The 72,089-nt window shown below is 52.0% G+C and overlaps 3 protein-coding genes across 8 annotated transcripts in view; 2 read left to right on the forward strand and 1 right to left on the reverse strand.

The window, feature by feature from the left end:
• Positions 1 to 5,461: 5,461 nt before the first annotated feature.
• LOC144735724 (calpain-5-like) lies at positions 5,462 to 36,747 on the forward strand. Of its 6 annotated transcripts, none has more exons than XM_078618236.1 (15): positions 5,462 to 5,775; positions 8,710 to 8,782; positions 14,111 to 14,297; positions 16,711 to 16,842; positions 16,987 to 17,195; positions 20,112 to 20,304; positions 21,057 to 21,250; positions 23,592 to 23,669; positions 25,026 to 25,076; positions 25,391 to 25,535; positions 27,205 to 27,327; positions 28,238 to 28,434; positions 32,856 to 32,965; positions 33,428 to 33,561; positions 33,926 to 36,747. In XM_078618236.1, exons 3-15 carry the CDS (start codon positions 14,136 to 14,138, stop codon positions 34,094 to 34,096), a joined length of 1,899 nt encoding a protein of 632 aa, XP_078474362.1. In that variant the 5' UTR covers positions 5,462 to 5,775; positions 8,710 to 8,782; positions 14,111 to 14,135; the 3' UTR covers positions 34,097 to 36,747. The 6 variants fall into 6 exon arrangements, with proteins under 6 accessions (XP_078474362.1, XP_078474361.1, XP_078474358.1 ...); XM_078618232.1 differs by lacking the exon at positions 5,462 to 5,775 and adding an exon at positions 13,214 to 13,434; XM_078618235.1 differs by lacking the exon at positions 8,710 to 8,782 and having other exon boundaries at positions 5,751 to 5,775.
• Positions 36,748 to 53,491: 16,744 nt separating this feature from the next.
• FIS1 (fission, mitochondrial 1) lies at positions 53,492 to 60,277 on the forward strand. Its single transcript, XM_078618143.1, has 5 exons — positions 53,492 to 53,647; positions 55,873 to 56,005; positions 56,495 to 56,571; positions 57,703 to 57,808; positions 58,007 to 60,277. The coding sequence occupies exons 1-5, from the start codon at positions 53,603 to 53,605 to the stop codon at positions 58,093 to 58,095; spliced, it is 450 nt and encodes a 149-aa protein (XP_078474269.1). The 5' UTR covers positions 53,492 to 53,602; the 3' UTR covers positions 58,096 to 60,277.
• Positions 60,278 to 63,808: 3,531 nt separating this feature from the next.
• The window catches only part of ABCC4 (ATP binding cassette subfamily C member 4 (PEL blood group)), a 90,557-nt gene continuing 82,276 nt past the window's right edge, over positions 63,809 to 72,089 (reverse strand). Inside the window, exons 30-31 of the mRNA XM_078618145.1 lie at positions 70,550 to 70,684; positions 63,809 to 70,038 (exon numbers count right to left, since the gene is read on the reverse strand). Coding sequence (XP_078474271.1) covers positions 69,973 to 70,038; positions 70,550 to 70,684 — 201 coding nt within the window. The 3' untranslated portion in view covers positions 63,809 to 69,972. The remainder of the gene's footprint in view (positions 70,039 to 70,549; positions 70,685 to 72,089) is intronic.

Here is a 72,089-nt window from a genome sequence, read left to right on the forward strand (position 1 = left end):
CCGAGTTCGATTCCCGCTCACGGCCAACACCATTGGCGATTATCTGATCCGGTACTGAGCCTCGCCGAGGTCGACTCAGCCTCAAATGGTGTAGGGTGTGTCAAACATCGCCTCGTGTGCCGTGTCGGCATTCGTCGGTGCATTCTAACAGCACTTGCCCCAACAGTCTGTTAAGGCTACACGGGGGGTCTGTGTCTTTGTCTGTGTGTGTGGTGAGGGGTGTAGCGGTTAGCGCGTTGTGCCGGCGACGATTATCTGAACCGGACCTGTGCCTACGCTAGGTCGACTCAGCCTTAAATTAGTCACCTTGTGCGGTGTGTAATCAGACATCAGCGCTGGGGAGACAAAGGCGGCCGGGCGTCGTGGTGGTGGCCACACCTTTCCGGCTTTAGTGGTTGCTACTCGCCAACAGCACTTGCCCCATCAGCCTACGAGAGGCTTCACGGGGGATCTTTATCTTTGTGGTGTGTGTGTGTGTGTGCCCAAATAAAATTCAGTCGTAATCCCTCCGTCTCTTTGGGAGTAGGGGCGGTCAGACCAGTCCGCAACCCACCGGACTGGTCTGGCCACGCCTGGCCGCCTTTGTCTTCCCGCACTCCTCCGCCCCCCTCCGCCCCAGGGCAGGTACGGTACCAGCCGTGGCCGGGTTCGTGGCGAACACACAAGTAGAGACACCCACACCATCAACAACAAGAGGGGGTGTGGCGCTTGTGCCAGGCTAGGTGCACCTCGAGGCCGCCACGCGAAGTGTCGAAGGCTCTCGCTGCTGGCAGGTCACGGGACAGACCCAGGTGCCGTGGGCTAACTGCTGTGCCAGGCTAGGTGCAGGAGGTCACGGGACAGACGCAGGTTGACTGCTGTGCCAGGCTAGGTGCAGGAGGTCACGGGACAGACGCATGTGCCACGGGTTGACCGCTGTGCCAGGCTAGGTGCAGGAGGTCACGGGACAGACGCAGGTTGACTGCTGTGCCAGGCTAGGTGCAAGAGGTCACGGGACAGACCCAGATGCCGTGGGCTAACTGCTGTGCCAGGCTAGGTGCAGGAGGTCACGGGACAGACCCAGGTGCCATGGGTTGACTGCTGTGCCAGGCTAGGTGCAAGAGGTCACGGGACAGACCCAGATGCCGTGGGTTGACTACTGTGCCAGGCTAGGTGTAGGAGGTCACGGGACAGACCCCGGTGCCGTGGGCTAACTGCTGTGCCAGGCTAGGTGCAGGAGGCCACGGGACAGACCCAGGTGCCATGGATTGACTGCTGTGCCAGGCTAGGTGCAGGAGGTCACGGGACAGACGCAGGCGCCGTGGGCTAACTGCTGTGCCAGGCTAGGTGCAGGAGGCAACGGGACAGACCCAGGTGCCATCGGTTGACTGCTGTGCCAGGCTAGGTGCAAGAGGTCACGGGACAGATCCAGGTGCCATGGGTTGACTGCTGTGCCAGGCTAGGTGCAGGAGGTCACGGGACAGACCCAGGTGCCATGGGCTGACTGCTGTGCCAGGCTAGGTGCAGGAGGTCACGGAACAGACCCAGGTGCCATGGGTTGACTGCTGTGCCAGGCTAGGTGCAGGAGGCCACAGGACAGACCCTGGTGCCGTGGGTTGACTACTGTGCCAGGCTAGGTGCAGAAGGTCACGGGACAGACCCAGGTGCCATGGGTTGACTGCTGTGCCAGGCTAGGTGCAGGAGGTCACGGGACAGACCCAGGTGCCATGGGTTGACTGCTGTGCCAGGCTAGGTGCAGAAGGTCACGGGACAGACCCAGGTGCCATGGGATGACTGCTGTGCCAGGCTAGGTGCAGGAGGTCACGGGACAGACCCAGGTGCCATGGGATGACTGCTGTGCCAGGCTAGGTGCAGGAGGTCACGGGACAGACCCAGGTGCCATGGGATGACTGCTGTGCCAGGCTAGGTGCAGGAGGTCACGAGACAGACCCTGCAGGTGCCATGGGTTGACTGTCAGATGCACCACCTGTTTCCCCACTGTGCCACACACACAGTGCGTACACACAACATGTAAATTGACACACGTGGACACACACAGGGATGTCGAGACATACGCACACAAACTTCCACGCAAATAAATTGGTATGCACGTCACTTGACACAGACACACACATAGATACATACACAAACGAAGACAAAGATCCCCCGTATAGCCTTAGGGGCCGTCCATAAATGACGTCACGCACCTAGGGGGGGGGGGGAATCAGACATTTGTGACGATGTGTGACGATGTGTGACGGGGGGGGGGGGTTGAGAAATGTGACGTCACATCAAAATGTGCAACTTTAAATAAATATAGACAACACGTTCTACTTAATTCAATAGACTTTTTACAATGCTTTGAAGCATGGAAATATGGTTGGGGGGGGGGGGCAGAGCTTTGTGACGTCATATTTGAGGGGGGGTCTGACTTTTTGTGACGCCGTGTGACGAGGGGGGGGGGTCAAAAATCGTCCAATATCGCGTGACGTCATTTATGGACGGCCCCTGAACAGACTCTTGGGCCAAGTACTGTTAGCTGTTAGCGAGTAGCACCTATGAAGGCCGGCACGGCACACGAGGGGGTGGGTAGACAGCACCACGCCCGGCCGCCTTTGTCTCCCCAGTGGCGATGTTCATAAATCGCAAACGGTACTCATTTGAGGCTGAGTCGACCTAGAGGAGGCCCAGGACCGGTTCGGATCATCGTCACCACTGTTGGCAGTGAGCGGGAATCGAACTCAGGTCGCTGCTCCCGACACACACACAGTACACACGTTACATATACACACAGTACGTATACACAAACACACACTACCCCCGTATAGCCTTAACAGACTTGTGGCAAGGTCTGTTAGCGAGCAGTACACACACTACATACACACACCATACACACATACACTACATACACACACTACACACACACACTACATACACACACCATACACACACCATACACACAGACCACATACATACACACACTACACACAGACCACATACATACACACACACTACACACATACACTACATACACACACCATACACACACCATACACACAGACCACATACATACACACACCATACACACATACACTACATACACACACTACACACACACACTACATACACACACCATACATACACCATACACACAGACCACATACATACACACACACTACACACAGACCACATACATACACACACACTACACACATACACTACATACACACACCATACACACACCATACACACAGACCACATACATACACACACCATACACACACCATACACACATACACTACATACACACACCATACACACACCATACACACAGACCACATACATACACACACCATACACACACCATACACACAGACCACATACATACACACACCATACACACACCATACACACAGACCACATACATACACACACACTACACACAGACCACATATATACACACACCATACACATACACTACATACACACACACACTACATACACACACACTACACACACTACAGACACTACATACACAATACACACACACACTACATACATACACACACTACACTACACACACTACATACACACACCATACACATACACTACATACACACACACACTACATACACACACACTACACACACTACAGACACTACATACACAATACACACACAATACACACACACACTACATACATACACACACTACACTACACACACTACACACACTACATACACACACACTACAGACACTACATACACACACTACATACACAATACACACACACACACAATACACACACTACACTACACACACTACACACACTACACACACTACAGACACTACATACACAATACACACACAATACACACACTACACTACACACACTACACACACTACACACACTACAGACACAATACACACACAATACACACACTACACTACACACACTACACACACTACACACACTACAGACACTACATACACAATACACACACAATACACACACTACACTACATACACTACACACACTACACACACTACAGACACTACATACACAATACACACACTACACTACATACACTACACACACTACACACACTACACACACTACAGACACTACATACACAATACACACACAATACACACACACACTACATACATACACACACTACACTACACACACTACACACACTACATACACACACACTACAGACACTACATACACACACTACATACACAATACACACACACACACAATACACACACTACACTACACACACTACACACACTACACACACTACAGACACTACATACACAATACACACACAATACACACACTACACTACACACACTACACACACTACAGACACAATACACACACAATACACACACTACACTACACACACTACACACACTACAGACACTACATACACAATACATACACAATACACACACACACTACATACATACACACACTACACTACACACACTACATACACACACCATACACATACACTACATACACACACACACTACATACACACACACTACACACACTACATACACTACATACACAATACACACACAATACACACACACACTACATACATACACACACTACACTACACACACTACACACACTACATACACACACACTACAGACACTACATACACACACTACATACACAATACACACACACACACAATACACACACTACACTACACACACTACACACACTACACACACTACAGACACTACATACACAATACACACACAATACACACACTACACTACACACACTACACACACTACACACACTACAGACACAATACACACACAATACACACACTACACTACACACACTACACACACTACACACACTACAGACACTACATACACAATACACACACAATACACACACTACACTACATACACTACACACACTACACACACTACAGACACTACATACACAATACACACACTACACTACATACACTACACACACTACACACACTACACACACTACAGACACTACATACACAATACACACACAATACACACACACACTACATACATACACACACTACACTACACACACTACACACACTACATACACACACACTACAGACACTACATACACACACTACATACACAATACACACACACACACACAATACACACACTACACTACACACACTACACACACTACACACACTACAGACACTACATACACAATACACACACAATACACACACTACACTACACACACTACACACACTACAGACACAATACACACACAATACACACACTACACTACACACACTACACACACTACACACACTACAGACACTACATACACAATACATACACAATACACACACACACTACATACATACACACACTACACTACACACACTACATACACACACCATACACATACACTACATACACACACACACTACATACACACACACTACACACACTACATACACAATACACACACAATACACACACTACACTACATACACTACACACACTACACACACTACACTACATACACTACACACACGCAGACACTCCCAGGGGCTGTGACATTTTCCCGAGGAGCCGAGCCGGTCCGGCGGGTCCCCGGCAGAGCCCCGCACTCGGGGGGGGGGGGCAGCGTGGAGCGGGGCGGCCACACCCGCGGACCCCGGCGTGGAGACCCAACCCCAAGCGGAGCGAGAGGCGTGGGAGCCCCGGTGGTGAGAGAGAGAGAGGAGGAGACGGAGGGCAGAGAGAGGCAGGTGAGTGAGCGAGCGAGCGAGCGCTGGCGGTGTGATGGTGATGGTGGTGATGAGGGTGGTGAGAGTGGTGATGCTTGTGCTGGTGATGGTGGTGGTGGTAATAGTGGTGATGGTGGTGAGGGTGGTGAGGGTGGTGAGGGTGGTGATGGTGGTGATGCTTGCGCTGGTGATGGTGGTGGTGAAAAGTGATGGTGATAGTGGTGATGCTTGTGCTGGTGATGATGGTGGTGGTGATAGTGGTGAGGGTGGTGGTGAATAGTGATGGTGATAGTGGTGAGGGTGGTGATAGTGGTGAGGGTGGTGATGAATAGTGATGATGATGGTGGTGGTGATGATGGTGGTGATAGCAGTGAGGGTGGTGGTGAATAGTGATGACAGTGGTGATTCATGGTGGTGATAGTGGTGGTAATAGTGGTGGTGATGATGGTGGTGATGATGGTGGTGATAGTAGTGAGGGTGGTGGTGAATAGTGATAATAGTGGTGATTCATGGTGGTGATAGTGGTGGTGATAGTGGTGGTAATAGTGGTGGTGATGATGGTGGTGATGATGGTGGTGATAGTAGTGAGGGTGGTGGTGAATAGTGATAATAGTGGTGATTCATGGTGGTGATAGTGGTGGTGATAGTGGTGGTAATAGTGGTGGTGATGATGGTGGTGATGATGGTGGTGATAGTAGTGAGGGTGGTGGTGAATAGTGATAATAGTGGTGATTCATGGTGGTGATAGTGATGATAGTGATAGTGGTGTGGATAGTGATGATAGTGGTGGTGATGATAGTGGTGGTGATGATAGTGGTGGTGATGATAGTGGTGGTGGTGGTGATGACAGTGGTGGTGATGATAGTGGTGGTGATGATAGTGGTGGTGATGATAGTGGTGGTGATGATAGTGGTGGTGATGATAGTGGTGGTGATGATAGTGGTGGTGATTGTGGTAGTCATAGTGGTGGTGATGGTGGTGATTATGATGGTGGTGGGGCGCTGTCGTGTAGCTATTATTGCGCTCCACTATGAACCTGGCGCCCAGAGTTCTATTCCAAATCACGGCCACCAACATCAGTGACGATTATCTCAACCGGTTCCTGGGCCTCCCCTAGGTCGACTTAGCCTCAGATCAGTACCTGGTGTGATATGTAAATCATCACCGCTAGGGAGACAAAGGCGGCCGGGCGTGGTGCTGGCCATCCAACCCATCGTGTGCCGTGCCGCCCTGCAATGATACTGCTACTCGCTACTCACAGCACGTGCCCCAACAGTCTGTTATGTCTCTTTGCTGCCCATTTAATCATCAAAATCAGGGCTCATTAATCTATCGATGTTTTCCGGAACGCTGCCTAGGCTAGCTTGGGGAGGGGGGGGGGTATCGATTATGACACTGGTCAACACACTTTTTCTGGCATAAGGTATTCCAACGGGTTTAAGGTCATTTTGGGGTGCTGATTCCAAATCTGGCATCAGTTTTTGTCTATCACATCATAGATATCAAATATTGCATTTTCAATAAAAACTGCAGAAGAAAAATATTAAATAAATGTGGATATCTACATAAAATGATATTATAAACACACTATCCTAAAAATACAGCACCATATTTTAACACTAAAGCAGTCACTGACTCGCAACAACTTGCAATCATAAGTGACAGAGTTAATTTCGGGTAAAATCAATGAAAATAGGGTATGCCGATAGCATAAAAATGATGTGATAGGGCAAATCTGAGATCAGATTTGGAATCAGTACCCTAAAATTAGTCTAAAACAGCTGCAAAAGTCCAGGCCAGAATTTTTGTTGTTGTTGACCAGTGTTATCGGCGTAAGGCACTAGCACTAGGATACAAACCTTCGTAAATCTTAAAGCACAAACACAACATGGAGTGAGCATTGGGGAAGAGAAGTCGTCTCCTCTGGCGGTCCATTGCCCGTGGTGGTCATTCCACATTTCTATGGCCGGGACCAATCCGCACAAGAGCCACAACACAAGCCCCATTTCTGATTTCTTGGCACAAAGTGACCAATTAGTCCCGCCTGCTTTATCGACCGTGATGATGGTGGTGGTGGCAGCAGTATGGTTGAGAGTGTAATGAATATACTGCTGCTACTGCTGGTGATGATGGTGGTTATGTTAGTGCTGATAATGATACTGTTGCTGCTGCTGATGACTTGCTGATGTTGATAATGATAAAGTTGTTGCTGATATTGACCGTTTATGCTGCTGCTGATGATGATGACACTACCGCTGTTCTATTTGCCGAGTTATGATCGCGGTTGTTTCTGCTACTGCAGCTGGCGATGGGTGCACTTGCTGGTGATGATGATGAAGGGCATGTGGATTTACCGGTTGAATACCAACGGCCTGAGAATACTTGAAGCCGTGGCTATTTTACGGAGTTCAGCCCTGGATAACTCCAGCTGAAGAATCAGGAGGGCAGTTACAGTGACTAACACAGCACCCTATAGGAGCCTTGGTCTGGCTCTGTGAGCCTTGGTGATTAACACTGAACCCTATGGGAGGGAGCCTTGGCCTGGCTCGGTGAGCCTCAGTGATTAACACTGAACCCTATGGGAGGGAGCCTTGGTCTGGCTCGGTGAGCATCGGTGATTAACACGAACCTTTTGGGAGGGAGCCTTGGGCTGGCTCTGTGAGCCTCAGTGATTAACACTGAACCCCATGGGAGGGAGCCTTCGTCTGGCTCTGTGAGCCTCAGTGATTAATACTGAACCCTATGGGAGGGAGCCTTGGTCTGGCTCTGTGAATCTCAGTGACTAGCACTGAACCCTATGGGAAAGAGCCTTGGTATGGCTCTGTGAGCCTCAGGGAGTCGTGATTTATCAATGCAGGTGTGAGTTTCAAAGTTGATGTTGCTGTACGTGTGTATTAATTTGATGGTCTCTCTCTCTCCGCGTAAATCAAATGCAACACCTGACTTGGACCACAGCATCTGTTGGAGGTCACACGAGGAATTCCGACGAGCAGCACCTGTCACAGGCGCCCAGCCACAGCAATCACAGGTGAGTGGAGAGTCTCACGGAGCCAGACTAAGACTCCTCCCTCACGTAGGGTTCGGTGTTCATCACTGAGGCTCACAGAGCCAGACCAAGGCTCTCTCCCATAGGGTTCGGTGTTAATCGCCGAGGCTCACAGAGCCAGACCAAGGCTCCCTCCCATCGGGTTCAGAGTTAATCACTGAGGCTCACAGAGCCAGACTAAGGCTCTCTCCCATAGGGTTCAGTGTTAATCACCGAGGTTCACAGAGCCAGACTAAGGCTCCCTCACGTATGGTTCAGTGTTCATCACCGAGGCTCACAGAGCCAGACTAAGGCTCTCTCCCATAGGGTTCAGTGTTAATCACCGAGGCTCACAGAGCCAGACCAAGGCTCTCTGCCATAGGGTTCATGTGTTAATCACCGAGGCTCACAGAGCCAGACCAAGGCTCTCTCCCATAGGGTTCAGTGTTAATCACCGAGGCTCACAGAGCCAGACTAAGGCTCCCTCACGTATGGTTCAGTGTTCATCACCGAGGCTCACAGAGCCAGACTAAGGCTCCCTCCGATAGGGTTCAGTGTTAATCACTGAGGCTCACAGAGCCAGGCTAAGGCTCACTCCCATAGGGTTCGGTGTTAATCACCGAGGCTCACAGAGCCAGGCTAAGGCTCCCTCCCATAGGGTTCAGTGTTCATCACTGAGGCTCACAGAGCCAGACTAAGGCTCTCTCCCATAGGGTTCAGTGTTCATCACCGAGGCTCACAGAGCCAGACCAAGGCTCTCTGCCATAGGGTTCATGTGTTAATCACCGAGGCTCACAGAGCCAGACCAAGGCTCTCTCCCATAGGGTTCAGTGTTAATCACCGAGGCTCACAGAGCCAGACTAAGGCTCCCTCACGTATGGTTCAGTGTTCATCACCGAGGCTCACAGAGCCAGGCTAAGGCTCCCTCCGATAGGGTTCAGTGTTAATCACTGAGGCTCACAGAGCCAGGCTAAGGCTCACTCCCATAGGGTTCGGTGTTAATCACCGAGGCTCACAGAGCCAGGCTAAGGCTCCCTCCCATAGGGTTCAGTGTTCATCACCGAGGCTCACAGAGCCAGACCAAGGCTCCCGTAGGGTTCAATGGCGATGCCTTCATAAAATGTAACACCAAAATCCTGTACGAGATTTGACGTATAGATTGTACACACACACACACACCCAAACATACTGTAATGTACACACACGTATTGTACACACACAAAACTTACTGTATTGTACACATACTGTCTTGTACACATGTAGTGTTTCGATTTAAAGCTTTCGTGACTGCAGGGATTCATCTTCTTGGTTCTTTCGGTAAAGTCACGAAGAAGGGAAATAATAAAATAATAAAAATAAACATAATAAACGACGTTTTGGCCACAATGCAAGCAGCCGTCCTCAGGTGAAGAACAGGTCTGTCGGAAAGACAGCGTCTGAATGAACACCACCAAGCTTGGCAGCGTATATTTAAGCTGGGTTAGAGGAGGAAGGGCGCCTTGACAAAGGAATTTGCATATCAACAGAGGAATTTAACATATTTATGGCAAATGCTGATATGGGATTAGTCACTACTTGTGGAATGCGTAAGTGTGGGGGGGTCTGAAAGTCATATTATGCCCGTGCATTATGTAGGATTAGCAGCAACAAAGGGAGGAAGTAGGGTTAGCAGTAATAAAGGGAAGGAATTTTAATAGTAAGGAGCTGCAGCAGCCAAACCACCACGTAAAAAACTAAAATATAAACTACGTCAATATCATAAATATACTCTCCAATAAGCTGAGCTACTAACAGTAAGTCATACATTACAATTCTATGTCGCAAAAAATATAATATGCCTCCAGCTAAACGTTTTCCTTACATCACACGGATCTACTCCGTACTATATACTGTGAAAATTGTATTTTATTATGTTTTATTTTTATAATTTTATTATTTCCCTTCTACGTGACTTTACCGAAAGAGCCAAGAAGACATGTAGTGTTGTAAAGGACGGACTAATAAACTTCTTTATGGCAGACACTGTTTATTGTCTTTAGTACACAGTCCCTAACACACACAAAGGGGTATACGGTCCCCTTACCCGTTACCCTGAGGAGGTACAGCCTCCGGACCTTGTACAGCTCCACACTCACGCTTAGCTCCTATTCTAAGGAGGACCTTGCTGTCTATCTAATCTCCCTGCTATCCTAGCGTCCTTCCGGCTTGGACCTAGGGGAGGCAAACGGACCCACCGCTGGCCCGGCGGGTCCCCGACCTCTGGTCGCTCAGGACTTTCGCCCTCACAAGGGCGGGAAGGCTGGGAGCCAGGGTCCTCCCTATCCAGGACCTAATCTCCCCCGAGCACTGGTTACACTGAGCCTCAGCCCTAACAAGGGCTGGAAGGCTTGGTCCAGGGTCCTAGATGTCTTCGGTCGACTTGGGTCTTCGTGTAGCAGAACTGCCCAGAGCTCTCAGTGCTCTGGCTTTTATACCGGTTCGTGGCCGGGTTGTCCAATCCCCGGCCACCTTGTGGAACCCTCCGATTGGTCCTTCCCAATCTGGCGTTTGGATCCTACCTTACCCCCTTTGACCCTGACCGTTTGATAGAGCGGGAAAACCCTGTTTACGATACGCTCTCTCACAGCTTGCGAACAGCGAGTAGTTATCACCACGACACACACATACAGTACACAAACATTGTACACTCACCCATATTTTACGGACGGAGTGACTGTATACAATTATGAGTCATCATAAAAAGTCATTGCACAAATGCAAAGATTCCCGTGTAGTTCATGTCCACTTTTGGGGCAAGTGCTGTTAGCGAGTAGCACCTATGAAGGCCGGCATGGCACACGAGGGGGTGGGTGGCCAGAACCACGCCCGGCCGCCTTTGTCTCCCCAGTGGCGATGTTTACTACACGCCACTGCACCAGGTACTCATTCAAGGCTGAGTCGACCTAGTAGTGGACCAGGACGGGTTCAGATAAATTCGTCACTGGTGTTGGCCGTGATCGGGAATCAAACTCAGGGCGCTAGGGGCCGTCCATAAATGACGTCACGCACCTAGTGGGGGGGGGGGGGGGTCAGATATTTGTGACGATGTGTGACGAGGGGGGGGGGGGTTTGAGAAATGTGACGTCACATCAAAATGCGCAACTTTAAATAAATATAGACAACACGTTCTACTTAATTAAATAAACTTTTTAATAAATGTTTTCTCCTACAACATCAGAGTGCAGCGCCACATTAAATACGCACTACAATGACAATAGTTTAAAGCAATTTGAAGCATGTTTTATATATTTTTTGGGGGGGGGGGGGGCAGAGCTTTGTGACGTCATATTTGTGGGGGGGGGGGTCTGATTTTTTGTGACGCCGTGTGATGAGGGGGGGGGGGGTCATAAATCGTCCAAAATCGCGTGATGTCATTTATGGACGGCCCCTTAGGTTTGTAGCACAGTGTGCTAAGCGCTACACCCACACACACACAGATACACATATAAAGACAAAGATCCCCCAGTTTCGCGTTCAACGGACTGTTAGGGCAAGTGCTGTCCGCGAGCACCTATTGAGGCCGCCACGGTACACACACACACATTCAGACACACATTCAGACACACAACGCAATGTCATCTACATTCTATTGGTTGCCCGCAGCTGATGGTGGAAATTCCACGTTGATATGACAGGGTAAACAAAATAATACAATTACACATTTTTATAAATGAAAATAACAAGGATTTTTTACTCATCCCATCAGCCACACAGCATTCTGGGAGTGCGTTTTTGTAGCAGCGTTGGTTCAACTCTCATTTGGAATTACACAGAAATCATCGCCCCCCTACTGGCAGACTAACGAACAGGGACAGCTTCCACGGGGGGTGCCCCTAAGCTAGACCGCACAGTTGCAATCATCGGCCCCATACTGGCAGCAGAATATTAAACAAAACAAAAAATATTTTTACCACGTAAGGCCCACTGAGCTATGTAGCTCCTCATCAGATGAAGACCTGGGCATCGTGAATGATAGCTCAACGAAGTGGCCTATCACGGGGAGATTTATAGCAGCCAAATATTCTAAATCACATGTCGATTTTAAATGTGGAGGAAAAAACAGGAGGACCCGGAGAAAAACACATGCGATCACAGGGAGAGAGAGATAGAGACGTGGACTCCAGGATCGGGATTGAATCCACGACCTCCCGCATACCAGGCGAGGTAGTTAACATTTAGCCACCGTGGCGCCCCCTTTGCAAATCAGACTCGTCCAATACCGTCAACTTGAGGCCGCCACAAAAACACTGGACGCGGTTTCGACATTCGGGGACTCGTCAGCAGTTGCTGAGGCGTGCAAGAGACGCGATTGTAACACGGCGTGCACCAGAGATCTCTCTCTCCCGCCCGAACGCTTCGCCCCGGATTAACCTCCGCTTTGTCACCCTCTTGCAGCCACGCGATTGGCTTTAATTCCCGGGCGGTGGTTGGAAAATCTCATGACCACACCGGGGGAAGGGCCGATAGGGATCACCCCCACCCACCAACCCCCATGGGTCACACAGCTGCAGCCTCTGGGTCGCCTTCAGGTTGAGTTTTGTACGACCAAAGGAGGAAACCTCACGAGACCCACGATATCGAGGCTCATTCGCACACGTGGCTGACTGACTGAGTCGGTGAGTGATTCGAGTTGCTGAATGTATGCTGAACTTCTTTCGTGCTGATCTGGAAGTTAATGGCTGAGTGGGTGAGTCATTGTGAGTCGGTGAATGACTGAGTGGCTGAATGACTGAATGTTTGGGTTAGTGACTGAGTGGTTGAATAACCGGGTGGGCGGGTGATTGAGCGAGGCAATGAGCGAATTAAAGTTTACGTAATCATTGGAAAGATGTTATTAACCATGTAAAAAAGATTTAACTACGCATATTTGTACCATCTTATTTGACAGGTACTATTCTACTTTACCGAGTGTTGACATCCCCAGCGTTTACCAGTGTTGCTTACTTCTATGCTTATTATCAGCTAACACCGGCCACAACCATGAGCCGATGTGCATCATTGTTCTCTCTTAGCCCCGCCCCCCAGGCCCATCAGGCCATCCCCTGACTACCACATTCAGATAAGCCCCTCCCCCCCTCCCCCTTAACTTGTATTGAAGAGCTTGTCTCTTGGATTTTTCCTCACTTGATACAGTAAATTCAGCTGTGACGGTCCCACCTGATGACGGAGACTTGTGTTGCCCCCGAAACGTCGTGATTTATTATTTTATTTCTATTATTTATTATAATTTTTTTACCTACGTGACTTTACCGATCTCAGAGTATTAAGTGTACGTGTCTGTGAGCCCTCTAGGACCGCCGTGGTAGCCCCCGCTGCGATGCCGGCAGCGCGACCGTACCGCGACCAGAGCTACGCGGCACTGCGCAAGGGGTGCCTTGGGCGCCGGGAGCTCTTCACGGACCCGCACTTCCCGCACGTCAACGCGTCGCTCTTCTACCAGAAGAGCCCCCCCGGGGAGATCGTGTGGAAGCGGCCCGGGGTTTGTGTACACACGGGCACGCGCACACACGAGACAAATATTGTAATAGGTTTTTACCCTTTCATCTGGTACAAAACTGACACCTTTATACAAGGGATCATGTTTGCAATAACCACAACACAAGCAGTCAAAATGCAAACAAAAATAAACAACTCTGATAATGATATGCACTGTCCTTGAAGTTGATTGGTCCACACCCGAGACAGCTTTTCTTAGAGCCTAGTCTCACATGGTGTTGGACCAGATGACGCCAAAAGGCTCCTTTTGGTGTAATCTGGTGTCATATGGTCCAACACCATGTGAGACTAGGCTCTAAGAAAAGCTGTCTCGGGTGTGGACCAATCAACTTCAAGGACAATGCATATCATTATCAGAGTTGTTTATTTTTGTTTGCATTTTGACTGCTTGTGTTGTGGTTATTGCAAACATGATCCCTTGTATAAAGGTGTCAGTTTTGTACCAGTTGAAAGGGTAAAAACCTATTACTATATTTTGCCACTGGTAAAGGAGACCTCGTAGTGAGACAAAGATTCCCCCGCAAGCCTCTCGCTTTCGTGACTGCAGGGATTCATCTTCTTGGTTCTTTCGGTTAAGTCACGTAGAAGGGAAGTAATAAAATAATAAAAATAAAACATAATAAAATAATTCTCACGACGTTTCGGCCACAACGCAAGCAGCCGTCCTCAGGACGGATGCTTGCGTTGTGGCCGAAACGTACCTTCTACGTGCCTTCTACGTGACTTTACCGAAAGAACCAAGAAGATGATATCACCATTCTTTAAGACTCCTGGGTAGGCTGGGCCATCTTCGACTTACGATATTTCCGACTTACGATGGGGTCGTCGTAACGCATCTCCGTCGTAAGTAGAGGACTACCACTCAGTTGAAGCTGAGTGGAGCTAGGGGAGGCCCATGACTGGCTCATACAATCGTCCACTGGTGTTGGCTGCGAGCGGGAATCGAACCCGGGTCGCCGGGTTGGTAGCGCAGCGCTCTGCTGCACTACTGCTCTGCAGCACTACCGCTCATCTCAGTGACACACACGCACACTACGAGACACACACGCTACTAAACACACATGCACTAATAGACGCACATGCACTACTAGACACTTATTCCCGTTCATTAATATGACATAAAAGCTTTTACTGTTCAATTGATCTGCACGCTCACGTCTGCCCGCAGTAGCTTCCACGCGCACTCAGCGATTGACGCGAGAGGCGCCATTGCCTTGCGGGAAAAGCTTTTAGAGTCCACACTTGTAGAGTTGGCGGTGGTGGTGGTGGTGGTGACGGTGTTTGGGAGCGGTGGCGCAGCGGTTAGCGCTGTACTGCAATACGAACCTGGCCACCCGAATTTGATTCCTACTCACGGCCACCACCAACACCAGTGACGATTACCTGAACGGGTTCTGGGCCTCCTCTAGGTCTACTCAGCTTCAAATCAGTACCCGGTGTGGTGTAAATATCGCCACTGGGGAGACAAAGGCGGTCGGGCGTGGTGCTGCCAATCCACTCCCTCGTGTGCCGTGCCAGCCCTCATAGGTACTACTCGTTAACGGCACTTGCCCCAACAGTCTGTTTCATTCTATATTGGGACTCTTTGGTTGGTGGTGGTGATGGTACAGATCGCGATAATTGTGGTGTTAGTTGTGGTGGTGCTGACATTGATGCTGATAATGCTGATGATGGGACTTTTATTTTTTACGATCTGGACAAAGTCCCTTTGGTGAGCTCCTCCAGCAGGCAAGGCTGCTTTGGCTGGGTTATGTAGTCGCATGCCCAGCCACCGCTTGCCTAAACAGCTTTTGTTCGGCCGGATAGAGGGGGCTAAACGGGCGTGGCACGGGCTTGAGAAGAGATGGAGTGATGTGGAGCTGAGTGGACTTGCCGATGACTGGTACCAGCGGTGTCAAGATCAGCCTCTGTGGAGGAGGCTCGTGAAGGACGCTACTGGGCAGTTGGAGGCAGTCGCCCTCCAACAACAACGGAGGGCGGAGGAGCGATGCTCACAACAACGAGCGGAGCGCTGGGTGGCTAAAGCACAGCAAGTTGGCACAGTAGGGGGCACAGGTGGTGCATCAGCCAGTCATCTCAGTCAGTCGACCCGTGGCACCTGGGTCTGCCCAGTGACCTCCTGCCAGCGGGCGTGTTCGACACTTGACACGGGTTCAACGTGCACATGGCCTGGCACAAGCGTCGTGGTGACCACACCGCCACTTAGTGGCGAATAGCCATTGTTGTTGTTGTAGATGTGCACAGCAGCTGCGTTAGGGCCCATGTCTGTCATAATAATGGTAGCATTGTTGCTGGTAATGCTGATGATGATACTGCTGATGATCCTCCTGCTGATGTTGATGCTGCTGCCGATGATGATGCTGATGTTGATGATGCTGACGACGATGTGCACTCAGGAGCTGTGCAATGACCCGCATCTCTTCGTCGATGGCATCAGCGCCCACGACCTACAGCAGGGCTCCCTGGGGAACTGCTGGTTCGTGGCGGCCTCCTCCTGCCTCACCCTGCACCAGGAGCTCTGGACCAAGGTGAGCAGCAGCAGCAGCTGCAGCATAAGTTGCAACTCCCCTCACCCCACAGAACCCTACCCCTAACCCATGACTGATAACCCTAACCCTAACAGATCCCCTAACTGCGCCCCCCCCTCTCCCGTGCCCCCCCCCCCCTCCCAGGTGATCCCCGACCACAAGGACCAGGAGTGGGACCCGGCGCACCCCGAGAAGTACGCGGGGATCTTCCACTTCCGCTTCTGGCGGTTTGGCGAGTGGGTGGACGTGGTGGTGGACGACTCGCTGCCCACGCACCGCGGCCGGCTGCTCTTCTGCCACTCGAACACCAGCAACGAGTTCTGGTCGGCGCTCCTGGAGAAGGCCTACGCCAAGTGAGTGGGAGGGGGGGGGGGGGTTGGGGGGTGGGTGGCCCAGGAGGGCTCGGGGGGGGGGTCTTCTCGTGCTGATGCCACCACAACTGAAAGTGTTTTATCCACTGTCGTGCTCATGGTGATGCAGTGGATAGACCATGGCTCATGGTGATGATGATAGGGCCAGCAGTGAATAGACCATGGCTGATAGTGATGATACGGCTAGCAGTGGATAGACCATAGCTCATGGTGATATGGCCAGCAGTGAATATACCATGGCTCGTGGTGATGTGGCCCAGTCTGTAGTACTGGTGAGGTCCCCCAAGGTGCCCAACTTGCCCTGTATGTTGACCTATGAGCTTCCCGCTCACAGTGTGAGTGAGTGGGTGGGTCGGTCAGTGGGTGGGTCGGTCAGTGGGTGGGTGAATACATAAGTGGGTGAGTGAGTACATGAATGGGTGGGTGGGCGAGTTGCTAGACACGAGTGTTTGCGTGTCCGGTGCGAGAGAGATCTAATCCCCATGATAGAAACTACGATGTGGGACGAGGAGTGGGGGGGAGGGGCGGCGGGGGGGGAAGATGGTAGTATGGAGATGGAGAAGCGATTGATGAGTTGATGGGGCGGGGGTGGTGACGGGTGATAGTTGGAGCGATGATACGAACTTAGAGATGATCGTTATTGACTACGTAATAACCCGATCGCCCATTGCGCGATCGCCATCTCGGGGATGATGCCAATTGGTCAGGCGGAGCAGCCGTTGACGATCCATCGACCATTGGTCCATTCAAACCAGCGAGCATCGGATTGGCTGGGGAGGGGGGACCGAGATAGGATGTAAGCAGGAGTTTCAAGTTTTAAGGAGGATATCGATCGTGAGAGGCCAGAGTGTGGGGGTCCATTGGAGATCTCCCTGCAGGATAGACTGCTGATGTGATGGCATGCGGACACAGCAAAGGGTCAGCGACCCGACTCTGCGTGTGCTGGGCTCTCTGTCTGCCACACATGGCGTCCATGCGTGTCTATGCCTCGGCTATTTCCGTGCCCCCCCCCCCCCCCATTGTATGTATGCTTGCGTGTTGAACTTCTTTCGCACCGTACGTAGTCAACCGTGATAATCGGAGGTGCGGGAAGAGTGGATGTAGGGGTGGTCGTCTGGTGGTATAGTGCTGGTGATGGTGGTAGTCGTGGATGTAGTGATGGTGGTGTGCTGTTGGTGGTATAGGGGTGTATGTATGTTGAACTTCTTTTGCACCGTACCTAGCCAATCATGCTTATCATAGGTGCGGGGGGAAGGACAACAAACTAGATACAAAATGCAGTTCTAAAGAAGTAAGTTTTCAATCTTGATTATTTAAAAGGGCACAGCTCCTAGTGGTTTCCTAATGTCAGAAGGAAGAGCATTCCAGACGGCCGCAGAAGCGTATATGAAAGCGCGTGATGCAGCAACCGTCTTTATTCGATGGCTAGCCAAAAGCCGCTGCGAGGATGGCCGAAGTTTGTGTAATGATATGTACTCCTTGATGAGATCAGCAAGGTATTGTGGTTAATTTATGGCAAGCACTTTTTTATAATGAGTGCGACCTTATAAGGTATTCGTTTGGCAACCGATAGCCAATGCAGCTCGGCAAGTACTGGACGGACACGGTCGGATCTTGCAGCACCCCGTCACGACACACGCCAGAGAATTGTGTACACACCGCAGCTTGGTAATGTTTTTGCCAGACATCCCGTAGAGTAGTGATTTGCAACAATCGTGCCTTGTAGACACCACGCTACACGCCTACGTGTTGGCTGTCACGACTCAGTCGTGGTTTGAATGTGCCGTGGATCCCTCTTGTTGCAGTCCCCATATCTGTAACCTTGAGCAACTCCGTCTCGCTCTTCTTCGTGCCTATATACCCTAGTGCTCGCGTCTTTGTCCGTGTACCCACCACCATATCCCTGTTCCTTTGTCCCCATGTCTCTGCATCCCGTGTTTTCATATCTCCACGTTATTTTGTCCTTGGTTCCCCATGTCTTCATATCTCCGTGTCCCTGTGTGGCCTTGTCTTCATGTCCCCCGTGTCTTCATATCTCTATGTCCCCTTGTCTCCATGTCCCTCCTGTGTCACGGTGGCGAGATGTCAACTCCTTCGCCTGGTATGCAGAAGGTCGTGGATTCAATCACAATCCTGAAGTCCGCATCTTTCTCTGTCTCCCTGTGATCGCGTGTGTTTTTCTCCGGGTCCTCCGGTTTTTCCCTCCACATTTAGAATCAACATGTGGTTTAGAGTATTGGCTGCGATAAATTTCCACATGACGATGAGCCACTTCGTTGGGCTATCATTTGTGAGAGCCAGCTTGCTTCTGAAAAAAAAGCTATATAGCTGGGAGGGCTTTACCTGCAAAATAAAATAGTTCAGTTTTAGTTTAGTCTATGGGTCTCTGTATCTCTATGGGTCTCCATGTTTCTCTCTGCGTCTTTATGCATCTCTATGGGTCTCTATGTATCTCTACGGGTCTCTGTATCTGTATGGATCTCTCTGCATCTCTATGTATTAGAGTATTTGGCCGCTGCTATCATTGGGCTATCATTTATGATGGTCAGGTCGTTTATGAAGAAGAGCTACGGAGCTCAGGGTGCCGCGATGGCGAGATGTTAACTACCTCGCCTGGTGTACAGGAGGTTGTGGGTTTGCTCCTGGATTTGTGTGTTGTCCCTGTGGTCACGTGGATTTCTCTCCAGGTCCTCCAATTTGTTCCCCCACACTTAAAACCAACATGATGTGTTTATATTATTTTGCTATAAATTTCCACACAGCCTATCATTTTTGATGGCCAGGTCGCTTCTGAAAAATAACTACACAGCTCAGTGGGCCTTACCTGGTAAAATACAAATTCTTTATATTTCATTAGTTTTATCGTCCATCATCCCACCGCGTGTGCCACGCCCCCAGGCTGTGCGGCTGCTACGAGGCGCTGGATGGCGGCAACACGAGCGACGCCCTCGTGGACTTCACGGGCGGCGTCTCCGAGTCCATCGACCTGGCCGAGGAGAAGTTCTCTGAGAAGGACGCGGAGAGAGCTGCGCTCTTCAGCAGCATGCTCAAGGCCTACGGGCGCGGCGGGCTGCTCAGCTGTTCCATACGCGTGAGCGCCAAGCCCCACCGCCGCCACCGCAACCACCATAACCACCACAACCACAGCGGCCGTGATCGTGACAACGGCAATCGTAACAACGGCGGTCGTAACAGCGGCGGTCGTAACGGCGATCGTAATAATCGCAATTGTAACAACGATGGTCGTAATGGCGGTCGTCACAACGGCGGTCGTCACACAGGCGGTCGCAACAACCGCGGTCGTAACAACGGAAATCGTAACTGCGGAAATCGTAACAACCGCGATCTTAACAACGCTGATCGTAATAACCACAATCTTAACAACCGCGATCATAACCTCAACCACAGTCATAACCATACCCACAATCTCAACGATAGCCACTGTCATAATGAAAACCGCAATCATTACCGCAATCATAACCTAATCCTAATTGCAACCGAAATCATAACCACAATCATAACCAACGTCTCTGTGTATGGTATGTTCCTGTGTTAACAGTACTGTATTAATGTTAATCATGTTTTGGTGTTACCGTGGTAACAATGGTGTTACCGTAGGATCTGGCCTCCACAGAGATGGAGGTGTGCCTGGGCTGTGGCCTAGTTCTGGGCTAGGCTAACAGTGTTACCGTGGTGTTACCGTGGTAACTGCAGTGTTACCATAGGCTCTGGCCTCGACGGAGATGGAGGCACGCCTGGACTGCGGCCTAGTGAAGGGCCAGGCTCACAATGTCACTGTGGTGTTACTGTGGTGTTACCATGGTAACCGTGGTATTACCATAGGCTCTGGCCTCGACGGAGATGGAGGCGCGCCTGGACTGCGGCCTGGTGAAGGGTCACGCGTACTCGGTGACCGCCGTGCGCCGCGTGCGGCTAGGCGAGGGCCTAGTCGCGTTCTTCCGCGCGGAGCGCCTCAACATGATCCGCATGCGCAACCCCTGGGGCGAGAAGGAGTGGAACGGGGCCTGGAGTGATGGGTGAGCATGCGCCTCACCAACACTCACCTGACCAGACACTCGCCCCTCCAGACGCCCACCTGTAGAGACACTCACCTGTCCAGACACCTATATAGACACCTGTACACACACTCACCGCTACACTCACTCACGCGTGCTCACACTCACTCACCCGTACACACACTCACTCACCTGTACACACACTCACCACTACATTCACTCACCCGTGTCCACACTCACTCGCCCGTACGCACACTCATTCACCCGTGCTTCTACTCACTCCCCCATACACACACTCACCGCCACACTCACTCCCCCATACACACACTCACCGCCACACTCACTCACCCATGCTGACACCCACCCGTGCTGAAACTCACCCACCCATGCTCATACTCGCTCACCTGCAAACACACTCACCGCTACACCCACTCACCTGTGCTCACACTCACCCATACACACATTCACCTCCACACTCACCTGTATGCCTACTCAGCACTACACTCACTCACCCGTGCTCACACTCACAGCTACACCCACTCACCCAAGCTTACACTCGCCCACCCGTATGCACACTCACCGCTTTACTCACTGCTACACTCAGTCACCCGTGCTCACACTCACTCACTCACCGGTGCTTACACTCACTCACCCGTGCAACAACAACAACCGCCATTCGCCACTAAGTGGCGGTGACGTCATTACGATGCTTGAACCAAGCTATGTGCACGTTGAGGCCACGTGAAGTGTCGAACGCCCGCTGGCACGAGGTCACGGGGCAGACCCAGGTGCCACGGGTCGACTGACTGAGATGACTGGCTGATGCACCACCTGTGCCCCCTACTGTGCCAACTTGCTGTGCATTAGCCACCCGGCGCTCCGCTCGTGGTTCTGAGCGTCAATCCTCCGCCCTCCATTGTTGTTGGAGGGCGACTGCCTCCAACTGCCCAGTAGTGTCCTTCACGAGCCTCCTCCACAGAGGCCGATCTTGACACCGCTGGTACCAGTCATCGGCAAGTCCACTCAGCTCCACATCCTTCTGTACCACATCACTCCATCTCTTTTCTAGCCCGTGCCACGCTCGTTTAGCCCCCTCGATCCGGCCAAACAAAAGCTGGCCCGTCCGGACCTGGCCCTCAGAAGGACATCAGGCCGAGGGAACCTCAGGGTCCTAACCCCACGACCACTGGCACCGCACTGAGCCCCGGCCCTTAGAAGGACATCGGTGGCTTGGGTTCCAGGGTCTTCTTCTCCAGGCGGCTTCTGACTTCGGCTTGAGGCAAACTCCCTCGCGCTCTCAAGGACCCGCATTATATACTCTTTCTCCCTGAGGGGCGGGGTTCTGTGGGATCGTAGCTTCCCCCAGCCCCCTCCCCTCAGAGGGGTTCTAACTGCCGTTGGCCCAACCGGTCCGGACCGGGTTCTACCGCTCCCCACCGAGGGGCGGGGGATTCTGTGGGATCGTAGACACTGCCCACAGCCCCCTCCCCCCGGCGGGTCCCGGCCAGGAGTACACAACTATACCATATACTATACCGTAAGCATCCCCTGGTTCTGGCGCGCGTGTGTGTCAACATGACCACCACACCACTATGGGTTTTAATGGTTTTCTGGGTGTACACCCACCACCGGAGTGGAAGAGTGGCAGGCGCATCTTGATGACTAGTCGATGGCAGATCAGCTCCACGGTAGGTCCTGGTGTCAAGGACATGGGCCCGCATTCGCTGTTCTGTCACGATGTCGTCCAGCAGATGTTCTTGCTTGGACCCGGCATGTATCCATGATGTTGTGTGGATGCGCCAATGCCGGAACATCGTGTTGGTAGTTACAAGCCCATGGGGCTGCACAAAAATCTAGCAGCCTCCTGCCGTTTTTGTTGATCTGATCTGGCCCATGCCTTCCAATCACTCCAGACCAGGTGCCAGCATCATGACCAGCTTGGGCATTGAAGTCACCCAACAATATGACTCTATCCCGAGGCGCCACTTTAGCTAGCACCTGTCTCACTCACCGCTACACTCATTCACCCGTACGCCCACTCACCGCTATACTCATTCACCGCTACACTCACCCACCCATGCTCACTCACTGCTACACTCGCCCACCTGTGCTCACACTCGCCGCTAAACCTGTACGATCATTCACCGACGCAAGTGCTCGTGATAACACTCCCTCCTCCTGTCCTCCCTCCCCTGCCCTTCTCCCTGCCCTTAACTTCACCTCTCCCTTCCTGACCCTGCCCCCACCCCCTGCCCCCCACTGCCCCCTCCCCCCCTCCCTCTGCATCTCCCCCTGCCCCCACCCCCTCCCTCTGCCCCTCCCCCTCACCTTGCTCCCCCCCTGCCCCCTCCCCCTGACCCAGCTCCGAGGAGTGGGCTCGTGTCAACAAAGGCGAGAGAGAGAAGCTCGGCGTCACCGTTTCCGATGACGGAGAGTTTTGGTAAAAATAAAACACTCAGCAGAACCCACACCTAGGTTGACTCAGCCTTAAATAAACACCCAGCACGCTGGGGAGGCGAAGGTGGCAGGGCGGGCGTGGTGCTGGCTACACGTGTGTGTGTATGGACATGTGTGTGTGTACACGTGTGTGTACACGTGTGTGTACACGTGTGTGTGTACACGTGTGTGTGTACACGTGTGTGTGTGTGTGTACACGTGTGTGTGTGTGTGTACACGTGTGTGTGTGTATACACGGTGGTGTAGCGGTTAGCGCGCTGCGCTACGAACCTGGCGACCCGAGATCAATTCCCGCTCACAGCCATCAACACCGGTGACGATTATCTGCACCAATCCTGGGCCTTCCCTAGGTTGACTCAGCCTAAAATGAGTACCTGGTGAGGTGTGTAAACATCTCCACTCGGGAGACAAAGGCGGCCGGGCGTGGTGTTGGCCACCCACCCCCTCGTGTGTCATGCCGGCCTTCATAGGTGCTCGCTCACAGCACTTGCCCCAACAGTCTGTTAAGGCTATACGGGGAAATGTTTTCTTTATTTATACATGTGTGTGTATGAGTGTATGTGTGTGGGGCAGTTGAGGAGAGAGTGGAGAGGTTTCCATACCTGGGCAGTGTGCTTATGACCAGCTGCGGTTTGACAGCAGAGGTCTCGCTCCGAATCAGTCGAGCGGCATTGTCTTTTCATTGGGTCCATGAATCGAGTACCAACCACGTTGCCGCAAAGGTAACAGCGGTTGTCCTGTGGAGAGGCTCTCCTCCCTCCATCATAGGAATATGGAATTTCCACCACTGGTTCTGCGGGGCTTTAAACGGGCGATGAGCACCAATGCCTCGATGCTCGTTGGAGCCACAGGAGATCACTTTGACGCATTTCGCTTCATTAACTGTGAAGCTATCACCATCGTCAACCGTGGTCAGTCCATTGCTGGATGAAGGCCTCCTCAAGGCGGCACCATGTCTCGTGATACAGCACAAGGCCAAGATCCCACCGTGTAGAGTTCACAGACTGCTGGGGCAAGTGCTGTTAGGGAGTAGGGGTGGGTGGCCAGCATCATGCCCGGCCGCCTTTGTCCCCTCGGTGGCAATGTTTACACACCTCACCAGGTACTCATTTGAGGCTGAGTCGATCTAGGGGAGGCCCAGGACCGGTTCAGACATCCGTCACTAGTGTTGATGGTCGTGGGCGGGAATAGAACTTGCACGCACACCAATAGTTCAACAAACACGCATGCACACACACTCAGTTCTTATAACACCGACTGCTCGTTTTGTGTAGTAACATTGACGAATCTGGGGGTCTCTCTCCCTCCCCCCACCACCACCTCACCGCCGCTCCCCTAGGATGACGTTTGATGATTGGTGCAAGCACTTTACAGACCTCGTGCTTTGTCGGTGAGTGGCATCATCATCATCATCACATGTCTTTGTGCCTCATCAACACATCATACCAGTCCCTGTGTCTCTGTGTCTCTGTGTCCCCGTATCGTCTCTGTGTTTCAGCATCATCAACACGTCGTACCTGTCCCCGTGTCTCCGTGACTCTGTCTCCCTGTCTTCGTCTCTCCGTGTCCCCATGTCTATGTGTCTCTGTGTCCCCATGTCTCAAGATCCCCGTGTCTCTGCATCATTAACACGTCGTACCTACCCCCGTGTCTCCATATCCTCGCCTCTCAATGTCTCCTTGTCCCCGTTTCCCCGCGTCTCAGCATCATCAACACCTCGTACTTCAGCTTCCACAAGACGTGGGAGGAGGTGATGCTGCGGGGCCAGTGGCGTCACCACGACGACCCCCACACCAATCGCGCGGGCGGCTGCATCAACGACCGCACGCTCTTCCTGCAAAACCCACAGGCATGGGGGGCAGGGGGGGCACATTGGGGGGGCGGGAGGGGGGGAACGGGAGACATGGTGGCACACGGAGACATGGGAGACACAGGGATGCGCGGAGGAGCATGGACTTGGGAACACATGGGGGGCATGGGGGGGGGGGCATACGGGAGACACGGAGTAACCTGGTCATGCATGCGGTGATGCTGCTGCTGATAATGATATTAATACTGCTGATGCTGATGACGATGATATTAATGCTATATCATGGGACCTTTTTGCTAGTATCACCACAAGTACCGTGTGATTAATGCAGACTTGATTCATTGCAAGAGGTATCTCTTTGGTTATTTTTTTTTGGTTCTTTTGGTAAAGTCACGTAGAATTTTTTTTAAATGAAATAATAGCATACAACGTTTAGATTGCAACACAAGCAACCATCATCGGGTACAAATGAATGAGAAAACAAACATAGTGAAGTGAGTCCAACTGAGTCGCAGACGTTGTCTTGGGAGCAACACTTTTTATTCAATAAATCAACATAACACAACACAACCTACACTTGGGTGTTGAATGCCGATCTCACCACGCTACGGCAGAACTAGACACTGTTCGCTATCCCAGCCCCAGCCCGGGCGTCATATCGGCCCGGGCTGGGGCTGGCTCCGCCCCTCGCCCCGCCCACCTTCTAGATCTCTCGAGCTCTTTCCCGAAGGCTCCCCGAGAGCTCCTCTATACCACGTGACCGCCCAGCGGCCCCCTTCCACCGGTGGCCCCCCTCCAACATCATCCAGGTCACTTGTCGGCAGGTCAACCGGCGTATCATGCCCCAACGTAACCCTGGCTGGCTGACACCCCCTCTCGCTTTCTCACTGGGAGCCTGCACCTCACACTGTACGTGGTGCCTCGCTAGGGCTGGTACTACACCCAGTAAGCGGGCTGCACGTAATGCCAACACATTATCCGCCGTGGCTTGGTAAGCCCGGCACCACACAGTGACAATCACAGTCACTACAATAGTAAACTTGGAGATATAATGCAATACAACACAGAGAGTCGGCCAATACAACAGTCAACACCCCACCTGGTTGATTACGTTCCTCCAAAGATTGTTCCAGAGACTCACACATAGGCACACAGAAAGACGTCTCTGTGTCGAGGCCTTAAAAAGAGAGAGGGGGGGGGGGCAGAGGGGGAGTTGTGTGGAATTCCTGCCCAAAGCGGACGGACGAGCTGGGCACTGTGTGAGTCTTTCTCTGCTTGTGTGTCCATCTGTCTGTGTGTCTATGTTTTGTCTCTCTCTCAAATTTAGCAATCTTTGGAGGAACGCAATCAACCAGGTTGGGTGTTGACTTGTGTTGGCCGTCTCTCGGTGTTGTATTGCATTGTATTTCCAAGCTCACTATGTTTATTTTCTCATTCATTTGTACCTGATGATGGTTGCTTGTGTTGCAATCGAAACGTCGTATTCTATTATTTAATTTAATTTCTTTCTACGTGACTTTACCGAAAGAACCAAAGAATAACATCTATTTGGTGTTTGAACATCTTCACACAACTGTTGTACTATTGCCAGAAAGGGTAAAACCTACCTATTCTTATTTTTCACACGATGATAATAATGCTGCTTCTGATGACGCCGATGGCGATGTTAACGCTGCCCGATGCAACTGCCACCACCTTGCGAGCACAGTTCGTGTTCGACGTGAAGAAGGAGACGGACGCCATCCTCGTGTCCCTGCAGCAGCGCGACCGCCGGGAGCACCGCAAGGAGGGCGCCGGAGAGAACCTGGCCATGGGCCTCGAGATATTCAGGGTACGGGGCCCGCTCCACCCCTAACACTAACGCCAGCACCTGGACATGGGCCACGAGATATTCAGGGTACGGGGCCCCCTCCACCCCTAACACTAACGCCACCACCTGGCCATGGGCCTCTAGATATTCAGGGTACGGGGCCCCTCCACCCCTAACACTAACGCCACCACCTGGCCATGGGCCTCGAGATATTCAGGGTACGGGGCCCCCGCCACCCCTAACACTAACGCCAGCACCTGGACATGGGCCTCGAGATATTCAGGGTACGGGGCCCACTCCACCCCTAACACTAACGCCACCACCTGGCCATGGGCCTCGAGATATTCAGGGTACGGGGCCCCCTGCACCCCTAACACTAACGCCAGCACCTGGACATGGGCCTCGAGATATTCAGGGTACGGGGCCCACTCCACCCCTAACACTAACGCCACCACCTGGCCATGGGCCTCGAGATATTCAGGGTACGGGGCCCCCGCCACCCCTAACACTAACGCCAGCACCTGGACATGGGCCTCGAGATATTCAGGGTACGGGGCCCACTCCACCCCTAACACTAATGCCACCACCTGGCCATGGGCCTCGAGATATTCAGGGTACGGGGCCCCCTGCACCCCTAACACTAACGCCAGCACCTGCCCATGGGCCTCGAGATATTCAGAACCGGTTTTTGACCACCCCTCGGTCAACTCAACCACAAATGAGTACGTGGTCCGGTGTGTAGTTAACATCCGCGTGGTGGTGGTACCCACCCGACCACCCCACTCCGTGTGACGGCCTTCATAGGCGGCCGTTACTCATGAAGAGAGCACTTACCCCTACAGTCTGTTAAGGGCTACACGGGGTGGTGGTGGTGGGCGCTGGTAGTGGGGGGTGTCAGTGGGGATCCACCTTCTGCCTTTAACCTCCGCAGGTGGAGCAGAACCGCAAGTACCGCGTGCACACGATCCAGGAGAAGATGGCCGAGTCGGTGTACATCAACTCATGCAGCGTGTTGATGCGCAAGGAGCTGCCGCAGGGCCGCTATGTGGTGGTGCCCACCACCTTCCAGCCGGCAGAGGAGGGAGACTTCCTCCTCCGCGTCTTCACCGACGTCAAGTCCCAGTGCCGGTAACTAGCCGCCGGGAGCGGGAGGGGGGGACCTCGGGGTGGGGGATGTGGGGATGTGGGGGGTGGAGGAGTGGGCGGTTCTGCGATTTTAAGCGTTTTAAATATGCCCCCCCCGCACCTGCTAGTTAAATACTCCCCCCCCCTATTGAAATAGGCCCCACTGGTTAAATACTCCCCCCTATTGAAATAGGCCCCACTGGTTAAATACTCCCCCCTATTGAAATAGGCCCCACTGGTTAAATACTCCCCCTATTGAAATAGGCCCCACTGGTTAAATACTCCCCCCTATTGAAATAGGCCCCACTGGTTAAATACTCCCCCCTATTTAAATAGGCCCCACTGGTTAAATACTCCCCCTATTGAAATAGGCCCCACTGGTTAAATACTCCCCCTATTGAAATAGGCCCCACTGGTTAAATACTCCCCCTATTTAAATAGGCCCCACTGGTTAAATACTGCCCCCTATTGAAATAGGACCCACTGGTTAAATACTCCCCCTATTGAAATAGGCCCCACTGGTTAAATACTGCCCCCTATTTAAATAGGCCCCACTGGTTAAATACTCCCCCTATTGAAATAGGCCCCACTGGTTAAATACTCCCCCCTATTTAAATAGGCCCCACTGGTTAAATACTCCCCCTATTTAAATAGGCCCCACTGGTTAAATACTGCCCCCTATTGAAATAGGACCCACTGGTTAAATACTCCCCCTATTTAAATAGGCCCCACTGGTTAAATACTCCCCCCTATTTAAATAGGCCCCACTGGTTAAATACTCCCCCTATTGAAATAGGACCCACTGGTTAAATACTCCCCCTATTTAAATAGGACCCACTGGTTAAATACTCCCCCTATTTAAATAGGACCCACTGGTTAAATACTCCCCCTATTTAAATAGGACCCACTGGTTAAATACTCCCCCTATTTAAATAGGACCCACTGGTTAAATACTCCCCCCTATTGAAATAGGCCCCACTGGTTAAATACTCCCCCCTATTTAAATAGGACCCACTGGTTAAATACTCCCCCTATTTAAATAGGACCCACTGGTTAAATACTCCCCCTATTTAAATAGGACCCACTGGTTAAATACTCCCCCCTATTGAAATAGGCCCCACTGGTTAAATACTCCCCCCTATTTAAATAGGACCCACTGGTTAAATACTCCCCCTATTTAAATAGGACCCACTGGTTAAATACTCCCCCTATTTAAATAGGACCCACTGGTTAAATACTCCCCCCTATTTAAATAGGACCTCCTAGTTAAATACTCCCCCTATTTAAATAGGACCTCCTAGTTAAATACTCCCCCTATTTAAATAGGCCCCACTAGTTAAATACTGCCCCCTATTTAAATAGGACCTCCTAGTTAAATACTCCCCCTATTTAAATAGGACCCCTCCCCCTGATTATCCCCCCCAATTATGTAGCCCCCACCCCTATTGAAATAGGGCCACCCCCGCATTCATAAAGCAAAAGCCATTCAATCTGCGTCCTCCGTGACGTCACTTAAGTAATCACCGGCCATATCAAGAATGGAATAGATCTTACCTATAAGAGTCAATTGTTGTCTGTCTGTCTATCTGCGCACACCTTGCAATGCTTTTAACTAACTAATGGTTGGGTTTACACTTCAACAAAGTACACAGATACAACGCTAAGCCCCCACTATTTGTTTTTCCCCTCCGTCAAATGTAAACTAATTCAATCACATTTTATAACTTTATTATTACGCTGATCGCGGCGCCAAAGCACGCATCTGCGCATGCGCGGAAACGCTGACTCGTGGTTGCCCCTGGCAACGCACACGAGCTCGCTCAGCGGTGACGTGAGCTTGGTTCTCCTTCGCGATAAAATGGCGAAAAATAGCACCGAAGCACAACACTGAGGTCAATTCTGAACCGTGTGTCCTCTTCTCCCCCCCCCACTACCTCAATGTACGGTTACTACTATAGATTTAGTAAATACTACCACAGAGTCGGTCTATACTACTGCAGTCAAAAGATGCTACAGTAGTGTCGGTACATACTACAATGGAGTCGGTAGATATTACTACAGTCAGTAGATATGACTGTAGACTCACTAAATACTACTATAGAGTCAATAGATGCCACTGTAGTGTGGGTAGATGCTACTGTTGAGTCAGCAGTTATGACTACAGAGTCGGTAAATACTACTGTAGTCGGTAGATACTACTACAGAGTCACTAGATACTACTGTAGTGTCAGCGGAGTGGGAGACAAGGTTCTTGAGGAGGCACCTTTATTCAACACTTCAAGTTCACAGGTTTTCCCTCGCTTCTCCCAAGTCATCTAGCCTAGCCTTAACATAACCCTGGTCGTGTTACACTGACGGCGCCGATCGAGACAGCCAACAACTATCCGGTTGCGCAGCGCAATATCTTGTGAAGAAGGCAGCGACGAAGGTGGCGAAGACATCGACGACGCGTCCACTTCCTAGAACCGGCAGCCACCAGTTCCTGCTCTCCACCGCTTTTATGCTACTCGGCGGGGCCTGGCTCCACCCTGTCCGCGCCTCCCTTCTCGAACCCACTAGCGGGTTCCAGGGGCTTCCAAATGGGGTCCTCCCTGACCCTTGCCCTAGTTCCTCCGCCCTGCCGACACAGCCGCATATATGCTCACCGGCGTGTGTACTGCTCGTCCACCGCAGTTGCCATTGCTGGACAACAGACACACTACAATAGAATCACTAGATGCTACTTTAGAGTCAGTAGGCACTACTATAGAGTCATTAGATACTACTGACTCTATTGTATGTAGGGTGTGTAGGTGTCTATCCCTACAAAATAAAAATTGGCTGGGGGGGGTAAAAAGATTTTTTTTTGGGGGGGGGGGGTCGACAATTTTTGGAAACCTTTTATATCAACTATTTACCCCCCCCCCCCCCACTTTCTATTACTTATTTATTCAGGTCTTCTGCATGCCTCTTATAATTTTGACGGACAAATGGACAAACAGAACACCGGGCTTTCACAATAGCTTAGTATTTGTGTATATATATGTTATGTTTCTTGAGAAGACAAGTTTTGAAATATATTTGTGCTCCGGGCAAAGCCAGATACTTCCTGCTAGTATTTCATAAAACACAGATGATTATTATTTAAAAATTGGGGCCACAATGGGCGGCGATCGCTGCAGAGGCACCTATAATCCAGCACCGTGTGCGTAGCTTGAACTTCCTTCGCACCGTACGTAGCCAACTGATAATCGGAGGTGCGATACGCCAACTGTCACTGTGCACGTGAGGGTTGGTGGATCACACCTGCATGTTAGTAAACTCCCTTCCCGTGGGTACCGTGCAGAAGCCGTACCCTGGCTCGCCAGAAGTCTGGTACAGGCAAATACAGGAAACCCTCGCCTAACGTGGGGGTTTGGTTCGTGGAAAAATGCCGCAGTCGGAAAATCCACAGTTAGTTAAGGTATAGTGCCTATGGGAAATGTCACGGTCAGACTTGTCATAGCTTAACTAAGTTGCCTGTTTCTTCATTAAACATAGAATAAAATGCAGTGCATTGCATGATTATAAAGCATGAATAAACGTTAAGTTAACGTTACATACCTTTTCATAGAGGTTAGAAGTCCATGATGACGATGACAATGAGATGATGGGGAAAGGGCTGCTTAAAAGGAGGAGGGGCTCAGCCCACCCTCCCCCTCTTCCTCCGGGGCATCAATGACAGACGAGGAGGCAGGCACAGAGGCAGGCACAGATGAAGAGGCAGGCAGAGGCAGTTGATGAGCGACGCAGCTCCACTCGTGGCCACGGTGGCGCGGAGGAGAACCGCGGCCTCCCACAATATTTGTGACTGCGTGGTTGTGGACTCGTGCTAAACCCGTCGGATACTCAACCTTTCCAGGACGCGTAAGGTACATTGCTATACAGATAATAAACGGGTGTGTACGTTAATTCTGCGGTTGGCGAGGGATCGCTGTACGCTACTCAACCTTAAATCAGTGCGGTTGAGCGTGGTGCTGGCCACCCACCTCCATCGTTTGCCGTGCCGGCCTTCATAGGTGCCACTCGCGAACAGCACTCGCCCCAACACGCTGTGTGGCTCTGTCGGGTATCCTTGTGGTGGTGTATGTGTGGTGCATGTTATGATGATGCGGTGTGTATGGTGTGCGCGCAGGGTGCTGCTTTGTAGAACCTGGCAACCAGAGTTCGATTCTTGCCGCCGGCCTTAAATGAGTACCTGGTGCGGTGCGTAACAAACACCGGGACTGGCGCAACAAAGGCGGCCAGGGCGTGGCGTAGGCCATCCATCCCCTCTCGTGTTGCCACAGTGCCGGGCGGCCATTATTGGTGCTTGCTACTCGCTCGCAGCACTTTCCCCTCGCTCGCAGCACTTGCCCCGACAGTCTGCTGAGGCTACGCGGGGGATCTTCTCCACCTTTGTGCAGGGAGCTGCACAAGCACGCACCAAAGCCGGGCTGCTGCACGTTTCTGGTCGGGTACCCCGTGCGCGTCACGTCCGTCCACCTGCTCAGCGCCGTGGGGCTGCCCGGGGCAGGTCAGGCCACACCAACAACAACACCTAAACCAACAACAACACCTACACCAACAGCCACAGCAACAGCAGGGCAGCACGCTAACCACTGCCCTTACCGATCCCCACACAACAGCAGCCATTTTCCACCGAGTGGCGGATGAAATCACCGCGGTGCTTGAGCTAGGCTAGGGTGAACCCTGAGGCCGTCACGTGATGTGTGGATGGCTCTCGCTGCTTGCTGGTTATGGGACCGAACCAGGTGTTTGTAGGGTTGACTGTGGTGGCTGGCAGGTGCGCCACCCCCACTGCAACGACATGTGTTGCTTGTAGGCCACACCACCACGTGCTCATGCGATGTGACCTGGTGATGTTATGTTGGTGATGTAATGTGGTGATACAACACACTGGCACACTTCACACTTTACCGCTTTTCGTCACACTTGATCATCACACTATCGCACCTCGTCACACTTGTTCGCGCAGGAAGCAGCTGGTACGCAGTGGTGCGGGCCGAGGGCACGAAGGTTCGCTCCCGTGTGTACAAGAACAGCAGCCCCGAGTTTGACGTGCGCGCCATCTTCTACCGCAAGAAACCGAGCAGCCCCGTCACCGTCGAGGTGTGGGACCCCGTCGTGCCTCCACCCTCAATAGGCGCTCGCTGACTCTGGCAGTCCAAACCCCTTCCCGGCTAGGCCCAGACTCACGGTGTGGCGCACATGTGTGTGTGGAGGTGTAAGGGATGGCTATACATCCAGCAGGGGTAGGCCTCCATCCGCCAGGGGTAGGACTCCATCCTGCAGGGGTAGGCCTCCATCCTCCAAAGTAGGCCTCCATCCTGCAGGGGTAGGCCTCCATCCGGCAGGGGTAGGCCTTCATCCTGCAGAGGTAGGGCTTTATCCAGCAGAGGTGCCAGCCTGCGAGTGTGTTAACTACGGCGCGCTGGAAGCCACGCTGGTTTAGGACCTTTGTGTTTGCGCGCAGGTGTGGGAGAAGGGCGTCCTGTCGGACTCGCTGCTGGGCCGCGTGGCCGTGCCCTCGGAGCCCACGCAGCAGAAGGAGCTCCACGTGCTGCGCCTGGAGCGCAAGGGCCAGGAGCTGGCCAGCATGGTCAACGTGTGGGCCAGCACGCGCGACACCCTCGACGAGCTGTGATGGCACTGCCTGCTGCACCGTGTGGACCGCACTCTGTGTGTGTGGACTGTGGTCTGTGTGTGTGTGGACTGTCTGCGTGTGTCCAACTGCATCTGTGTGTGTTGACCACACTGTGTCTGGACCATGTCTGCATGTGGACTGTGGTCTGTGTCTGTGGATTTTATCTTTGTGTGTGGACCGCATCTGCTTGTGTTGACCATACTGTGTGTCTGTGTGTGTGGACTGTCTGTGTGTGTGGACTGCGTTTGTGTGTTTACTGTAGTGTGTGTACCGTGGTGTGTGGGTACCGCACTGTTTGGACGATGTGTGGGTCACACTCACACCTCGCCACACACGCCCACCTCTCAAATGTTCTTGCATTTTAAAACATTCCTTATGTAGCATGTTTACTGTACATACAGTGCACTTGGCAGTCATGCTGATTCAGGGATTCTCATGCTGCCCACAATCCTCCCCCTTCCTGAGCAGTGCCACCCCCAGTGCAGCTGCACCGCCTGCACACCTAACAGCTATGCCACCGTGGAGTTTGACATTGAAATCCATGCACTCATATAGACCAATAGCTTTGCCAGAGCTGCATGGACTCGCACAGAGAACCAAGGACTTGTATGTACACTCATGGGCTCACTTAGAGACCCATAGACTCACAGAGACCTTTAGACTTAGAGAGACCAATAGATTTGCATAGAGACCCATAGACTCACAGAGGCCCAGAGTCTCACAGTGACCCCATAGACTCACATAGACGCCCATCAACAGGAGTTGGCAGCGGCAGTGGTGAAAGGGAATGCAATGGGTGGGGGGTTGGTGGGGGGGCTGTACAATTTCTCGCCCCTCCCCCACCGCCATTTTAATCTGGCGGTGTCGTCATCCTACTCGCCACCGCGTGATTGGCTGCCGACTGTCGTCTCGCGAGTCGCGCGACACGTGGTTGCATGCTGGGCCAGTCAACGTTAAGCTTCTTATAATAATTATATTGTGTTATAATCATTATCTTGTGTTATAATAATTAACTTGTCTTATAATAATTATCTTGCTCTGCACAGCTCTCAACCCATACGGTTTACCCCATATTCTTGTACAGGGAAATACATTTTCAGGTCTATACGGCCTACATCCGTTTCAATATGGGCAAACAATAATATGTATTTGTGTATCTCCCTTGTGATGGCAGTTTGTAAAGATGAACGTTTAGATTTAGAAGGGCACGGAGTGACCAATACGGTCTGACTTGGTCTGTGATAAGCTAGGCACTGATACGGTGTTGACGGATATGTTACTCTGCATACGTCGAATATACGATGATGACTTATATTGATGACGAGGGCTAGGTAAGGGAATAGAACTTGGGTTGCGGGGGTTCGGAGCGCAGTGCGCTAAACCACTGCGTCCGTATTATTATTATTATGCATCGCTATCTCTGAAATGTATACAATGTGTTTGTGCCTGTGTGTCAAATGTTTATAATGTTAAGCTCCGTGTATCACTCGAGACAAAGGGATCTTTGCCCAGCTGCTCATATGAGCGTTGAGCCATTGGTGGGCATCTCCTGTTTACAGCCCGGCAGAGCCAACGGTGGGAATTCCAATGGCGGGTGCATAGTCTCACAAAGAGACCCATTCACTCGGAGAGCCACAGATGCACAGAGACACTCACAAAGAGACCCATAGACTCGCATAGTGACTCATAGATGCAAATAGAGACCCAATCTCACAGACGCATACTATTACAGAGACCCTCAGACTCACACACAGATTCAGACTCACAGATTCAGACTCACATAGTGACCAATAGTCACATAGAGACCCATAGTCTGAAATAGTAACCCATAGACTCGCAGAGACCCAGTTTCACGTAGACATATAGTCTAACGGTGACCCATAAACTCGCACAGCGATCCATAGACTCGCATAGTCACCGATAGACTCAGAGACCCATAGACTCATATAGAGACCCATAGACTCGTATGGAGACCCATAGACTCGTATGGAGACCCATAGACTCACATGGAGACCCATAGACTCACATGCAGACCCATAGACTCACATGGAGACCCATAGACCCTCGCATAGATAATCCGAGAGGAGAGTTCCCTTCCAACCAGCAGTGACGCGAGCAAAGTTATTACAGGGCTGCACCTAGTATATGCATTAGGTCGACTCAGCCTAAAATGATTACCTGGTGCCATATGTGTAAAAACAATGCCACTAGGGAGACAAAGGCAGTCGGGCGTGGTGTTGACCACCCACCCCGTCATGTGCCGATGCTACTCGCTAACAGCACTTGCCCCCCCCCCCCCCCAACAGCCCGTTAAGGCTTTACGGCGGAGGGGATATTTTGTCTTTTGTACGAGTGTGTGGTGAATGTTACGATGGGTGCCATTGACTTCACGGGTTTCCCAAAGGGGGCGGGAAGCGGCCAGTCGCCTGTTGTGGAGAAGAGGGGAACTCGTGAAAGGGCCCAGCCAGGGCCGTGGTGAGAGCCAGTCGACGGCTAAACAACTCGGGCGGAAGGTCGTTGAGCTTTTGCCGTCACGTGCCGGTGGACATCTTTTTTAAGGGGCAGCCGGTCAGGGAGATGGAGCGGCGCGCATGTAATGCCGTCCACGTGTTTACCGTCTGTGGAATAATAAAATCAAATAAAACCCCGAAGGCATCGGTCCATGCTATTCTGAGGTCGCGTGGAGTGAGTGACACTTTAGAGCAGCGGTTCTCAACCCAATGGGGTTCGTGGCAATGTCCCAATGGGGCTCGTGGCACTTGCCCCGACAGTCTGCTTAGGCTATACGGGGGCTCTTTGTTTGTGGTGATGATAGTGGTGATTGATAGTGGTGATTGAGTAATTGATAGTGGTGATTGATTAATTGATAGTGATTGATTGATAGTGGTGATTGATTGATAGTGGTGATTGGTGATTGATAGTGGTGATTGGTGATGTATGTGGTGGTGGTGGTGAAGATGATGTATGGGGTTATGATGATGAGTGTGGTGATGATGAATGTGGTGACAGTGATGATGGTGGTTTATGTGGTGGTGATGATGATGAATGTGGCGGTGGTGGTGTTGATGATGATGTATGTGGCGATGGTGATGCGAGTGTGAATGAGGGTGAATGAGGCTCCCTCTCCAGACTAAGCAAGCACTCACAGAGGCGTGAAGCGTGACCGAGGCGCCCATAGACATCCAATAGCCGACTCGAGCTCACGACGACAGCCTCACTCGTCTCACGACAGCCTGACTACAAGCTCACTAGGCAGTTCGACTACAGCCTCACGACAGCCTGATTACAGCCTCATTAAACAGTTCGTCTACAGCCTCGCTACAATCTGACAACAGTCTCACTAGACAGTTCGTCTACAGCCTCACATACAGCTGGACTACAGCCTCACGACAGCCGGACTACAGCCTCGTCACAACAGCCTCTCTAGACAATCCGACTACAGGCTGACTGCAGCCTCATTAAAGCATCACCACAGGCTGACTACAACCTCATTAGACACTTCGACAACAGCCTCACTAGACAGTCCGACTACTATAAGTCTCACTACAGGCTGACTATAACCTTACTACATCGTCCGACTACAGCCTGACTACAGCCTGACTACAGCCTCACGAGACAGTCTGACTGCAGACTCACGACTGCTTCCCTACAGGCTCAGGTAAGCGTCATCCTTTAACAGTGCAGTTACCAGGAGTGCCATTGAAAGGACTTTGGTTAGAACATCCGCGGTTAACATATACGTAATCAGTTACCAGGATTGTGGTCAACCAATAATCAGTTACCAGGATTGTGGTTAAGGGATCATCACTTACCATGATTGTGGTTAAGAGATAATCAGTTACCATGATTGTGGTTAACAGATAATCAGTTACCATGATTGTGGTTAACAGATAATCAGTTACCATGATTGTGGTCAACAGATAATCAGTGACCATGATTGTGATCAACAGATAATAAGTTACCATGATTGTGGTCAACAGATAATCAGTTACCATGATTGTGGTCAACAGATAATCAGCTGCCAGGATTGTGGTCAACAGACAATCAGCTAATAGGATTGTGGTTAAGAGCTAATCAGTTACCATGATTGTGGTTAAGGGATCAACAGTTACCATTATTGTTGTTAACAGATAATCAGTTACCATGATTGTGGTCAACAGATAATCAGCTTCCAGGATTGTGGTTAAGATATAATCAGTTACCAGGATTGTGGTTAACAGAACCTTGCCAGGATCTCGGTTAAAGAATCATGTGGTCGTGGCTCAAACATTGGCGGTTAACAGATCATTAATGGATCAGTTACCAGGATTGTGGGTAACAAGATGGCGGTTAAAACTTCCCCCCCAACGGAATGGCGGTTACATTTTACTGCGGTTCACAGAACCACCGCTAGGGGGCTGTGCAAGCTCCGACTGTGCCCCCCCCTCTCCTTTCTCTCATCTCACTTTTACTTTAACCGCTACGGATGGTTTTAACCCCGTAAACACAATTATATGTCGGCTATAACTATGCTGTAGATATATTATTGTAGTTGCACCGTGTGATGGGGTTTAGAGTGATAATAGAACAAGATGTAAAGGTTCATACATTACGACTCGCAATTAAGTTATCGTGCGTCTTCCTCTCATGTCGGCCCCGTGGGGCGAGCACAGCGGCTCTTATTCACCTTGACTGCAGCCTTGCACTCCTTTGGTTCTCAATCGTGAATAATGTACAATCTTACTAACTACGTAGAGGGTTTGAGTAAACAAAGTAGTTGTACTCATACTCTGGTTCTTTAGGAAAAGAGTATGGATTCCTGCAGTCACGAAAGCTTCAAATCAAGATTAAAGTAGTTTTACTTACGGTCTCGTGCTTAATTTGTGTTTTTGATGATTTACCTTCTAAACAAATCTGACCCATGTCTCGCTACCCCCAGACAGGGCATCTCGCACCCTCAGGGGGACCCCCTGGGGGGGGGGGGGGTGGGGCACGCATGGTGCACCCCCGTGGGGGGCGCGGTGTACCCCATGGGGCGTGTGGTGCATCCCCAGGGTAAGAAGAAGAACCACTGCTCGAGAATGTCCTCAAAAGGGGTGGACCGCGCACCTCGATGCTGCTCTCTTGATACGATGAGAGCCAAGACGCGTTAATCATCGTGCTTGTTCCGTGGTAGACCGCGGGCACATTTGATTAATACACATTTTTGGGAAGAGTTTGTCTCAACTATACTTTCTAGTTGTTCATCATCTGTTGATTCGGGGCTGCCTTGTGGCCGACTGAGCCCCTCCGCGTCGCGTAGCGCTGCCCACACACAACCCCAGCCATAGTCGTGCTCCTGAACACAGCTAACATGACCTCTTTTACAGAATCACGGATAGCAACATCGCGGATAACAGGATCGCGGATAACAGGATTTGCGCAAAAAAATATTGCGGATAACAGGAATGTGTATAACAGGATCGCGGATAACAGGATTTGCGAAAAAAAATATTGCGGATAACAGGAATGTGTATAACAGGATTGCAGATAACAGGATGCCCACCTCGTCTGGGCCTGACCCTCTGACCCCATGGGGGGAGGGCGCCGGTCGCTACGGGAGACCCCCCAGGGAGCTGGGGTACGCGGCTCGCTCTTCGCGGCACCAGCACGTGGCCCCACCGGGACCCCTTTGGGGGCCCCCCTCTCAGCCCCCCGCGAGGAGGGAGTGTGACGATCTGGCACGGTCCCTGAGACCCTGGCCCCGATACTCAAAGCATCACGGACATCAGTGCGGCCTGGATCGGTGGGTCAGCATCCATCAGCAGCATCATCAAACAATCGTGGTATCATTGTTCGCAGCAGCATTAGTGGGACCAGTATCAGCAGCGTTGTCATCATCATAATCATCAAAGCATCATCATGATCATCGTCCGCAGCATCATTACCAAAGCATCATCACCACTCATGTTGTGAGAAAACCAATCTAGAGACGTAGGACCAGGAATCAGAGACGTGGCCAAGAGGAGGTGGGCCATGAGCCAGAGACAGCAACTCTTAGATGATGGGAGCGAGATCTGAGAAACGGCATCACCTTGGGTGAGCAGATCAGATACTTGATTCTGCGTGGGTTAAACTCGAGAGGCATGGACATCTTAGGGCAAGATTATGATCTTGGCACAGTCGAGCAAAATCAGAGAACTCACCTTGAGATGGTGGAACAATGATCAAAGAAACGTTACCTTGAGATGGTAGACCAATGATCAGAGACATGTGACCTTGAGATGATAGACACATGATTAGAGAGACATTACCTTGAGATAGTAGACCAATGATCAGAGAGACGTGACCTTGAGATGGTGGATCAATGATTTCTACCCCATTTTGCTCATCACTCTCCCATCTCCTCCACAATTTGCACGACTCAGTCCGGTGTTTAGTGTCTCCATGGGTGGTGATGGGCGTGACGGAGGAGGCCGTTTCCCCGTGGGGCCCGCAAGGATGGGGGGCTCCCCAGGCGAGGCCGAGGAGGCCTCCACTGGGGCCCACGGTCCGGGCATTGGGGCTCGCTGGGGCGTCAGGGCGCTACCTCGACCCCGCCTGGGCCCTGCCCTGGCCTTCGTGCTAGGATGTGCCCTGTCGGCCATCCTGGCTGTGTTGATGCACATAGCAGGTGAGGAGAACTGCGGAGGTGCCCCTTTCTCCATTATACGAAGCTCCTCCTTCATCCACAGCTCTCACCATCACTCGCAGCTCCTTCCTTCATGCACAGCTCCCTTCTACATCTACAGCTCCCTACTTCATCCACAGCTTCCTTCTTCATCCACAGCTCCCTCCTTCATCCACAGCTCCCTCCATCACTCACAGCTCCCTCCTTGATCCACAACTCCCTCCTTGATCCACAGCTCCCTCCTTCATCCACAGCTCTCACCATCACTCGCAGCTCCTTCCTTCATCCACAGCTCCCTCCTTCATGCACAGCTCCCTTCTTCATCCACAGTTCCCTCCTTCATCCACAGGTCTCTCCTTCATGCACAACTCCCTACTTCATCCACAGCTCTCACCATCACTCACAGCTCCCTCCTTCATCCACAGCTCCCTCCTTCATGCACAGCTCCCTCCTTCATGCACAGCTCCCTCCTTCATCCACAGCTCCCTCCTCCATCCACAGCTCCCTCCTTCATCCACAGCTCCCTCCTTCATCCACAGCTCCCTCCTTCATCCACAGCTCCCTCCTTCATCCACAGCTCCCTCCTTCATGCACAGCTCCCTCCTTCATGCACAGCTCCCTCCTTCATGCACAGCTCCCTCCTCCATGCACAGCTCCCTCCTTCATCCACAGCTCCCTCCTCCATGCACAGCTCCCTCCTTCATGCACAGCTCCCTCCTTCATGCACAGCTCCCTCCTTCATCCACAGCTCCCTCCTCCATCCACAGCTCCCTCCTCCATCCACAGCTCCCTCCTTCATCCACAGCTCCCTCCTTCATCCACAGCTCCCTCCTCCATCCACAGCTCCCTCCTTCATCCACAGCTCCCTTCGTCATCCGCAGCTCCCTCCTCCATCCACAGCTCCCTCCTTCATCCACAGCTCCCTCCTATATTAAAATTACTGAAAAAACCAAGATTAAATCTATAATATATGCTGCCAGTACGCTCACTCAGGTTAAGAACCAGGCTACAGTCTACATTATAGACTGCCAGTATGCTCAATCAGTTTAATAACCATTGCTACAGTCTACATTATAGACTGCCAGTACACTCACCAAACTTATTAACCAGGCTACAGTCTACATTATAGAATGCCAGTACACTCACCCAACTTAATAACCATTGAAACAGTCTACATTATAGCATGCCAGTACACTCACCAAACTTAATAACCAGGCTACAGTCTACATTCTAGACTGCCAGTACACTCACTTCGATTAAGAACCAGGTTACAGTATACATTAGTGTATTTGTGTTATTATTATTTAATTATTTATTTTATTATTATTTATTTTTATTCACTTAATTTATTATTATTTTTCTATCTACGTGACTTTACCGAAAGAACCAAAGAATATGAATTTCTGCAGTCACAAAAGTTTTAAGTCAATATTTAAAGTCGCAATATAATTTTAACATGTAGGCTTTCGCGACCAATATCGTCCATAATAGAGGTGTTTTTGGATTAGATCGCGTAAATATATAAATGTGTCGTTAAAACCCGCCACCACCCGACACAGTCAACTAGTAAGGGTTGTCACGTAGACAGAACGTGGCCAATTCGTCACTAGTACAGCATTAGTGTATAGTGGTGTAGTGTATAGTAGTGTATGGTGTTGTGTAGTGTAGTGTGTGTAGTGTATGGTGTAGTGTATGGTGTAGTGCAGGGGTCCTCAAACTTTTTAAACAGGGGGCCAGTTCACTGTCCCTCAGACCATTGGAGGGCCGGACTATAGTTAAAAAAAACTATGAACAAATTCCTATGCACACTGCATATATCTTATTTTGAAGTGAAGAAACAAAACGAGAACAAATACAATTTTTAAAATGAAGAACAAGTAAAGTTAAATCAACAAACTTGCCAGTATTTCAATGGGAAATATGGGCCTGCTTTTGGCTAATGAGATGGTCAATGTCCGGTTCCATATTTGTCACTGCTAGTCGTAACAAGTGATGCAAGTGTGCATCCGTTAGTCTAGATCTGGTTGGAGATTTCAAATGTTTCATTCTGGAAAAAGTCTGTTCACAGACATCAGTGCTGCCAAAGATGGTTGCCATTTTGAGTGCATGGTTCCTGAGATGAGGATATGTCTCAGAGGGGAGAGATGCATAGAAATTATGAAGGCTGCTTGACTTGAATGCGTCTTTCAGAGAGTCACAATTCTGCAGTTAAGCCAGTTCCATTTGGTAAATTGTATCCACATTTTCAATGTCAATAGAAAATGGGTTACGGAAAAGCTGTATGTCCTGTTCATGGATATGAAGCTCTTTAAATCTAAATTGGAACTCCTTTTGCAATTTTTCCAGTGAATCCACACATGTTTTGTTTGGGAATGCAACCAATGGTTTTTCCGCTAACAGATTTTGAGTTGTGGGGAGATGGCAGAAGTTTTCCTCCTTCACTTGTTTGATGAGGAGGCCTAATTTTACTTCAAATGCTTTGACATGTGATTGCATATCACAGATGAGCTTCCCCTTTCCTTGAAGTTGCACATTGAAACTGTTGAGTAACTCTGTTACATCTGTCAGAAAGGCAAGGTGCTATTTCCATTCTGCATCATTGAGCTCTGGTACTTCTTTGTTTTTTGAAAGTAGAAAAGCTGTAATCTGTGGAAGTAAGTCATAGAAACGTTTCAAAACTCTCCCTCGACTCAGCCAACAGACTTCTGTGTAGTACAGAACATCTTCATAGTCAACATTTAGCTCAGACAGAAATTCCTGAAATTGTCTGTGGTTTAGTGCATGAGCTCTAATGAAGTTAACACAGAATACCACAATTTTCATAACAGAGTCCCACTTCAGTGATTTACTACACAGCGCTTGTTGGTGGATGAGGCAGTGTATGGCTATTGGATGAGAATGGTTATGTTTGTCCATCTCTTGGTTAATGCGAGCAATTACTCCTTTCTTAGACCCCACCATGCTAGGAGCACCATCAGTTGTCACACTGGCTAGTTGAGCCCAGTTCAGCTCCAAACCATGCACAGTTTGGCAAACCTTTTCATAGATATCCTCTCCTGTAGTTGTTCCTTTGATGCTTTGCAGTGCAGCAAGCTCTTCTGTGACTTCGAAATAGTCATTCGTCCCACGAATAAAAATTAGAAGTTGTGCAGAATCACGAACATCATTGCTTTCGTCGAGTGCCAAGGAAAAATAGGAATATTTTTTTGTGGAGTTTTGCAAATGCTGATGCAAATTGTCTCCCATTTCTTCAATCCTCCGTGTAATTGTAGGTCCTGAAAGACTCACTGTACTAAATAAATCGACCTTTTCTGGACACATCTCTTTGGCAACAGAAAGAAGGCATTCTTTAACAAATTCTCCCTCAACGAATGGTCTGCCAGTGCACGCTATTAGCTTGGCAACTTGAAAACTTGCTCGCAGTGATGAAATATTTAGCTGCTTCTGCTTCACAAAAGTATTTTGCTGAGTTGTTAATGTATTTTTCAGTTTTAATATTTTATCTTTTCTCACTTCTCCGACCAAACAATCATATTTATCTTTATGTTAAGTTTCATTGTGTCGACGTAAATTGTATTCTTTGAACACAGACACTATATTCTGGCATATCAGACACACAGCTCTTTCCTTGTACTGCATGAAAAAGTAATCATAAGTCCACTGTTCTTTGAATATCCTACACTCAGAGTAAATTTTTCTCTTTCTTGACATCATTGTTTCCTAGGGAGTCAAAATTGCTATTAGTAAAATACCTATATATATACAGCGCTACAAAAACAATATATCAGCAATAACTTTGCCCACACAGAGACATACAGACTGCACTGCCCATCAATGCAGTCTAATTGGGGGAACTCCGCTTTTACCCCAGGCTCACACTGGTGCGGGTGCCATTAAAAAGTTAATTACACCTGCAGTTTTGTTTACAGATCGCAGTTCGGTGGGCACAATGAGTGCCCACCGCCGCAGCTCAATCAGTGCCCACCGCCGCAGTTCAATCAGTGCCCACCGCCGCAGCTCAATCAGTGCTCGCCAGCGCAGCCCAATGAGTGCTCACCAGCGCAGCCCAATGAGTGCTCACCAGCGCAGCCCAATGAGTGCTCACCAGCGCAGCCCAATGAGTGCTCACCAGCGCAGCCCAATGAGTGCTCACCAGCGCAGCCCAATGAGTGCTCACAAGCGCAGCCCAATGAGTGCTCACCACCGCAGCCCAATGAGTGCTCACCAGCGCAGCCCAATGAGTGCTCACCAGCGCAGCCCAATGAGTGCTCACCAGCGCAGCCCAATGAGTGCTCACCAGCGCAGCCCAATGAGTGCTCACCAGCGCAGCCCAATGAGTGCTCACCAGCGCAGCCCAATGAGTGCTCACCAGCGCAGCCCAATGAGTGCTCACCAGCGCAGCCCAATGAGTGCTCACCAGCGCAGCCCAATGAGTGCTCACCAGCGCAGCCCAATGAGTGCTCACCAGCGCAGCCCAATGAGTGCTCACCAGCGCAGCCCAATGAGTGCTCACCAGCGCAGCCCAATGAGTGCTCACCAGCGCAGCCCAATGAGTGCTCACCAGCGCAGCCCAATGAGTGCTCACCAGCGCAGCCCAATGAGTGCTCACAAGCGCAGCCCAATTAGTGCTCACCAGCGCAGCCCAATTAGTGCTCACAAGCGCAGCCCAATTAGTGCTCACCAGCGCAGCCCAATTAGTGCTCACCAGCGCAGCCCAATTAGTGCTCACCAGCGCAGCCCAATTAGTGATCACAAGCGCAGCCCAATGAGTGCTCACAAGCGCAGCCCAATTAGTGATCACAAGCGCAGCCCAATTAGTGATCACAAGCGCAGCCCAATGAGTGCTCACAAGCGCAGCCCAATTAGTGATCACAAGCGCAGCCCAATGAGTGCTCACCAGCGCAGCCCAATTAGTGCTCACAAGCGCAGCCCAATGAGTGCTCACAAGCGCAGCCCAATGAGTGCTCACAAGCGCAGCCCAATTAGTGATCACAAGCGCAGCCCAATTAGTGATCACAAGCGCAGCCCAATGAGTGCTCACCAGCGCAGCCCAATTAGTGCTCACAAGCGCAGCCCAATTAGTGATCACAAGCGCAGCCCAATGAGTGCTCACAAGCGCAGCCCAATTAGTGCTCACAAGCGCAGCCCAATGAGTGCTCACCAGCGCAGCCCAATGAGTGCTCACCAGCGCAGCCCAATTAGTGCTCACCAGCGCAGCCCAATGAGTGCTCGCCACCGCAGCCCAATGAGTGCTCACCAGCGCAGCCCAATGAGTGCTCACCAGCGCAGCCCAATTAGTGCTCACAAGCGCAGCCCAATGAGTGCTCGCCACCGCAGCCCAATGAGTGCTCACCAGCGCAGCCCAATGAGTGCTCACCAGCGCAGCCCAATTAGTGCTCACCAGCGCAGCCCAATGAGTGCTCACCAGCGCAGTCTAATTAGTGACCATGGGCCGGATAAATGTCCTCGGCGGGCCGCATGTGGCCCACGGGCCGTAGTTTGAGGACCCCTGGTGTAGTGTATGGTGTAGTGTACTAGTACATCACACCAGTGTGTTGGAGAGCCAAGCCACAACATTTACAATCTGAGTACGACGTTTCGCCAGTAATTACAACCAGCTTCATCAGGCGACAGCCAGATTTGTGCAGAAGTCTAACTGTTTCGTTCCTTATATAGAGGCTTCAAGCAGCCTTACGTGGCTGTGGGACGTATTAAGTTACAGAATCAGACTCCTTATTTATACTGGAGGAATCGGATGAGCTCTAAAGGTCTTTTTCAGGAGGTTTCCGGTTATGAAATGAGGTCGCGGATCGCGTCCGGCCTCCGGGTCCACAGGTGGACCACCAGAGTTACCACCCGTCCCGGAACTAGCATCGGCTGTGTTTTGGTGTCAGCAGTTGATTTAGGGGCACCGCGGTGGTCAGGAGATGTTAACTACCTCGCCTGGTATTCAGGAGGTTGTGGGTTCATTCCCGACCCTGACACCTGCTTTATATTTGGAGTTTGCGTCTCTCTCTCTCTCATTACCATCACGGTGGCTAGGATATGTTAACTACCTCGCCTGGTACGCAGGAGGTTGTGGGTTCATTCCCGACCCTGACACCTGCTGTATATTTGGAGTTTGCGTGTCTCTCTCTCCTGTGGTCACGTGGCTCTTTCTCCAGATCCTCCAGTTTTTCCCTCCATATTTCGAATGAACATCACGTGTTCAGAGTATGTGGCTGCTATTTCTACATGATGATGATAAGCCACTTCGGAAAGAGAAGCGAAGTAGCTCAGTGAGCCTTACCTTGCTAAATGAATGCTAGATTATAGCTTTGTTTATTCGTACAGAGATCTGGTACTGATAAATATGTCCAGGTTTGGTTGTGTGGTAAAGGGGTAGCAACTCCGCGTCACCACCCCTCCCAGAGGCGACACGGGGGATCGGTGTCCAGAATTTGTGTGTCTGCGTGGGAGCCGTGGTGCAGCGGTTAGGGGCCGTCCATAAATGACGTCACGCACCTAGGGGGGGGTCAAACATTTCTGACAATGTGTGACGAGGGGAAGGGGGGGTGAGAAATGTGACGTCACATCAAAATGCGCAACTTTAAATCGATACAGACAACACGTTCTACTTAATTAAATAGACTTTATAATAAATGTATTCTCCTACAACATCAGAGTGCAGCGCCACATTAAATACGCACTACAATAGTTTAAGGCGAATTTAAGCATGTTTTAATTTTTTTGGGGGGAGGGGGCAGAACTTTGTGACGTCATATTTGAGGGGGGGTCTTGCTTTTTGTGACGTCGTGTGACGAGGGGGGGTGGGTCAAAAATCGTCCAAAATCGCGTGACGTCATTTATGGACGGCCCCTTAGTGCGCTGCGCTACCAATCCAGCGACCCGAGTTAAATTCCTGCTCACAGAGAATAACCGGTGCTGGGCCTCCCCTAGGGCGACTCAGCCTGTAACAGGGCTCCTCACTAACAGCACTTGCCCCGACGGTCTGTAAAGGCTACACAGGGGATCTTTGTCTTTGTATACGGGGAGTGGTGGCGGAATGGTTTGCGCTACGAATCCAACGACCCGAGTTCGATTCCTGCTCACAACCAGCAACATTGTCGAACATTTGAACCAGTTCTGGGCTTCCCCTAGGTCGACTGAGCCTCAAATGAGTATCTGGTGCAGTGTGTAAACATCGCCACTGGGGAGACAAAGGCGGCCGGGCGTGGTGTTGGCCACCCACCCCCTCGTGTGCCGTGCCAGTGTGCCCCAACAGTCTGTGAAGGCTATATGGGGGATCTTTGTCTTTGTGTGTCTGTGTGTGTAGTCTCCTGGTCACTGCGACCCCCCGAGACGGCTCCCTGCACAAGCAGCACCATCGCCCCCGACACAAGCCCCAGCAGCGGCAGCACCACCCAGGGGTCGACCCAGGCCTTCCCACGGGCTCCCAGCCCTTTCCAGTGATGCCCGGCTCGTTATGGAGACACCCTGCCCTTTGTAGTGACACCCTGCCCTTTGTAGTCACACCCTGCCCTTTGTAGTCACACCCTGCCCTTTGTAGAGACTCCCTGCCCTTTGTAGTGACTCCCTGCCCTTTGTAGTGACACCCTGCCCTTTGTAGTGACACCCTGGCCTTTGTAGTGACACCCTGCCCTTTGTAGTAGCACCCTGCTCTTTGTAGTGACTCCCTGCCCTTTGTAGTGACTCCCTGCCCTTTGTAGTGACACCCTGCCCTTTGTAGCGACTCCCTGCCCTTTGTAGTGACACCCTGGCCTTTGTAGTGACACCCTGCCCTTTGTAGTAGCACCCTGCTCTTTGTAGTGACTCCCTGCCCTTTGTAGTGACACCCTGCCCTTTGTAGTGACACCCTGCCCTTTGTAGTCACACCCTGCCCTTTGTAGAGACTTCCTGACCTTTGTAGTGACTCCCTGCCCTTTGTAGTGACTCCCTGCCCTTTGTAGTAGCACCCTGCTCTTTGTAGTGACTCCCTCCCTTTGTAGTGACTCCCTGCCCTTTGTAGTGACACCCTGCCCTTTGTAGTGACACCCTGGCCTTTGTAGTGACACCCTGCCCTTTGTAGTAGCACCCTGCTCTTTGTAGTGACTCCCTGCCCTTTGTAGTGACTCCCTGCCCTTTGTAGTGACACCCTGCCCTTTGTAGCGACTCCCTGCCCTTTGTAGTGACACCCTGCCCTTTGTAGTGACTCCCTGCCCATTGTAGTGACTCCCTGCCCTTTGTAGTGACTCCCTGCCCTTTGTAGTGACTCCCTGCCCTTTGTAGTGACACCCTGCCCTTTGTAGTGACTCCCTGCCCTTTGTAGTGACACCCTGCCCTTTGTGATGACTCCCTGCCCTTTGTAGTGACTCCCTGCCCTTTGTAGTGACTCCCTGCCCTTTGTAGTGACACCCTGCCCTTTGTAGTAACACCCTGCCCTTTGTAGTGACTCCCTGCCCTTTGTAGTGACTCCCTGCCCTTTGTAGTGACTCCCTGCCCTTTGTAGTGACTCCCTGCCCTTTGTAGTGACACCCTGCCCTTTGTAGTAACACCCTGCCCTTTGTAGTGACACCCTGCCCTTTGTAGGGACTCCCTGCCCTTTGTAGTGACACCCTGCCCTTTGTAGTAACACCCTGCCCTTTGTAGTAACACCCTGCCCTTTGTAGTAACTCCCTGCCCTTTGTAGTGACTCCCTGCCCTTTGTAGTGACACCCTGCCCTTTGTAGTGACTCCCTGCCCTTTGTAGTGACTCCCTGCCCTTTGTAGTGACTCCCTGCCCTTTGTAGTGACACCCTGCCCTTTGTAGTAACACCCTGCCCTTTGTAGTGACTCCCTGCCCTTTGTAGTGACTCCCTGCCCTTTGTAGTGACTCCCTGCCCTTTGTAGTGACACCCTGCCCTTTGTAGTGACTCCCTGCCCTTTGTAGTGACTCCCTGCCCTTTGTAGTGACTCCCTGCCCTTTGTAGTGACACCCTGCCCTTTGTAGTAACTCCCTGCCCTTTGTGGTGACACCCTGCCCTTTGTGGTGACTCCCTGCCCTTTGTTGAAGCACCCTGCCCTTTGTAGTAACACCCTGCCGTTGGTAGTAACTCCCTGCCCTTTGTGGTGACACCCTGCCCTTTGTGGTGACTCCCTGCCCTTTGTAGGGACACCCTGCCCTTTGTAGTGACTCCCTACCCTTTTTAGTGACTCTCTGCCCTTTGTAGTGACTCCCTGCCCTTTGTAGTGACTCTCTGCCCTTTGTAGTAACACCCTGCCCTTTGTAGTGACACCCTGCCCTTTGTAGTGACACCCTGCCCTTTGTAGTGACTCCCTGCCCTTTGTAGTGACTCCCTGCCCTTCATAGACTCCCTGCCCTTTATGGACTCCATCGTGCTCACGTGTTATCATCGGCCGTGGTCAATCCACAGCTGGAAGGCCGTCATCACCTCCCACGACCCTGCGACATAATCCATGTCTAAGTCTTGTTCACAAGTTTCATTGCTCACCATGCAATACCGTTGGACAGCAGCTGCAACTGCAGGTAGACACTTAGCGCACACACCGTTGAGCATACACACGGTGTGTGTGCCGGCAGGACGGAGGAACTGGTGCAAGGGTCACGGTAGACCTCGTGGGCAAGCCCCTGGAAACTCTCTGGAGGGTTCGAGAAGGGAGGCGCGGCTAGGGCGGAGCCAGGCCGCGACGAGGGGAATAAAAGCAGCGTAGAGCGGGGAGCTCCGGGCTGCAGGTTCTGGGAGTGGACTCGTCTCGTCGTCGCCGCCCTCGTCGCTGCCGCCTTCGCCAGATCATTGTGCGGCCGGACAGCGGTTGGCTGTCTCGGTTCGACGCCGTCGGTGCAACGTGGACAGGGTCGTGACTGGGACGGGTCGTGCGGCAGCGCGGTCGTGTGTGAGAGGGGGGCACGAGTGGCGATGTGAGCTCGGCAACAACAATAAAAGGGGAGGACGGTGTCTCCCACGACCACCCCGTCTCCAGCTGACTCTGTATGTGACGCACGCCACCCGCACGCACAGACGACGCTACTTGCCGGGTCTTCTCAACACGGCGACTCGGCTCCCATGTCCAGCGTCAGGCCGCGCGCGCCGCCAGTCACACGAGGCGCCGTGGATGATTGTACTCACAATCACGTAGTGTCGTCACAATCCCATCAAAGACAAAGATCACCCGTATAGCCTGTAACAGACTGTTAGGGCAAGTGCTGTTTGCGAGCAGCACCTGTGAAGGCCAGCAAGGCACACGAGGGAGTGGGTAGCCAGCACCACGCCCGGCCACCTTTGTCTCCCTAGTGGCGATGTTTACACACCGTACCAGAAACTCATCTGAGTCTACCGAAAGAAGGCCCAGGACCGGTTCAGACAATCATCACTTGTGTTGGCCGTGAGCGGGAATCGAATTCGGGTCCCTAGGTTCGTAGTGCAGCGTGCTAACCGCTACACCACCGCTCCCCACATGGATCACGTAATCTCAATCATGTACTGTCATCACAGTCCCATACATTACACACAAAGTGCTCGCCACAAATCAACCACAATACTTCGCTGATCTCTGGTCATCCTTGCAACGGTGGCTTGCGCTGGCCATCGAACTAAGGCAGTCGCTGCATCGCGCGCTGTGAGATGCACCTGATGACGGACGCTTGTGCTGCGCCCGAAACGTCGTGATTTATTTATTTTATTTTCTACCTACGTGACTTTACCGAGAGAACCAAAGAGTATGGATTCCTGCATTCACAAAAGCTTCAAATCACGAAGAAGTATATCTGTCCCTTCACCAGCTACCCCAGGAAGGTATCTCCTCCGGGCTGGCTAACCCCAGCTCACCCCAGCTCACCCCAGCTCACGCCAGCTCACCCCAGCTCACCCCAGCTCACCCCAGCTCACGCCAGCTCACCCCAGTTCACCCCAGCTCACCCTAGCTCACCCCAGCTCACCCCAGCTCACCCTAGCTCACCCCAGCTCACCCTAGCTCACCCCAGCTCACGCCAGCTCACCCTAGCTCACCCCAGCTCACGCCAGCTCACCCCAGCTCACCCCAGCTCACCCCAGCTCACCCCAGCTCACGCCAGCTCACCCCAGTTCACCCCAGCTCACCCTAGCTCACCCCAGCTCACCCTAGCTCACCCTAGCTCACCCCAGCTCACCCTAGCTCACCCCAGCTCACGCCAGCTCACCCTAGCTCACCCCAGCTCACCCCAGCTCACCCCAGCTCACGCCAGCTCACCCTAGCTCACCCCAGCTCACCCCAGCTCACCCCAGCTCACCCCAGCTCACGCCAGCTCACCCTAGCTCACCCCAGCTCACCCCAGCTCACCCCAGCTCACGCCAGCTCACCCCAGTTCACCCCAGCTCACCCTAGCTCACCCCAGCTCACCCCAGCTCACCCTAGCTCACCCCAGCTCACCCTAGCTCACCCTAGCTCACCCCAGCTCACCCTAGCTCACCCCAGCTCACCCCAGCTCACGCCAGCTCACCCCAGCTCACCCCAGCTCACCCTAGCTCACCCCAGCTCACCCTAGCTCACACGGGGTGGCTATCTCGGACCAGACCCCGGCTCGGGTCCGGGTCTTGTAGTCGGGCAGGTCTTCTCCCGGTGACGGCTTCCATCTCGATTCTTGCAACAGCCAGCCCCGGCTGATATTGCCCGTGGCGGGGCTGACTCCGCCCCGAGCCACGCCCCCCTTCTCGAGCCTTCGAGAGGGACCTGGGCCTGGTCCCGTGGTCCCCCAGGCCCCTCTTTGGGGCCCCCGGACCGTGACCTCCGGTCACCAGGCCTCCGGGTTCACACGGGCCGGCTTCACACAACGTGCAGTGGCATACAGCATTTGTCCGGCAAGATGTTATAAAATGAGCTCGGAAATAATGGTCGCCGACGCCCCAGTGTCGACGAGCATTCGACCCCCTCGATGGATCCCACGACAACCGACGAACCCGCGGTCGCGGCCACCACCCTATGGACCAACTCCGACCACCGACCCGGTCGGAGTGGCCAGTCAGCCCGAACACGGCCCGGTCTCCCCCGTACCGACGAACGACGAGACCGCGACCCGGCGCAAGGAGCTGCGTGAAGTGGAGCTGGGGGCCGAGTGTGTGCCGTGTCGCGACTCGCCTCGGCAGGAGAGGATGGTCGGGGGCACGACGGCTGGGGCCACGAGAAGCGTCGTCGAAGCGCCCGGCAACTCGACGCCAACGTGGCCCCGCAGGCCACGTGGCCCCGCAGGCCACGTGGCCCCGCAGGCCACGTGGCCCCGCAGGCCACAATCAAAGCAGGAGACGAGGCCCCGCTCTGGTCGTGGCGACGCCCTCCCCAGTAATATGGACATATTATGAAATCCTACGATATATTGTAAAATCCAACTATGTATAACATCCTACGATATTTAATAAAATCCCACGGTATATAATGAAATCCTACGATATATCATAACATCCTATGATGAAGCGTAAGATTCTACGATAAGCAAGATCCTACGATATATCGTCAAATATAACGATTTTTTAAATCCTACGATATATCGCAAAATCCTACGATATATCGTTAAATTCCACGATATATCGTAAAATCCTACGATATATCGTTAAATTCCACGATATATCGCAAAATCCTACGATATATCGTTAAATTCCACGATATATCGTAAAATCCTACGATATATGGTAGCGCGCGACCATGACTCTCCGTGTCAAAATGATATCATCCATGATGATGTCATCCATCTGTATCACGAGGTCGCGAACAACATGACGCCACGGGGACGCGGCGAGTCACCTTGACTCCACGACGAATATCCAAACCTCCGAGTGACGTCATTACACCATAAGTGTCGGCTGTGTCAAGCGGCATGACGTCATTCGACGCCAATCCGCTGTGGGAATTCTACTCTCGGCAGCGCAGCGATGGAGGCTATTCTAAATGACTTCATATCGGCCGAGGATCTCATGGTGAGATGATTCCAGCTGCTCCGGGGACTCCAGTTGTGCTCCGCCTCAATAAATATCCTCGCTTATGCTTCCCACCCACGCCACCCACACTCTTTCCCTACTCCCTACCCCCTTGCGGCCTAGTATGTCTACCCGGGTGGCCGCGCCTTTCCCGGTAGGGAATCTAGGCGAGGACGGGCGGTCGCGCCCTGCCCTCGGTGTTTTAAAGTGCGAGGTTTTGTTCACAACTTAAGCAGTGCTCACTGACAATCGTTACGAGCGGGTTTTTGTTTAGAGGACGTATTTTTATGGCTTTGATGTTTTGCTACAATAACACCGCCGATGTCTCGCCAATGATGGTGGTTGTAGTTGTGAGTGAAGGTGACGACCGTATGAGTAGCGATGATGATCATGGGTAGCGGTGGTGGTGATGGTGGGTGGTGATGGTGGTGGGTGATGGTGGGTGGTGACGGTGATGGTGGTGGGTGGTGGTGATGGTGGTGGGTGGTTGTGATGGGTGGTGGTGGTGGTGATGTTGGTGGGTGGTGGTGGTGATGTTGGTGGGTGGTGGTGGTGATGTTGGTGGGTGGTGGTGGTGATGTTGGTGGGTGGTGGTGGTGGTGATGTTGGTGGGTGGTGGTGATGGTGTTGGGTGGTGGGTGATGGTGGTGGGTGGTGGTGATGATGATGATGGTGGTGGGTGGTGGTGATGATGGTGGTGGGTGGTGGTGATGATAGTGGTGGGTGGTGGTGGTGGTGGTGATGTTGGTGGGTGGTGATGGTGGTGGTGGGTGATGGTGGTGGTGGGTGGTGGTGGTGGGTGGTGGTGGTGGTGGGTGGTGGTGGTGGTGGGTGGTGGTGGTGGGTGGTGGTGGGGACGGTGGGTGGTGGCAGTGATGGCAATGGTGAAGGTTCCCATGATGGTAGCGATAGCAGTGATGATGAAAGTCATTCGTTGCACTTCCCCCGCGCCTCTGATTAGCACGGTTGGCAAAGTACGGTGCGAAAGAAGTTCAACATACATTATGGTAGTCCTGGTGATGATGAACATGGTGGTGACGAACGTAGTGGTGGTTTTCCACGATGGTGGTGATAGTGGTGGTGATGATGGTAGTGGTGGTGAAGGTAATGATAGCGGTGATTATGGTAATGATAATGGCATAGCCATTGTCGTTGTGATGGTAGTGGTGGTGGTGACAGCAAGAGCGTGCTGCCTGCCCATGTTATCTGCTGTCTCTGTCCCCGCTACTATGTGTTGCCATGCCGCCCACCTGCTATAGTAGTCCCTGCTGATGCTTACAGACAGTGCTACTGTGCTTGTCCACGCTGTCTTGTGTCTGTCCCATTTGCGTTAGCACCATGCTTGTCCCTCCCCCCACTTTTGCAAATGAGGCTATTCTGGTCCCCTGAGCTCTCACCTGGTTAAACGAACACGCGAGCCAGTCGAGGTGGTTCGGGCACCCGGTAAGGATGCCCCCCCCCCCCCCAGTGGACTCCACCTGGAACTCTACCGGGCAGTCCGTCCTACTGGGCGAAGACCCCGGGGCCGGCCCAGGACACGCTGGCGGAACGATGTCGCTCGGCTGGCCTGGGAACGCCTGGGAGTTCAACAAGGAAGAGCTAGAGTCTGTATAGTAGTGTAGTTTATAGTAATGTAGTGTAGTAGTGTATAGTGGAGTGTATAGGAGTGTTATGTAGTGTATAGTGGAGTGTATAGCGTAGTAGTGCTGGAGTCTGTCGCCAGGGAAAGGGAGGTCTGGACCGCCACTGCTCAACACGCTGCCGCTGCGACCCTCGCCAGGACAAGCTAGACTGAGAAGTGAACAAACGATCAAACTAGCCATTAACGTCTTGATTTGAAGCTTTCGTAACTGCAGGAATCCATACTCTTTGGTTCTTTCGGTAAAGTCACGTAGGTAGAAAATAAAATAAATCGGCAGCAGACCATGCTTTCCCACCTAATGATGGACGCTTGTGTTACGCCCAAAACGTCGTGATTTATTTAATTTTATACCCACGTGACTTTACCGAAAGAACCAAATAGTATAGCCATTAACAATTAACTTGGCCCGTCTCTGCTTTGTCTGATCTTGCTGTTTGACCTCGCTGTGTCTGTCCTGTCCTGTGTCTAACCTCGCTGTGTCTGCACACCTCCGGTGAGCGCAGTTGGCCATGTACGGTGCGAAAGAAGTTCAACATACAGTACATACTGTGTCTAACCTCGCTGTGTGTGCGCGCGTGTGTAGAAGTTTGAGAAGAAGTATAATGCAGAGATGGCGAAGGGGCCGCTATCACCCGCCACGCAGTTTGAGTACGCGTGGTGCCTTGTACGCTCCCGGCACAGCGAAGACGTGAAGCGCGGAGTGCGACTCCTAGAGGGTGAGGAGGGGACACCCTCACCTCGTCATTAACGACGGGGTGAGCGAGTGGCAGAATGAGCGAATCGGAAATGAATGAATGATTCAACATGTAGGAATGTTGTTGACAGTGATGATGTTGATAAGATGACGATCTTGATGATGAAAACGGTGGCGATGTTACCAGCCTCGACCGGTATACAAGAGGTTGTGGGTTCGATCCCAACCCTGACGCCTGCTGTATATTTGGAGTTTACAGGTCTCTCTCCCTGTGGTCGCTTGGATTTTTCTCCGTGTCCTCCGGTTTTTACCTCCACATTTAGAATCAACATCACACGTTTCAACTATTTGGCCGCTATACATTTCCACATGATGGGCCACTTGTGATGACAAGGTCGCTTCTGAAAAAGAGCGAAATAGCTCAGTGGTGCCTTACCTGGTTTAATAAAAAAATAGTTTGTAGTTAAGTTTGTTGTTGCTGTTGGTGACGACGATGACGATATTCCCCCAGAATTGTGCCACAACGCGAAGGGAGATGAGCTTCGGGATTACCTCTTCTACATCTCTATCGGCTACTACCGGCTCAAGGTAACTTCGCCCACCACGCTCTGCATGGGGGGGGGGGGGGGCAGGATAGGACTTTCAAAGTGCCCTTGGCGATCAATCCCGCATTAACATACATAATATACCAAGGCCGTAGCCATGGAGTCAACATTGGGGGGGACCAAATCTTCCAGGGGACCTGGGGGTCCCCTCCCAAGAAAAAAAAATCTAAATTTGAAAACGAATTTCCTGCCTAAAATATGAAAAAAATTCATTAACACACGGGATGGACTTTTTTTTTTACAATAATATCTAATCGTGTATTGTATTACATTGTTCTGTTTTTACTTTTGTACCTGTTCTTGTTTCATTGTATGTAATGGCAGAGATTAGTGATGAATAAAGTACAACCATAGCCACAATCATATTAACAGAAATCTATTGTATAGCGATATATTTGGGGGGGGACATTTTGAGCATATTTTAATATTGGGGATGTGTCCCCCCCAATATATATTATAATTACGGCCCTGTAATATACAAACATAACGTACATACGTTATGTGTGGCCAGGTCATAGCTCAGTGGGCCTTACCTGGTAAACTGAAAAATAGTTGAGTATGATTATAGCTGAAGTGGATTGACTACAGAACATCCGTGTCCTATCACGCGCAGCCTCATTAGCGCGTGTGCAGTGTTCCCGTCGAAGTTTTTGGTTTTCATTAAAACTACATTATTTTGGCCTCGCCTGTGCGGTTTACTCCGAATTCTGGCTTTCTCGAGTCTGCCTTCGCTAGGTTGTTACCGTAGGGCAGCGTTCTTCACTCGTTTTCAGACTTCGTGGGGGAGGTGGGTCACTGTCGTCGATTAGACAACATCAGTGTGAGCGAGGACTGCCACCACGCTATTTGAAATAATTGGGGGGTTTGTGATGGCGATGGGGGGATGTTGCCACCATTTGTGTATTGCCCGGGGGGGGGGGGGGGCAGGGGCGCACGTCAGGGGGGCCGCCAGTGGCTACCGCAGGGGGGGGCCTTGTGACGAAGAACGCCGCCGTATGGGAATAACATCTTGTTGTGCGAGAGACTTCCACGTCACCGATCGGTAATCGGTAGCGGGATTCTTGTCTAAAGTAATCCCCCCACCCTTCCTCCCCCGCGTGGTCCGACGGTGCAGGATTACGAGAAGGCGCTGAAGTTCGTGAAGACGCTCCTGCGCAAGGAGCCCACGAACCAGCAGGCGCTGCAGCTTGAGAAGCTCATCAACAAGGCCATGCAGAAAGGTGCGCGTGTCTTCATCTGCCGCTATGAGCCTGAAACCTACGGGAGCCTTAGTCTGCCACAATGAGCACTGAAAGAGCCCTAGTCTGGTAGCTCTGAGCCTTTGGGAGATTCTGATGATAATGAGATTCTGATAATGAGAAGCTGACGATGTCACCACCGACGATGATGCCGCTGACGATTCTTCTGTGTTGTTGCAGACGGCCTGGTGGGCATGGCGATCGTGGGCGGGGTTGTGGTCGGCCTTGCCAGCCTTGCGGCGCTCGCCATTCACAAGGGCACGCGTTGATCGTCACGGCGACGGGCCCCGACCTTACCCACAGTGCACTGCGCCCCCACCCCCACCCCGTCTCATCCCCGTAGACCTCCCTATATAATTATTTGCCCTGCCGGCGCTTTCTCCGATTTGCCAAATAAATTCCACGCTCTGCCAAGTCCCTCGTGCTTTCTCCCAAACACATTCTCCACTCTCAAGCTTCTCCACTCTCAACCCTCTCCACACACACACATTCTCCTCCTCCACACACACACACACAACCTCCACCCTCTCTCCACACACACACATTCTTCTCCTCCACACACACACAATCTCCACGCTCTCACACACACAAAAAATATCCACCCTCTACACACTCACACAAAATCTCCACCCTCTCTCCACACACACAAAATCTCCACCCTCAACACACATCGTTAACCCATCCTCACTCCTCCCCCCCAATCGATTCTCAACTTGGATAAGTGAACGAGTGAAGAGGCCTGATGAGTGAACGCGAGAAGTGAACGAGTGTTGGAAAAAGTGACGGGGGTCAGGGCCCGGGGTGCTAGACGGCTCTGCGGCGTTGGGTGTTCGTCTCGAACTCCCGAGAGCAGCGACCGGTCGCGCGACTGCAACCGTTTGCCGGAGACGTCCCGCGCACGCAACCCAAGTTGCGCAACCGCTCGCTCGGGTGTGAGCGAGCGGGGCTGCCCTGCATCCGTCGGGCGGATCGACAGGGTGGGCAGCTGACCCGCTGAGATGGTATGCCGCGTGCTTTGCCCCCTCAGTGGTTCTTCTTCTTGGCGACTTGGGAACTCCCAACGTTGATGCCGTTTTGCCGTCGCTCGCTCATCCGCCGCCATTCGCTGGGCCGCGTGCCGCTACTGCCGTCACTGTTGCCGTGTAACTCGACCGCTAACGCGCCCACTGACGCGTTCACTGACGTGCAGAGCTCGACTCGCGGTTGGAAGGTTAAGAATTAAAATCCCGCTCGGAGAGGTCGGCCTGCTAGCACGGTGGTCTCATCCAACATCGTCATCATCATCATCCCTTCAAACAGTCACCATCATCAGCTTCATCACAGCAAGCAGTTCTCGTCATCAACATCATCATCCTTCCACGACCAATAAAGTGAACGGCTCACGTTTATGTGAGTCGCCGGTGACCGGGCATGGAACATAAACTTGCTCCGCTAGAATCCCCGGCGTGATCTCTCCAGTAGGGGTGGCTGAGACCCGGATTGGAGCCCAGGATTTTGGCAGCATCCCTGACGGCGGAGTCACTGCGCAGCTTCCTCAACTTGCTGCGTTTCGTTTTGCGTTTTGTCTTCCCGTCGGGGAAAGCGAGCGGCTCCCGTCGCTGAGCGGTGAATCTGTCTCGTGAAACACCCCAAGTGTGTGTGTGTTGTGTGTGTACGCTGAACTTCTTTCGCAGCGTACGTAGCCAACTGCGCTAATTAGAGGTGGGGTGGGGGGCGATGACAATACTTTGCACAAAAAAAGCTGTTTTAAAAGGAATGAGTTTTTGTTCTAGATTTTAAAAAGTTAAATCTTATTCACCCCAATTTACGAAATTCACCTGCAACCAACCTCTATCCGAATTCACGTACCCCCCCCCCCCCCCCCCCGATTCTTGTGAGAGCTCGCAAGCTAAGCAGGCTTTTCGCTGCTTCGCGCTTGGACGAGCGACCGCCGTGCCTAACGGGTGATATAGGCTGCCGCTGCTGCTGTCAGCAGAGGGCGGTGCAGTGAAACCATCATTGTACTGTACAACAATGTCTGCTCCCCGTCTCCGCTGACCCACACTGACCTGCACGGTGGGATAAACCCCACAAACTATGGAATCCCTCGTCCAGGAGTGAATTGGCCACGGGCTTATACATGTACATATGCGAGTTAGTAATTTACGGGCTCCTTTGCCAATCCACTGCTGGATGAAAGCCCTCCCCCCCCCCCCCCCCCAGTGTGTTGTTTGCGGGGTTTGACCATACTTCACCACGCGGGTCAGCGTGGGGCTGTAGTGTAGAGATCGGCTGGGGGGGGAGGGTGTTGTGTTCCCAGGACCATTCAGCGCGGTGGGGCTGGGACTCGCGGCCAGAAAGTCAGAACCCCGCTGTGATGTACGAGATGGGACAAATGCTGTAGCGCAGGGTGACCCGACTGGGCCTCTTGGGTGCGTGTTCGTTAATAAATCTCCGCGTGACTCCCCTCGGCGTGGCCTCTCGCGGTCCCTCTCTGTCGCGGTGCGGGAGCTTCAATCGGCCGCCTGAACGCCACGTGGATGCTGCTGCCTTGGCCTGGTGCTCGTATTCACGTTGAACTTCTTTAGCACCGTACGTAGCCGACCGTGCTATGTTGAGCTTCTTTCACACCATACATAGTCAACCGTGCTATGCATGTTGAGCTTTCGCACCGTACGTAACCAACCGTGGTATGTATGAATGTGTTAAAATGGGAGGTGTGGGGAGGAAAGACTACAGCCTAAACGCAAAAAGCAGTTCTAAAAGAAATGAGATTTCAATCTAGATGATTTAAAAGTACGTAGCTCCAATGGCTTCCTTCCGCGCCTCTGAGTTGCGGCCACTACGTCTGCAAATTTGCGCGCGTTATAAATTGAACTATTATTATATCGGAAGAGTTTGTGGAGATGAAGCTTGGTGGATCATGCAAACGTCGTGGGCACACTCCCCGTTATGTTGTCATCGGCTGCATTAACGCCGCGTGGAAGCGACTTTCGCCTGTCGCTCCATGCAGAGCTCCGGGTCTTCTCGGCCACAGTTTTGCCCTCTCTTCCCGATGCTTGCAAAACGTGGAGCCCATCTTACAAGACGGGTTTACACGATCCCGCTCACGGGCAATACCAGCGACATGGAAACGCACCTCCGGTTAGCAAGGTTGGCTACGTACGGTGCAAAATAAGTTAAACACATACACCACCACTATACCACCACTACATCTACTATCATCACTATGATCTCACCACCATACCACCAACACCATACCACCACTACATCCACTATCATCACCATACCACCACCACCACATAAATTATCACTACCACCAACACGACACCCTGACTACAACATCCACTATTGCCTGCACCTCCGATTAGCATGTTTGGCTACGTACGGTGCGAAATAAGTTCAATATGCACACACACGATCCATCCTGGGAGTAACCGAGCTGGAGCATTGTAGTCATAAAATGAAGAGGACTCGTGACACCACAACGTTGAAAAAGCTCCGTGCGGCATTTACTGCACACCGGCGATCGCTGCTCCTCGCAGTCGAGTAGAAATCGGACAAAATTATACCGACGAGAGCATCGTTGAAGGAAGCTGGGGTTCACAAAGAGAGGTTGACGGCCGTGGCCGGGTGGAGATGATTTCTGTCTGGCCTCCACAACGGCCGTGTTGGGAAACACTCGAGCTGGCATTGCTGAGCGCCTGGGTTCGACTCAAGCTGTCACTGGTCACCGGGCTGAGACCCATCAACTTCACGCGATTTAACCGCAACTCGGTCTGTGCGAAATCGACGGGTCTGTGTAAGTCTCTCTCCATGATCCTATGGGTCTCGATGCAAGTCTATGCGTCTGTGGGTCTCTCCATGAGCCGATGGGTCTCTTATGCAATTATTTGGTGGTCGCTATACTTACGAACCCGATTCAATAATAACTCAGAGGCTGTGTGGAATATATAGGCCTCTGTCGGTCTATGGATCTCTCTGCGATGCCGTGGGTCTCCACACGAGTGTGTGGGTCTCCTGTGTGAGCCACCGGTGACCGAGTGGGGGGGGGGACCATCCGACTCCCTCACACTTGAGAACCCGATTTAAGTCGCGGGATTGGGCGGCTGAAACCCGGATTCGAACCCAGGATTCTCGGCAGCGGTGATGCCGGCGCGGCGAGGTTTTCGACGTGGCCATTGTGAACCCCGCCGAGGCTTCCTGGTCACTGCCCGAGTGTCCGACGGCCCCGCGGAGAACGCCTCGACGCCGCCGAAATGTTTCCCGACGCCGCCGAAATGTTTCCCGACGCGAAGCTCCGCCACCGTTTTGTTGCCGAAACGTCTTGAACCGCGCGACACCGGCCAGAGTGGAAAACCAACCACCCCCAACCCCCCCCACGCCGTTCCGTGGGTCACAACAACCCCAAGGGAGGCACAAAGTGGTGGCCTGTGGGGCCCAGAGTGGGACGTGGGGTCCACACTGGCTCATGGGACCCATGGCCGCACCGGGGAGACAGGAGTCGAGAAGGCCACCTCTGGAATCGCCAGGCCGCTGGGATGCCCACCGTCCCACCGCCCGTGGAATCGGCATCCCCGAAATAAACCCCCATGGGGATTGTTGTTATTATTATGTTTGGCTACGGCAAAAGGCACACCACGACTTGACGATGCGGTAATCTAACCAGGACCAGAGGCGTTCACAGTCCGGTCGATCCGACCACGTTACTCGCCAAATCCGCCATCAACGCCGTCAGCTCATCCGGGAGCCGATAGTTTGAAGGCAACACGGCGAAACGTCGGACATCACGCGGGTACAAGCCCCGAGCGCGCGTCAAGAGGGCGAGAGCCAAAACTTCCCACCGCCCTAATGCCCCAAGGCGAACGTCCATCAGACGTCCGCTGTGTGTTCACGTGTTCGTTCCACACATTTTAAGTCCCATCAGTCTCGTGGCTCTCCCATACCCAGCAGTGTTTTTTGTTGTTGTTACAAAAAACCTCTTAATGGGTCTCGACCTTCCCGGGTCTCAGCAGCAGCAGTAGCAGCAGCAGTAGCAGAGTCCAGGTTTGTTGTCAAGGGGAAATCCTTCTGGCTTCACCAGATGTGTCGCTGTCGGCAAGGGCTGTCCGGTGCCAACCACAGAGACCGCTCCGTTTCAACACCCTGACGCTGCCTACGAACCACATTCTGCTGCTGCGAAACGAACCTCTTGAAATAATAATAGGAATATAGTAGGAGGTTTTCCCCTTTTTTCTGGCAACAAAACTGAAACCTTTTTACGAGGAATCATGTGTGCATTAACCACAACACTTGTGGTCATCCTCTGGTCTAGCACCAATTGAGACGAGGCTCAAAAGAAAGCCGTCTCTGGCGTGGACCAATCAGTTTCAAGGACAATGCATTTCTTATCAGTGTGTTTTTTTTGCATTTTGACCACAAGTATTGTGGTTAGTGCACACATGATCCCTTGTAAAAAGGTTTAAGTTTTGTTGCCAGAAAAAAGGGGGAAACCCCCTATTATTATATTTTGGTACTCGCAAAGGAGGTCTAATGATGTAACCTCTTGAAACTCAACTGTTTTTTTATTTTTCCAGGTCAGGCCCACTGAGCTGTGTTGGAGCTCTTTTTCAGAAGAGACTCGGCCACAAATGATAGCTCAATGAGAAGTGGCCTTTCGTCGCATGGACTTTTATAGCAGCCAAATAATCAGTATAATATAAACCCCCATCTTTCGAAAATGTAGAGGGAAAAACCGGAGGAACCGGAGAAAAATCCACGCGACCACGTGGAGAGAGAGACACGCAAACTCCTCATGTACAGGCTTGGGATCGAGCCCACGACCACGTGTGTACCAGGCCAGGGAGATGACATCCCCTGCGGCGCTGCTGTCGCTGGTAAGGGTGGCACAGTCGGGTTTTTTAAAATCCTTTATATTAAGTTCACTTGCTTGCTTGCAAATATTTCGGTCGTTTTTTAACCCACTTCTCGTGATCCAATCGAGCTGATATTTTGCACACCGACTCGTTGTGCTTGACAATTTATTATCCTGAAAAAAAATGTCCAAAATGTTCCACTTTTTAGGAAAAAAAAAAATTTCATAATTAATTTAAAATACCAATGTGATAAAAATGAAACTCTTACTTAAGAAAAACAGAAATGAATAATAAAATGTAAACCGATGCCACGCATATAAAGGATTTATAGTGAAAAACTTTGTTTTTACGGGTTAATTTTTTACAATCGGGTTTAATTCTCTTTTTATATTAAACCCGATCATCTGAGATTGGGAGAAATCCGGTTTAATTGGTTCTAATTGCAGAACCGCACTTCTCAACGATGGGCTTCATCCATTCCAAGCTCAGGAACTCACTGGCGCCCACGATTGTGGAGGAGAAGCTCCTCGTGTTCATCAAGACCAACCTGCCCGCCGCATTCTACGACTACCCCGTGCCCGACGGCCCCGAGTACGATGATAGCAGCACCGACGAGGAAGCAGCCTAAGCCTTGGATCAGAGTTTCGTGTTCATTAAACCAGGTTTTAATTCCCCGAAATCGAGTTTAATTGTATTAAAGAAAAAACCCGATGCCTGCCGCTGGAAAAATCGGGGTTTTCCCACCCATGGCTGCTGGGTGACATTGGTCTGAAAAGCCACGCGGGCCAGGGGTCGGCTACCTGCCGCATGTGGCGGCGCTTTGGGCTGCCCCCCTTGCGGACAGCATTGTTTTTGACAAAACGAAATTTAACTTTATTCGGTTCTGTACACTGTTAACACGTAGTCCAGGCGGTCCCCACTTTGACGACTTTACAATGCGTGAATGGCTCTTCTTCTTCGGAAGCATCATCATCATCTTACAATCAGTGGTGGCAATGTCAATGCAGACGTTCCGCTACGAGCCTCTATTCACCGACACACGGAGACAAAGATCCCCCCGCGAAGCCTTCAGCAGGTTGCTGGGGCGCGAGCCCCGTTCGCGGGCGCGCACCCGAGGTCTGGGTTGCCCACGAAGGGGCGGGTCGGTGGTCGGCGCCACGCGGGACCGTCTTTGTATCTCCCCAACGCTGACGCTTGCACACCGCAGCGCCAGATACTCATTCAAAAAGAAAGGCTGAGTCGACCTTGCTCGCGTGCGATCGAGACGAGGCCACAGTGGTGAAGTTAAAGGTCACTGGAGAAAGATTGTCGTCACGGGGGAGGGGGGGGGGGGTCCTGCAGTGACGAACGAAGCCATCAACGGCTTGAGGTGGCGGTTGGATCGATCAGGGTGGGCGACACGGGTAGTTGGCCACGCTCTATAGAGTCGTTTTCACAACGCCAATTGGATATAGAACGCGTTTTTTATGACGCAGAATGCGAATTCGGATGTTAGAGAACGCGATCGGACGAATAGAACTACGTCGCAGCGGGGGATAAGCGGTCGTAACACGGCGACCTGGGCATAGCGTCGTCATCATCATCGCGCGAGGCAGTGGGATGCTGCTGGATGCTTCTGGATGCTGCCCACACGCGCGCCCCGGTCGTTGTCCGGCCCTGCGTCACGCATCTCGCGCGTTATCGCGGACTCTGCTGCAGCGCAATATTGTTTATTAGAAGGCGATTTCTCCATCACGCGGTGTTCTTCAGGAACGCCACAACCACTACGACGACTACCGCCGCATTACAGGGAACAAGAGGCTGGACTGGGGGAGGCTTTCCCGTGGAGCTGCCAAGTTTGCCCTCACCCCCCCACCCCTCCCCCCACCTCGTCACGGATGAGGGGAGTTCTACCGGACGGCTGGCTTGGGCGGAGGGTCTATCGGCGTAAGGCACTACCACTACCACAACCACGAGAGGACTACAAGCTACCGCCCGCCGTGCTCTCTCAAAGGTCAGGTGCAGTGCTAAAAGTCCAAGCGCTCTGTCAAAAGTCTAAGTGCTCTGCAAAAGGTCAAACTTTCTTGTCAAAGGTCAAGCGCTCTGCCAAAGGTCAAACTTTCTGTCAAAAGTCTAAGTGCTCTGCAAAAGGTCAAACTTTCTTGTCAAAAGTCAAGCGCTCTGCCAAAGGTCAAACTTTCTTGTCAAAGGTCAAGCGCTCTGCCAAAGGTCAAGCGCTCTGTCAAAGGTCAAGCGCTTCGTCAGAGCGTAGTTGTGCGCGATCGCGTAACAGGTCACAAACGCCTCTCGGTCCAGCGAACAAAACTACATGACTATTATTTTCTCTCCCGACAACATGTTTGGAGATGCGGTTCATGTGCGTACAGAAAACACGTACTGCACGTGTATATAGCCATATATAACGTCATATATGTATATACAACGTGTATGTAGCGTGAAAATATAACGATCAAAAATATAAATCATCATCGCAAACCTCCTCCGCCCCCCCCCCACCCTCTCCTCGATTCGAGGAATCAACCACGTCTTGACATCTCAACCCTCGCTGCCACCACCATCACCACCATCATCATCTTGTCTCGACGTACCTTGAACTTCTTTCGCACCGTACGTAGCCAACTGCGGCTAAACGGCGGTGCGGGGGGGGGGCGAGGGCAACAAACACTAAACGCGACAAAAAGTAGTTCGAAAAAAAATGAAGCTTCGTCAATCTCGCTGATTTAAAAGTGCATCGTAGCTCCCAGTGGCTTACTAATATCGGTAAGGAAGAGCGTTCCAGACGGCCGCAGCAGCGCGTCTGAAAGGGCGACTATGTGTAGTGAGTGTGTGTACGTAGGTGCTGCTACTCGCCAAACATCACATGACTTAACAGGCCACGTGGAAGCTACAGAACCAGCCATCCCAACGACCAATCACAGGCAAGGTCGGTCACAGCAGCAAGACGCTGCAGCAAGACGCTGCAGCAAGACACTCGGTGTGTAAGGCCCCATGTGGTGAAGAGGTAAAGGCGCAGCTCTGCAAGTCTCTGCTCCCAGAGCGACCTCTAGAGAGAGGGGGCCCTGCTCCTCTCGCACGCTCCACGCTGGGCCAGACGTCTTGGGGAAGACGGGGAGTGCCCACACTTTACCCTGCCACCACCATCAACACCACCACCACCACCAACAACTGTGGTGCAGTTACACTGCAGGGTGGACAGAGGTGGCGTAGGTTGTGCAGGTGGTGGAGGTTGTGGTGCAGGTGGTGGTGGGGTAGGTGGTGCAGGTGGTGGTGGGGTAGGTGGTGGAGGTGGTGGTGCAGGTCGTGGTGGTGGTGGTGCAGGTGGTGGTGGTGGTGTAGGTGGTGGTGGTGCAGATGGTGGTGCAGGTGATGGTGGAGGTGCAGGTGGAGGTGCAGGTGGTGGTGGTGTTGGTGGTGGTGCAGGTGGTGGTGGGCGTCTGGTAAATTTAAAACAACTGCAGCAAAACAAACTCGCCCCCGTTGCCACGACGCGATGGAGGAGTCGAACCTGGCCCCATCGGCGTTGCAGGCTCCCAGTTTGGTGTCTCGCCACTCCAACCCGCTGTATGGTGCAGGGTTAAACAAAGAGGCCCGCACCATGTAGCCTGTGACACTCTTGAGGGCAAGTGCTGTTTGCAGCGACTCGGAGCACCGACAGAAAGCCGGCAGGGCACACGATGGGGTGGGTGGCCAAGGCCACGCCCGGCGGCGTTTGTCTCCCCAGTGGCGATGTTTACTACACACCGCAAAACAGGTACCTTTTTAAGGCTGAGTAGACCTAGGGGGGGGCCCAGGAACAATTTAACTAATCGTCACTGGGTGTTGGCCGTGAGCGGGAATCGAACTCGGGTCGCCGGGTTCGTAGCGCAGCGTAGCGCGAACCACTACACTACCGCTCACACATTCGCCACGAAGTGGCGATGACGTCACCACGGCGCTTATGCCAGGCTAGGTTCACGTTGAGGCCACGTGGAGTGTCGAACGCCCGCTGGCAGGAGGAGGTCACGGGACAGACCCAACAGGTGTCATGGGCCGACTGAGATGACTGGCCGATGCACCCCTACTGTGCCCACTCACACACAAACCCACACACACCCACGTGTACACACACACTCCCACACACATACACACGCACACATCCACGCACATACACTCACGCACACACCCACGCACATACACTCACGCACACACCCACGCACATACACTCACGCACACACTCACGCACGCCTTTCCGTCATTCACCCCGAGTGACCCCTCCCCCTTAAGAGAACGGAACCCGAGAAAGCAGACACCACAGAGCTACCTCGGAGACCCCCCCCCCCCTGCTTCTTCGTCAAGTGATGCGTGCGGTCGAGGGTAGCACGCTCACCCCCCACGCACTCCCCCATTTGAGAGTCACGTGAAGGTCAAAACCTATATACAGTATATTTATATCTTCTTTGATTGTCAGAGCTGGAGTTTGCCCAAATTGCGTGCAGGATCACAGTTCAAGTGATGAGTTATTTTTGAGCACAGTCATTGGTGGCCAGGCTGATACCACCAACTCACTGCAGTCTATAGAGGGACTGTGGGTCTCTGTGTTAGTCTGTGGGTCTCTGTGTTAGTCTGTGGGTCACTGTGTGAGTCTGTGGGTCTCTGTGTGAGTCTGTGGGTCTCTGTGTTAGCCAAGTGGGTCTCTGTGTGAGTCTGTGGGTCTCTGTGTTAGTATGTGGGTCTCTATGTGAGTCTGTGGGTCTCTGTGTGAGTCTGTGGGTCTCTGTGTTAGTCTGTGCGTCTCTGTGTGAGTCTGTGGGTCTCTGTGTGAGTCTGTGGGTCTGTGTGTTATTCTGTGGGTCTCTGTGTTAGTCTGCGGGTCTCTGTGTTAGTCTGTGGGTCTCTGTGTGAGTCTGTAGGTCTCTGTGGGTCTCTGTGTTAGTCTGTGGGTCTCTGTGTGAGTCTGTGGCTCTCTGTGTGAGTCTGCGGGTCTCTGTGTTAGTCTGCGGGTCTCTGTGTGTGTCTGTGGGTCTCTGTGTGAGTCTGTGGGTCTCTGTGTGAGTCTGTGGGTCACTGTGTAAGTCTGTGGGTTTCTTTGTGAGTCTGTGGGTCTCTGTGTGAGTCTGTGGATCTCTGTGTGAGTCTGTGGGTCTCTGTGTGAGTCTGTGGGTCTCTGTGTTAGTCTGTGGGTCTCTGTGTTAGTCTGTGGGTCTCTGTGTGAGTTTGTGGGTCTCTGTGTTAGTCTGTGGGTCTCTGTGTTAGTCTGTGGGTCTCTGTGTGAGTCTGTGGGTCTCTGTGTTAGCTTGTGGGTCTCTATATGAGTCTAATCAGCCTATGGGTCTTTGTGACAGCCTGCGGGTCTCCACATGTGTCTATGGACCTCAGCGAGTCTGTGGGTGTTGGAGTGAATCTATGGGTCTCTGTGCAAGTCTTTGGGTTTCTATGAGAGTCTTTGGGTCTTCTATGCAAGTCTTTGGGTCTCTATGCGAGTCTTTGGGTCTCTGTGCAAACGATCGGTGAACCGGCCTGAGACAATGTGTGACTTTGCTGACGCACGAGACCCCGATGTGATCTTGGCGGTTGGGACCGACTGAGACCCGGACTGGAACCCAGGCTCTTATAGGTGTCGGCTCAGCAGCGACCTCTGACCTCTGGGCCAACATGAGGCCGCCTCTCCGCCTCTCTTAGGCCAAGCCGACAGGGAGTGTGTGATGAGTCGATAAAAAAAAAGGTACAACTATTGACTCTTATTATTTGATGTTGGTAAGGCCCCACTGAGCTACGTAGCTTTTTTCAGAAGCATCTTGGCCATCACGAATGACAGCCCAACGAAGTGGCTTATCATCATCATCGCGTGGAAATTGATAGTAGACGAATACTCGAAATAAACGTCGATTAGAAATGTGGAGGGGAAAACCGGAGGGCCCGGAGAAAAAATCCGGGCGGCAATCACGAAGAGACACGTAGACTCTGAATATACAACAGGTGTCTGGGTCGGGAGCGAACCCATGACGTCCTGTATACCAGGAGAGGTAGTTAACATCTCATAGACAGCGTGGCGCCTGCTGTATATGTGGAGTTTGCGTGTCTCTCTCTCTCTCTGCCCATGCTCGTCTGGATTTTTCTCCAGCTCCTCCGGATTTTTTCCCTCCACGTTTAGAATCGACGTACATTGGCTGCGATAAATTTCCACGCGATAAGCCACTTCGTTATTTATGGCCAGGCCACCTCTGAAAAAGAGCTACGCAGCTCGGCGGGCCTTAACCTGCTGAAATAAAAATAGCAAACAAATAGGCAGCTGTTGCCGCAGCGACTTGGTGCAGGTAAAGTGGCGGCGGGGGTTCAGAAGGCCGTCTCCATGATGATGAGGTTGGTGGGGCGAGGGGGCAGCTCGCGCTTGGACTGTTCCTGGCGCACGCACGCACGGGCGGACACACGCACGGGGGCAGACGCGCAGCGGACGTACACACACGGAGGCTAGACGCAGCGTAAATAATGCACATGTTGCACTGCACTCTCTCACCTGTACCGCATATCCCACCTACGTCTCACCTGTACTTGCGTCTCACCTGTGTCTCAGCTGCACCACATGGCTTGTGTGTCACCTGCACCACGTCTAACCTGCGTCTCACCTGTACCTGCGTCTCACCTGTACCTGCGTGTCACCTGTACCTACGTGTCACCTGTACCTGCATCTCACCTGTACCTGTGTCTCACCTGCACCGCATGGCCTGCGCGTCACCTGCACCGCGTCTCACCTGCATCTCACCTGTACAGCGCGTCTAACCTGCATCTCACCTGCACCGCGTCTCACCTGCGTGTCTAACCTGGAGTGTGTCACCTGCACCGTGTCTCACCTGCGTGTCTAACCTGTGCGTGTCACCTGCACCGTGTGTCACCTGCGCCGTGCGTCTCTCACCTGGCGAGCGATCTCGGTGAGGGCGACTGCCTCCGCGCGCCCGGTCTGCTGCACGAGGCGCAGGAAGAGGCTGTCGGGGTCCTGCAGCAGCGCGTGGGGGGAGCCCAGCTCCCGGATGTGGCCCTCCTCCATCACCTGGGCACAGACAAGGGGGCGGGGGGAAGAGCCGTTAGCGAGCGGCACCTATTAATTATTCATAATGAATATAATTAAACCGAAACTGTTCATGGTTTGACCTCGCGCAAGGCCCACCGAGCTGCGTGGCTCTTCCTTCAGAAGCGCCCTGGCCATCCATTGCAACAGCTGGCTCAGCCACGTGGCCGATGTCATCATCGCCGCGTGGAAATATCTAGCAGCAGCCAACTCACTCGAACCAGCGCCACGCCGCGCTACGAACCCGCCAACACAAGTTCAATTCCCGCTCACGGCCAACACCGGTGACGATTATCTGAAGCGGTCTTGGGTCTCTCCTAGGTCGACTTGGCCTCAAAATGAGTAGCTAATTCGGTTTGCAGTAAACTTGGCCATGAGGGAGACAAAGGCGGCCGGGCGTGGTGCTGGACACCCATCTCCTCGTGTGCTATGTCGGCCTTCATAGGTGCTCGCTAACAGCACTTGCCCCAACAGTCTGTTAAAGACTATACGGGTGTCTTTGTTTTGTATGTGAGTGCACGAGTGAGTGTATACGAGCGTGTATATCACTGTCTGTCTGTGAGTGTGTATGTGTGTGAGTGTGTATGTATGCGAGTGTGTGAGTGTATGTGTGTGTGTAAGTGTGAATGTGTGTATGTGAGTGTATGTATGTGTATGTATGTGAGTGTGTATGTGAGTGTGTGTGTGTGAGTGTGTATGTGAGTGTGTGAGTGTATGTATGTATGTGAGTGTGTATGTGTGTGTGTATGTGAGTGTGTAAGTGTATGTATGTATGTGAGTGTGTATGTGAGTGTGTATGTGTATGTGAGTGTGAGAGTGTATGTGAGTGTGTGAGTGTATGTATGCGAGTGTGTGTGTATGTGTGTATGTATGTGAGTTTAGCCTTCCAGTCCTGCGGAACCCGTCCAGTGGTCCAGACTGTTGTTATGATGTCATATAGGGCAGTCTGTGCACAAACGCCACCCTCCCTCAGCATTTCGCTTGGGAGATCATCTCTGCCCGGTGCCTTCCCTGGTCTCAGACTCCGGATCGCCATCAGTACTTCCTCAACAGCTGGTACCTCAGCCAGCCACTCACAGGGGGTGACCTCTTCCAATATTTGAGGCACCGCAGCCTCAGCAGGGTTATCCCCACTTTGTGCCATGATGTTTTCCTGGCTGAGAGATTTTCCCTCCCCCAGGACCTCACAGAAATGCTCAGCAAATCTGCAAACCTGTTCCTGGGGGTCGGAGATTGGATCACCGTTTTTTCCTTTAATGATGGTAATAGGTGTGGCGCTACAGGTTACTTTTTTGATGGAGTTAAATAGTGATTTGTGATCGCGGGCTACTGAGGCAGACTCCATCTCCTCAGCAACCCGCGACCACCACCCATCCTTGCAGCGCCT

This window comes from Lampetra planeri, chromosome 56, assembly GCF_965212315.1.
Source record: "Lampetra planeri chromosome 56, kcLamPlan1.2.h2, whole genome shotgun sequence".
NCBI lineage: Eukaryota > Metazoa > Chordata > Hyperoartia > Petromyzontiformes > Petromyzontidae > Lampetra > Lampetra planeri.

Bases quoted from the DNA above. Each gene is read 5' to 3' on its own strand.
- LOC144735724 (XM_078618236.1), top strand. From the start codon at position 14,136: ATGCCGGCAGCGCGACCGTACCGCGACCAGAGCTACGCGGCACTGCGC. The intron at 23,670-25,025 runs GTAAAAATAAAA...CCGCTCCCCTAG, and splicing joins TCCGATGACGGAGAGTTTTG to GATGACGTTTGATGATTGGT. The intron at 25,077-25,390 runs GTGAGTGGCATC...CCCGCGTCTCAG, and splicing joins ACAGACCTCGTGCTTTGTCG to CATCATCAACACCTCGTACT.
- FIS1 (XM_078618143.1), top strand. From the start codon at position 53,603: ATGGAGGCTATTCTAAATGACTTCATATCGGCCGAGGATCTCATG. The intron at 56,572-57,702 runs GTAACTTCGCCC...CCGACGGTGCAG, and splicing joins TCGGCTACTACCGGCTCAAG to GATTACGAGAAGGCGCTGAA. The intron at 57,809-58,006 runs GTGCGCGTGTCT...GTGTTGTTGCAG, and splicing joins CAACAAGGCCATGCAGAAAG to ACGGCCTGGTGGGCATGGCG.